This window comes from Rutidosis leptorrhynchoides, chromosome 6 (assembly GCF_046630445.1).
Source record: "Rutidosis leptorrhynchoides isolate AG116_Rl617_1_P2 chromosome 6, CSIRO_AGI_Rlap_v1, whole genome shotgun sequence".
Classification (NCBI taxonomy): domain Eukaryota; kingdom Viridiplantae; phylum Streptophyta; class Magnoliopsida; order Asterales; family Asteraceae; genus Rutidosis; species Rutidosis leptorrhynchoides.
In genome coordinates this window covers 62,528,405-62,600,493 of record NC_092338.1, presented here as the reverse complement: position 1 = coordinate 62,600,493, position 72,089 = coordinate 62,528,405, and the positions used below count along the sequence as shown (strand labels likewise).

Here is a 72,089-nt window from a genome sequence, read left to right as displayed (position 1 = left end):
TTACCTTGTATTAGAATGATAACCTACTGTAAGAAACAAAGATTTCTTGAGGTTGGATGATCACCTTACAAGATTGGAACTGAGCTAGCAAACTTGAAAGTATTCTTGATTTTATGTAACTAGAACTTGTAGAATATATGAAGAACACTTAGAACTTGAAGATAGAACTTGAGAGAGATTAATTAGATGAAGAAAATTGAAGAATGAAAGTGTTTGTAGGTGTTTTTGGTCGTTGGTGTATGGATTAGATATAAAGGATATGTAATTTTGTTTTCATGTAAATAAGTCATGAATGATTACTCATATTTTTGTAATTTTATGAGATATTTCATGCTAGTTGCCAAATGATGGTTCCCACATGTGTTAGGTGACTCACATGGGCTGCTAAGAGCTGATCATTGGAGTGTATATACCAATAGTACATACATCTAAAAGCTGTGTATTGTACGAGTACGAATACGGGTGCATACGAGTAGAATTGTTGATGAAACTAAACGAGGATGTAATTGTAAGCATTTTTGTTAAGTAGAAGTATTTTGATAAGTGTATTGAAGTCTTTCAAAAATGTATAAATACATATTAAAACACTACATGTATATACATTTTAACTGAGTCGTTAAGTCATCGTTAGTCGTTACATGTAAGTGTTGTTTTGAAACCTTTAGGTTAACGATCTTGTTAAATGTTGTTAACCCAATGTTTATAATATCAAATGAGATTTTAAATTATTATATTATCATGATATTATGATATATTAATATATCTTAATATGATATATATTCATTTAAATGTCGTTACAACGATAATCGTTACATATATGTCTCGTTTCGAAATCCTTAAGTTAGTAGTCTTGTTTATATGTATGTAACTCATTGTTAATATACTTATGGAGATACTTACTTATCATAATCTCATGTTAACCATATGTATATCCATATATATATCGTCATGTCGTTTTTACAAGTTTTAACGTTCGTGAATCGCCGGTCAACTTGGGTGGTCAATTGTCTATATGAAACATATTTCAATTAATCAAGTCTTAACAAGTTTGATTGCTTAACATGTTGGAAACATTTAATCATGTAAATATCAATCTCAATTAATATATATAAACATGGAAAAGTTTGGGTCACTACAGTACCTACCCGTTAAATAAATTTCGTCCCGAAATTTTAAGCTGTTGAAGGTGTTGACGAATCTTCTGGAAATAGATGCGGGTATTTCTTCTTCATCTGATCTTCACGCTCCCAAGTGAACTCAGGTCCTCTACGAGCATTCCATCGAACCTTAACAATTGGTATTTTGTTTTGCTTAAGTCTTTTAACCTCACGATCCATTATTTCGACGGGTTCTTCGATGAATTGAAGTTTTTCGTTGATTTGGATTTCATCTAACAGAATAGTGAGATCTTCTTTAGCAAAACATTTCTTCAAATTCGAGATGTGGAAAGTGTTATGTACAGCCGCGAGTTGTTGAGGTAACTCAAGTCGGTAAGCTACTGGTCCGACACGATCAATAATCTTCAATGGTCCAATATACCTTGGATTTAATTTCCCTCGTTTACCAAATCGAACAACGCCTTTCCAAGGTGCAACTTTAAGCATGACCATCTCTCCAATTTCAAATTCTATATCTTTTCTTTTAATGTCAGCGTAGCTCTTTTGTCGACTTTGGGCGGTTTTCAACCGTTGTTGAATTTGGATGATCTTCTCGGTAGTTTCTTGTATAATCTCCGGACCCGTAATATGTCTATCCCCCACTTCACTCCAACAAATCGGAGACCTGCACTTTCTACCATAAAGTGCTTCAAACGGCGCCATCTCAATGCTTGAATGGTAGCTGTTGTTGTAGGAAAATTCTGCTAACGGTAGATGTCGATCCCAACTGTTTCCGAAATCAATAACACATGCTCGTAGCATGTCTTCAAGCGTTTGTATCGTCCTTTCGCTCTGCCCATCAGTTTGTGGATGATAGGCAGTACTCATGTCTAGACGAGTTCCTAATGCTTGCTGTAATGTCTGCCAGAATCTTGAAATAAATCTGCCATCCCTATCAGAGATAATAGAGATTGGTATTCCATGTCTGGAGACGACTTCCCTCAAATACAGTCGTGCTAACTTCTCCATCTTGTCATCTTCTCTTATTGGCAGGAAGTGTGCTGACTTGGTGAGACGATCAACTATTACCCAAATAGTATCAAAACCACTTGCAGTCCTTGGCAATTTAGTGATGAAATCCATGGTAATGTTTTCCCATTTCCATTCCGGGATTTCGGGTTGTTGAAGTAGACCTGATGGTTTCTGATGCTCAGCTTTGACCTTAGAACACGTCAAACATTCTCCTACGTATTTAGCAACATCGGCTTTCATACCCGGCCACCAAAAATGTTTCTTGAGATCCTTGTACATCTTCCCCGTTCCAGGATGTATTGAGTATCTGGTTTTATGAGCTTCTCTAAGTACCATTTCTCTCATATCTCCAAATTTTGGTACCCAAATCCTTTCAGCCCTATACCGGGTTCCGTCTTCCCGAATATTAAGATGCTTCTCCGATCCTTTGGGTATTTCATCCTTTAAATTTCCCTCTTTTAAAACTCCTTGTTGCGCCTCCTTTATTTGAGTAGTAAGGTTATTATGAATCATTATATTCATAGATTTTACTCGAATGGGTTCTCTGTCCTTCCTGCTCAAGGCATCGGCTACCACATTTGCCTTTCCCAGGTGGTAACGAATCTCAAAGTCGTAATCATTCAATAATTCAATCCACCTACGCTGCCTCATATTCAGTTGTTTCTGATTAAATATGTGTTGAAGACTTTTGTGGTCGGTATATATAATACTTTTGACCCCATATAAGTAGTGCCTCCAAGTCTTTAATGCAAAAACAACCGCGCCTAATTCCAAATCATGCGTCGTATAATTTTGTTCGTGAATCTTCAATTGTCTAGACGCATAAGCAATCACCTTCGTTCGTTGCATTAATACACAACCGAGACCTTGCTTTGATGCGTCACAATAAATCACAAAATCATCATTCCCTTCAGGCAATGACAATATAGGTGCCGTAGTTAGCTTTTTCTTCAATAACTGAAACGCTTTATCTTGTTCATCATTCCATTCAAATTTCTTCCCTTTATGCGTTAATGCAGTCAAGGGTTTTGCTATTCTGGAAAAGTCTTGGATGAACCTTCTGTAGTAACCAGCTAGTCCTAAAAACTGGCGTATGTGTTTCGGAGTTTTCGGGGTTTCTCACTATTCAACAGTTTCCGTCTTTGCCGGATCCACCTTAATACCTTCTTTGTTCACTATGTGACCGAGGAATTGAACTTCTTCCAACCAAAATGCACACTTTGAAAACTTAGCGTACAATTCTTCCTTCCTCAATACTTCTAACACCTTTCTCAAATATTCACCGTGTTCTTGGTCATTCTTTGAGTAAATAAGTATGTCATCAATGAAAACAATGACAAACTTGTCAAGGTATGGTCCACACACTCGGTTCATAAGGTCCATGAACACAGCTGGTGAACTAGTTAAACCAAACGGCATGACCATAAACTCGTAATGACCGTAACGTGTTCTGAAAGCAGTCTTTGGAATATCATCTTCTTTCACCCGCATTTGATGATACCCGAAACGTAAGTCAATCTTTGAATAAACAGACGAGCCTTGTAGTTGATCAAATAAGTCGTCGATTCTCGGTAGTGGGTAGCAGTTCTTGATGGTAAGTTTGTTCAACTCTCGGTAGTCGATACACAACCTGAGTGTACCATCTTTCTTCTTGACAAACAAAACAGGAGCTCCCCACGGTGATGTGCTTGGTCGAATGAAACCACGCTCTAAAAGTTCTTGTAATTGGCTTTGCAGTTCTTTCATCTCGCTGGGTGCGAGTCTGTAAGGAGCACGAGCTATTGGTGCAGCTCCTGGTACAAAATCTATTTGAAATTCAACGGATCGATGTGGGGGTAATCCCGGTAATTCTTTCGGAAATACATCGGGAAATTCTTTTGCAATGGGAACATCATTGATGCTCTTTTCTTCAGTTTGTACTTTCTCGACGTATGCTAGAATAGCATAGCAACCTTTTCTTATTAGTTTTTGTGCCTTCAAATTACTAATAAGATGTAGCTTCGTGTTGCCCTTTTCTCCGTACACCATTAAGGGTTTTCCTTTTTCTCGTATAATGCGAATTACATTTTTGTAACAAATGATCTCTGCTTTCACTTCTTTCAACCAGTCCATACCAATTATCACATCAAAACTCCCTAACTCTACTGGTATCAAATCAATCTTAAATGTTTCGCTAACCAGTTTAATTTCTCGATTCCGACATATATTATCTGCTGAAATTAATTTACCATTTGCTAATTCGAGTAAAAATTTACTATCCAAAGGCGTCAATGGACAACTTAATTTAGCACAAAAATCTCTACTCATATAGCTTCTATCCGCACCCGAATCAAATAAAACGTAAGCAGATTTATTGTCAATAAGAAACATACCCGTAACAAGCTCCGGGTCTTCCTGTGCCTCTGCCGCATTAATATTGAAAACTCTTCCGCGGCCTTGTCCATTCGTGTTCTCCTGGTTCGGGCAATTTCTAATAATGTGGCCCGGTTTTCCACATTTATAACAAACTACATTGGCATAACTTGCTCCGACACTACTTGCTCCTCCATTACTCGTTCCGACACCATTTGTTCCTTTTGTTCTATTAACCCCTGGTCCGTAGACCTCACACTTCGCCGCGCTATGACCATTTCTTTTACACTTGTTGCAAAATTTGGTGCAGAACCCCGAGTGATACTTTTCACACCTTTGGCATAGCTGCTTCTGATTGTTGTTGTTGTTGCGGTTATTATTGTTGTTGGGATGATTGTTGTAGTTGCCGTTGTTGTTGTTGTTGTTGTTGTTATTGTTGTTGGGCCGTTTGTTGTAGTTGCGATTGATGTTGCAATTGTTGGGATAATTGTTGCGATTATTGTTGTAATTGCTGTTGTTGTTGTATTGGTGATTCTTATCACCGTTTTCCTCCTACTTTCTTTTGACTTGCTTCACATTGGCCTCTTCAGCAGTCTGTTCTTTAATTCTTTCTTCAATCTTGTTCACTAGTTTGTGAGCCATTCTACATGCCTGTTGTATGGAGGCGGGCTCGTGTGAACTTATATCTTCTTGGATTCTTTCCGGTAATCCTTTCACAAACGCGTCGATCTTCTCTTCCTCATCTTCGAATGCTCCCGGACACAATAGGCACAATTCTGTGAATCGTCTTTCGTACGTGGTAATATCAAATCCTTGGGTTCGTAACCCTCTAAGTTCTGTCTTGAGCTTATTGACCTCGGTTCTGGGACGGTACTTCTCGTTCATCAAGTGCTTGAATGCTGACCACGGTAGTGCGTACGCATCATCTTGTCCCACTTGCTCTAGATAGGTATTCCACCATGTTAACGCAGAACCTGTGAAGGTATGCGTAGCGTACTTCACTTTGTCCTCTTCAGTACACTTACTTATGGCAAACACCGATTCGACCTTCTCGGTCCACCGTTTCAATCCGATCGGTCCTTCGGTTCCATCAAATTCCAAAGGTTTGCAGGCAGTGAATTCTTTGTAGGTGCATCCTACACGATTTCCTATACTGCTAGATCCAAGGTTATTGTTGGTATGTAGTGCAGCCTATACTGCGGCTATGTTTGAAGCTAGAAAAGTACAGAATTCCTCTTCATTCATATTCACGGTGTGTCGAGTAGTCGGTGTCATTTCCTTCAAAATAGTCAAATGGAACAAGTTAATCATACAGAATATTAAGAGTAGTTAATAGTATTTCGTAGCATAATATGAACTCATTTATAAAAGCTTTTTCTTCATATTAGCGTTTTATAAGTTTAAATTCGGGTATTACCTACCCGTTAAGTTCATACTTAGTAGCTAATATACAATTCAACTACTACAATTCTATATGAAAAACTGATTATAATAATATTTCGCATTCAAACTTTTTCACAATATTTTACAAACTTACAATACCGCTTATTTTACATATAGCATGAAATATAGCACACAATAAATTTGATACAAGATGGTTGTGAAGATAATTCTAGCTAGTACACAAGTCGTTCAGCAAAGGCAATAAAGACACGTAATTCATACGTCCAGAAACAAGTCATGCATTCTGGTTTTACTAGGATTACTTCCCATCCTTGGTCTTGTGGAACATAACCGTTATGGCCGTTAATAAGACAGCGTGTTGTAACGTCGTCAAAGGGACGAGGGTTACGTAATGTCCAACAGTCCCGTAACAATCTAAAAACCTCATTTCTTACCCCAATTACCGACTCCGTCACTTGTGGGAACGTTTTGTTTAATAGTTGTAGCCCGATGTTCTTGTTCTCACTTTGGTGAGAAGCGAACATTACTAATCCGTAAGCATAACATGCTTCTTTATGTTGCATGTTAGCCGCTTTTTCTAAATCACGAAGTCCAATATTCGGATATATTGAGTCAAAATAATTTCTTAACCCATTGCGTAAAATAGCATTTGGGTTCCCCGCAATATATGCGTCAAAGTAAACACATCATAACTTATGGATTTCTCAATGTGATATCCCCCATCTTTCGAACGAAAGCCTTTTATAAACCAAGGCATTCTTGGAACGTTCTTCGAATGTCTTACAAACTGATCTCGCCTTAAATAGTTGTGCCGAAGAATTCTGACCGACTCTAGACAAGATTTCATCAATCATGTCTCCGGGTAGGTCTCTTAAAATATTGGGTTGTCTATCCATTTTGTGTTTTTATACTGTAAAATAGACAAGAGTTAGATTCATAAAAAAAATACTTATTAATACAAGCAATTTTTACACATCATAAAGCATAAGCATACTATATTACATATATTACACCACACGAATACAACTATCTTATTCCGACTCGCTTGTTTCTTATTCTTCGGTTTTGGTTCGTTTTGCTAAGTTTCTAGGGATATAAGATGTTCCCCTAATACGAGCCGTAATTTTCCACATTGGTTTAGAAAAACCTGGTGGTTTAGAGGTTCTCGGGTCATTGTTACAACTTAAGGACTTCGGGGGTTGACGATACATATAAAGTTCATCGGAGTTGGAATTAGATTTCTCTATTTTTATGCCCTTTCCCTTATTATTTTCTTTTGCCTTTTTAAATTCAGTTGGGGTAATTTCTATAACATCATCGGAATTCTCGTCGGAATCCGATTCATCGGAGAATTGGTAATCCTCCCAATATTTTGCTTCCTTGGCGGAAACACCATTGACCATAATTAACCTTGGTCGGTTGGTTGAGGATTTTCTTTTACTTAACCGTTTTATTATTTCCCCCACCGGTTCTATTTCTTCATCCGGTTCCGATTCTTTTTCCGGTTCCGATTCTTCTTCCGGTTCCGATTCTTCTTCCGGTTCCGACTCTTCTTCCGGTTCCTCTTCGGGAACTTGTGAATCAGTCCACGAATCATTCCAATTTACATTTGACTCTTCATTATTATTAGGTGAGTCAATGGGACTTGTTCTAGAGGTAGACATCTATCACATAATATCAAACGCGTTAAGAGATTAATATATCACATAATATTCACATGTTAAAAATATATAGTTTCCAACAAAATTTGTTAAGCAATCATTTTTCAACTAAACACGGTCGAAGTCCAGACTCACTAATGCATCCTAACAAACTCGATAAGATACACTAATGCAAAATTCTGGTTCTCTAAGACCAATGCTCTGATACCAACTGAAATGTCCCGTTCTTATTGATTAAAAACGTTCCATATTAATTGATTTCGTTGCGAGGTTTTGACCTCTATATGAGACGTTTTTCAAAGACTGCATTCATTTTTAAAACAAACCATAACCTTTATTTCATAAATAAAGGTTTAAAAAGCTTTACGTAGATTATCAAATAATGATAATCTAAAATATCCTGTTTACACACGACCATTACATAATGGTTTACAATACAAATATGTTACATCGAAATCAGTTTCTTGAATGCAGTTTTTACACAATATCATACAAACATGGACTCCAAATCTTGTCCTTATTTTAGTATGCAACAGCGGAAGCTCTTAATATTCACCTGAGAATAAACATGCTTTAAACGTCAACAAAAATGTTGGTGAGTTATAGGTTTAACCTATATATATCAAATCGTAACAATAGACCACAAGATTTCATATTTCAATACACATCCCATACATAGAGATAAAAATCATTCATATGGTGAACACCTGGTAACCGACATTAACAAGATGCATATATAAGAATATCCCCATCATTCCGGGACACCCTTCGGATATGATATAAATTTCGAAGTACTAAAGCATCCGGTACTTTGGATGGAGTTTGTTAGGCCCAATAGATCTATCTTTAGGATTCGCGTCAATTAGGGTGTCTGTTCCCTAATTCTTAGATTACCAGACTTAATAAAAAGGGGCATATTCGATTTCGATAATTCAACCATAGAATGTAGTTTCACATACTTGTGTCTATTTTGTAAATCATTTATAAAACCTGCATGTATTCTCATCCCAAAAATATTAGATTTTAAAAGTGGGACTATAACTCACTTTCACAGATTTTTACTTCGTCGGGAAGTAAGACTTGGCCACTGGTTGATTTACGAACCTATAACAATATATACATATATATATCAAAGTATATTCAAAATATATTTACAACACTTTTAATATATTTTGATGTTTTAAGTTTATTAAGTCAGCTGTCCTCGTTAGTAACCTACAACTAGTTGTCCACAGTTAGATGTACAGAAATAAATTGATAAATATTATCTTGAATCAATCCACGACCCAGTGTATATGTATCTCAGTATTGATCACAACTCAAACTATATATATTTTGGAATCAACCTCAACCCTGTATAGCTAACTCCAACATTCACATATAGAGTGTCTATGGTTGTTCCGAAATATATATAGATGTGTCGACATGATAGGTCGAAACATTGTATACGTGTCTATGGTATCTCAAGATTACATAATATACAATACAAATTGATTAAGTTATGGTTGGAATAGATTTGTTACCAATTATCACGTAGCTAAAATGAGAAAAATTATCCAATCTTGTTTTACCCATAACTTCTTCATTTTAAATCCGTTTTGAGTGAATCAAATTGCTATGGTTTCATATTGAACTCTATTTTATGAATATAAACATAAAAAGTATAGGTTTATAGTCGGAAAAATAAGTTACAAGTCGTTTTTGTAAAGGTAGTCATTTCAGTCGAAAGAACGACGTCTAGATGACCATTTTAGAAAACATACTTTCACTTTGAGTTTAACCATAATTTTTGGATATAGTTTCATGTTCATAATAAAAATCATTTTCTCAGAATAACAACTTTTAAATCAAATTTTATCATAGTTTTTAATTAACTAACCCAAAACAGCCCGCGGTGTTACTACGACGGCGTAAATCCGATTTTACGGTGTTTTTCGTGTTTCCAGGTTTTAAATCATTAAGTTAGCATATAATATAGATATAGAACATGTGTTTAGTTAATTTTAAAAGTCAAGTTAGAAGGATTAACTTTTGTTTGCGAACAAGTTTAGAATTAACTAAACTATGTTCTAGTGATTACAAGTTTAAACCTTCGAATAAGATAGCTTTATATGTATGAATCGAATGATGTTATGAAAATCATTACTACCTTAAGTTCCTTGGATAAACCTACTGGAAAATAGAAAAATGGATCTAGCTTCAACGGATCCTTGGATGGCTCGAAGTTCTTGAAGCAGAATCATGACACGAAAACAAGTTCAAGTAAGATCATCACTTGAAATAAGATTGTTATAGTTATAGAAATTGAACCAAAGTTTGAATATGATTATTACCTTGTATTAGAATGATAACCTACTGTAAGAAACAAAGATTTCTTGAGGTTGGATGATCACCTTACAAGATTGGAACTGAGCTAGCAAACTTGAAAGTATTCTTGATTTTATGTAACTAGAACTTGTAGAATATATGAAGAACACTTAGAACTTGAAGATAGAACTTGAGAGAGATTAATTAGATGAAGAAAATTAAAGAATGAAAGTGTTTGTAGGTGTTTTTGGTCGTTGGTGTATGGATTAGATATAAAGGATATGTAATTTTGTTTTCATGTAAATAAGTCATGAATGATTACTCATATTTTTGTAATTTTATGAGATATTTCATGCTAGTTGCCAAATGATGGTTCCCACATGTGTTAGGTGACTCACATGGGCTGCTAAGAGCTGATCATTGGAGTGTATATAACAATAGTACATACATCTAAAAGCTGTGTATTGTACGAGTACGAATACGGGTGCATACGAGTAGAATTGTTGATGAAACTGAACGAGGATGTAATTGTAAGTAGAAGTATTTTGATAAGTGTATTGAAGTCTTTCAAAAGTATATAAATACATATTAAAACACTACATGTATATACATTTTAACTGAGTCGTTAAGTCATCGTTAGTCGTTACATGTAAGTGTTGTTTTGAAACCTTTAGGTTAACGATCTTGTTAAATGTTGTTAACCCAATGTTTATAATATCAAATGAGATTTTAAATTATTATATTATCATGATATTATGATATATTAATATATCTTAATATGATATATATTCATTTAAATGTCGTTACAACGATAATCGTTACATATATGTCTCGTTTCGAAATCCTTAAGTTAGTAGTCTTGTTTATATGTATGTAACTCATTGTTAATATACTTATGGAGATACTTACTTATCATAATCTCATGTTAACCATATGTATATCCATATATATATCGTCATGTCGTTTTTACAAGTTTTAACGTTCGTGAATCGCCGGTCAACTTGGGTGGTCAATTGTCTATATGAAACATATTTTAATTAATCAAGTCTGAACAAGTTTGATTGCTTAACATGTTGGAAACATTTAATCATGTAAATATTAATCTCAATTAATATATATAAACATGGAAAAGTTTGGGTCACTACATAGTACTTGTCGCAAGTAAACATAGAACAACACTCAGTATGCATCGGTTTGACCGGAACAGCGTACAGACACACACTTTCTATTTTTAGAAAGTTTCTATTTTTAGCAGGTTTCCATTTTAGAAAATTTTCTATTTTAGGAAAGTTTCTATTTTAGGAAAGTTTCTATTTTAGGAAAGTTTCTATTTTAAGAAAGTTTCTATTTTTGGAAAGTTTCCAAATTTAGAAAGTTTCCATATTTAGAAAGTTTCTATTTTTAGAAAGTTTTTAAGTTAGGAAAGTTTCCTTAATTAGAAAGTCAACAAAAGTCAACTGAAAGTCAAAGTCAACCGAAAGTCAACTCAAAAGTCAACCTTGGTCAAACATAGTCAACATTAATTTTAAAAGTGTAAGTTGTAATAATAATATAAGTTATAATGTTAATTAAAGTTAAATATGTATAATTATGTCATAACATAAGTTTAATTAAAACAAAATGAATTATTAAGTTAACATAAGTTTAAATGATATAATTAATATAACATAAGTAATTAATTAGTTAATTAAATATTAGTCATAATATAAGTATTATTAATTAATAATAAATTTCTATCATATCATTAGTATTATTAATTAATAATGAATTATTAATCATATCATAAGTTTCTAATTATAATTATTAAACCATAAGTATTTAATAATTAAATTATAATTAAATAATAACTAAGCCTTATAATAATTAAATAATTAATTAATCCTTATTATAAGTCTTATAATAATAATCTCATAATATAAGTTTAATACTTATCATAACTATTTTCCATTAATAATAAAAGTATTATTAATCATAAGTTTAATTAAATGTTTAATTAAATCATAAGTAATTATTAAATGATATAATAAATATATATCATAAGTCTTAAATTATAATAATTACTTTTTATATCATAAGTAATTTAATAATAATGAAAATCATTATTTATATCCTAAGTTTTAATAATTAACCATAAGTTTTAATTATAAGTTCATCGGGTCATATCTTGAGCCCCGGGTGTCGGTTTTCGGCGAGCCTTATATATATATCTCTCCGCCTAATCAAACCACCCAACACATTAGTGCACTCAAGAGCACCCCAAGAACAGCAACCAAGTCATGATGATCAGCCATTAAACAACTTGGAGCTTTAATCCGTTCAAAAACACGTTTTAGTCATAACGGGTGATCCGTGGCTCGGATTTAGATGACCCGAACATGAAAGTTCATCCCATCATCAATCCTAACACACTAGTACACCCTAAAGACTCTAAAAGTGGTCACAAAGTCGGACCATACCTGATTCAATTCGTTTTCATAATTTAATTCCAACAAAACACCATTTGAATCATAACTAGAGCTCCGGGAATCGAAATGACATGAATCCGGAGTCTAAAATTAATGTATTGATGAGAGGAACTCATCTAAATACTTTAATTTCACTTTTATATCAGTTACATAATTAGAAATGAACGAATATGCTGCTGTCCCAATTCAATCAAACCGAAAACATGAATTAACGAGTGATTCTACGCATACAATCAATAATCCAACAACATACAAGCACTATACTATCATATTAAACATCAAAAACAGAAAAATTATGTAAAAATCAAAAAAGCTAGGGTTAGGGTTTATACCCTACTCGAGAATCAAATGGTATGAACGCGTATAGGAGAACGAGAGGAATCCGTTGATGTGAAAAGCCCTAAATTCCAAGCTTGATTTTAATGGAAGATGATGATGATGTTTATGGTGGTGGTGGCGTCAACTAAAAAGAGAGAAAGAGGAGGATGAGAGGAAATTTAGGTTAAGAAAATATGAAGTAGTAAATAAATTGGGAAATAAAAATAAGGCTTAAATGAGAAGCAAAATAAAAATAAAAAAAAAAATTCAAACTCCCCCCCCCCCCCCCCCCCCCCAAGGGGAGTCCGGCCAAAATCAGCAAGGGGGTGGGCCCCACTATTCCAAAACGCGAAAACGCTACTACGCGATTGATTTTTCGGAGAGATAACAAATACGCGACGAATAAAATATATAAACACTAAATAAAAACATATGACATTAAAATATCATATTTAAAATAATTAGGACTTAAAAATTCCAAAAGCTTGACCGTTGGTTTGAAAACCGAAAAGATTCGCCGGATAGAAATCCGCGACACGTAGAAATGTATAACTTAAAATATGAATACAAATAATCACATAGCACATAATAATTAATATATTAATACAAAAATAATAATATAGGTCATAGAAATGACGTGGCACGAATAACAGTTAACGGTCGTTAAATAATTAACGGCAAAAGTTAACGGAAAAAGTAGGGTCGTTACACATTGGAGCAGGAAAGACTGGCGAGAATGAGGTATCTGCCTCGCAGACCTCGGCCAATAAACGCAAGGCAGCCACAACCCTACAAACAAACCAATCCAAGAAGAAGAAGCTCGCCTCGACACAAAAAGAGGATATGCGGAATGACAACTTCATTCCCATTGAGCAGCCATCCGCAAACCTGCCTCCTCCAGTTACTGGTAAGCAAGTCATTATTCATTCAACAGGATCATTATGTGTTCTAACTTTATGCGTCCTTGCAAAGCATATTGATGATACGCATCAAACACCACCGCTGGTGAATCCTGACCTTGAAGCGACCACCACCTCCAAAGACCGAGCCATAGACCTGGATTCAGACAGTACTCCAACACCACCATGCGGTAGCTTCCGCCTAGTCAATCTTTCCTAGCTCACCCAGTCCTCTGCAGAGAATGTCGCTGAGCAGTCCACCTTCTTGTAACAAATCTTTCTGGCAGAATTCCGTGAGCAATTATCCGTGCTTCCCTTCCGCCAAGCACACGACGCCTTCATTCAAAATGGCCTTGTGTTCTTTGGTATTTTTGCGAATTATGCACGCCGTGCCACCAACTTGCACCAAGTGGCACTGCGGAAAGAAACCGAGCTAGGTTTGCTACAAGCGGGTGTTGATCAATTGAGAAGTGATAGGAGGGACGCGGACAAGGCACGCAAGGCTGCTAAAAACGCTGCGGTGGAAACGAAAACCGCCTTGATCGCCGAGAGGAAAAAGAATCAAGAGCTGGTAGGGGCGGTTGATTAGGCAAAGGGTGAAGCAGAACGCCTGCGGGCTGACCTTGATAGGGTCAGTAGGGAAAAATACGACGCGGTGACAGGCCGCGAGCTAGCAGAGGCGGATTTGTTGAAACTACGCACCTCTCTTCCGGCCCTTGCGCAAAAGGTCTTGGACTCGGAGCCCGTAACCGAAAAATTCAACGCTTATGTTGACGCGGTGAAAGACCATGACCGCAACAAGGTTATGCTTGAAGTGATCAAAGGCTGCGAACTCGTGCCACCATACCCTGACATTGTGCAGAAATACTTGAAGGAGGGTACTGCCACGTCACTTCTAGAAGCAGAACATGACATCCAATCCATCCCAATCCCCAAGCTGAATGTCTTCTTTGCGGACCCGAATGCATCCCTTGATAACTTTCTCAAGGAAGATTTGTGATTGAACAATTATCTCCCCGCTTGCACCGTAAATCCTATGCTTAGGCGGGTTTGGAAACAATTTCATTATATTTGGGCTGTAAGTCCCGTGTCGGAAAGGCGAAAACAAATTGTGTTTGTAATAATTTATTTTGTTATGTATATTTATACTATACATGCATGGTTGTATATTTCATTGTTTATATATCGCGAGTCAAAACAATCGGAGAATTCCGCATGCTCATGCGCGGTAGTTAGCCAAAACCATTCGCGCGTTTGCGGGTTCTGCGTAAAATAAACCAATATTTAAACAACACCCATAAGATTTATACTTTAAAGCTACTGTGTCTTGAGCCCTGTCACATACTGGAGGTGCACTATAGTTGTGTGGTTAGGAAACGCAACTAAAAACAACCCAATATTTTTATACTTAAGAGTTTCCCTCCGCAAACCAATGCGAAGGATATTACATGTCACAAGCAAACCAATGCTCGTATGTTTTAAGTCGACTTGGCAGCCATCTAGTCTGCGTGGCGCTTGGTTAGGGAAAAACCAATTTCCTTCACCTGCCGTTTATGTCTAGCCTTGTAACCAAACAGGCTTCTGCCGCGCGGGGGCTAGAGGACACCCCTTAAGTAGGCACGAACCGCATACAAAAAGAAACATATATATAGAAAAAGTATGCGCGAGTAAATATTTTAATTGGCATTAATTATGATTACAACCGTGACACATCCAAACGGACGGAAATTACATAGAGAAAAAAATAATGCGCTAAAATATATTGGAGTGATCAGGTCCAACCAGCTACATGTAACATTTTTTCAATAACGTCGCGTGCCAAGTGCGCTTCACAGGTTTTCCGTCTAATGTCGCAAGATGGTATGCCCCGGTGTTGCTTGTTCCCACTACCTTGTATGGGCCTTCCCAGCGGGGGCCCAATTTCCCAGTATCTTCCGCATGACTTGCGTCATTCGGATGCCAAACTAGATCCCCACACTGATAAGAGCGTGAACGCACACGCTGATTATAGTACTTTGCGATTTTCTGCTTAATGTTAGCTTCGTTAACCGCCGCAGAGAGTCTGCGCTCTTCTAGCAAATTAAGGTTTTCTCGCAAAGCCTCCGAATTGATTTGCTCATCATAATTCTCTACGCGGAACGTTGGTACCCCAATCTCTGCAGGTACAACGGCCTCTGACCCATATATCAAACTGAACGGAGTCTCACCAGTGCCCGCTTTAGGTGTTGTTCGATGTGCCCACATGTGATGATCGCTCCAAATCCATATGGACAATACGTCATTCATTGATTTCATTGCGAGATATTTGACCTCTATATGATACGTTTTGTAAACATTGCATTCTTTTGAAAAGGTACACCATAAATGAATATTTAAATCAAAGATTTTCGACATCTAGTGATTTTTACATATAGACAATCACCGTAAATAATAGTTTACAATAGTACATCCGTTGACAATGCAGTCAAAATAAGATACATGGTGATGATTTGGTGAATGCAACGTTTCCTTAAAAAATATGCCATGTATGACTCCATGCACATAGCTTATCAAACATATAAGCAAACAGCAGAAGACTTCTAGAAAACCTGAGAATAAACATTCTAACAAGTGTCAACACAAAGGTTGGTGAGTTCATAGTTTTAGTGTTTCACATAATCTGTATATAAAGGTGGATCACAAGATTTCAGTTGTTTCATCCAGAAACGTTTATCAAAATATTCTACGAAATTGAGCACCCTGGTAACTAAACTTAACGTATATATAATTTATACCCTTTGTATAATCATCTTAATAATACACGCAAACCAACGTGTACGCATCTCAAATAGCATACGTCCGTTAAAAGGCTAGCGCTCTAGCTCGGACGGGGATATCAAGCCCTATGGATCCATATACAACTACTCGCGCCCACCAGTTCTTATAACCGGCAGTTACTAGTTACCAAAGCTAAGGGATTTTCGGTTCAAACTCGTTGTAGAATTTAGTATATACTTGTATCCATTGCGTTTAAAATAAAGTGCATGTATTCTCAGCCCAAAAATATAGATTGCAAAAGCAATTAAAAAGGGAGCAAATGAAACTCACCTTAGCAGCATATAAAGTCGTTCACCAAAATGTGACTGAAACTCGGATTACCAAATAACCGTAGATCTCAACCTAAAGAACATATGTTGGTCAATAAATGTCTATCAAGCTAGGTCTGGTCATAGTGTATCACAATCCTAATGCTCGAGATCGACATACAAAAGTTATCCACAGTCGTTTCAAAAATTCATTTTATCAATCTTGTAAACAAGTTGTTTAAATCTTAATTGCAGATTCAAAAGCAATTTCAATTAACGTCAATCATAATTCAAATGATCATATCTTTTGATTCGTTCATCGAAATTATGTGATTTCTAAATGAAAAGTTATTGATTTTTCGCCAGCTTTCCAAAAACATGCATATCATATACCTTTTACCAGCAATATATGTATTTAATTCGCGATTCATCATAAACTGTTTAACGACGAAATTTAGCATACAAGCATGCCTAAACATATATACTCGAGCACTTGACATGGATACACAATTAATATATAAAAGATAAGATATAAATGCTCACGTATCAATATTGTGATTCAATATTGTAGGAAAGTACGTAGACACAACAGAGATGATAAACACTAGGTTTGACTTGCGAAAAATACCCATGAATATTACCCATAACCTCCATAGTTATAACCCATAATTTCCTTAGCTTTATCCCGCTCAAAAACCCATTTTGAAGGTGACACGTTTATAACCTCGTCGTAGTATTTTATGTATAATAATAATAATAATAATAATAATAATAATAATAATAATAATAATAATAATAATAATAATATTAATAATAATATTAATCTTAATAATAATAATAATAATAATAATAATAATAATAATAATAATAATAATAATAATAATAATAATAATAATAATAATAATAATAATAATAATATTAATAATAATAATAATAATAATAATAAGAGTAATAATAATATTAATCTTAATAATAATAATAATAATAATAATAATATATAAATATAATACGAGTAATATAGATGATGGATATGTGTGTGTGAAATATGCCAGAACTCGATCGAATTTATACACTTGGCCTGAAATCCACTGCCATGCGATCGCATGGCTTGGTAGAAGGATTCCCATCTGATCGCATGGGGTCCTTTTCCAGCTCACAATGTTTTAACATTTTGCTTGTCGACATATTATTATAATATATATATATATATATATATATATATATATATATATATATATATATATATATATATATATATATATAATATATTTAATTTATATAATTAATTATATATTATATTAAATTCACGTGCATAGTTGATTTGTAATTTTCGTTCCGATAAGTCGTACGTTGTCACTCGACTTATGTCCCGGTTCTGGTTTTTGAGTGTCCCTTCGTACGCTGAGAAAACTCGCTCTTTACGTTTCGTGACTCGTACCTTTGTCAAATTATAGACTTAAATTATCCCTAGTTTATATCACTCGAAATATAACTTATACATTTGAATGTTTTGGTCATTTACTTCTATAAATCATCGTCTCGCTATTTGTTAAAATACATTTTAAAATAGTGTTTTACTGTAGCAAAGTTTTTTTACTGTAGCAAATAGTGATTTTCGAAAACACTGTAGCTTTTCGGGTACTGTAGCTTTTCGGGTACTGTAGCAATTCGAAAATACTGTAGCAAATTAGTGTTTTACTGGTTCATCTTAAACGTTTTAGTTAACTTATCTAAATATCAAACAGATAATCAAACCAATAAGGTTAATGCACAGTATCATTTTCATAACACTTTGTTACGTTTTCAAGTTATAGCATATGTATCTATCTACATATAATTGTTCGCGAATCATTGAGAACAATCGAAGAGTAATTGAATAGTTCAAAATTTTTAGATTCAACTTCATAGACTTTGCTTATCGTGTCGGAAACATTAAATCATTTAAAGATAAAGTTTAAATTTGGTCAGAAATTTTCGGGTCATCACAGTACCTACCCGTTAAAGAAATTTCGTCCCGAAATTTGAGTGAGGTCGTCATGGCTAACAATAAAAATGTTTTCATGACAAATATGAGTTGATAAATAGAATTTTTATCACCGTTGAATAATATGGATAAAACAATCCAATTACTCGAAGCGTATGAGGGAAGTTATCGTGATAGAGTGAAATGGAGAATAGAGATTCGTTTTTAACTCTTGACGTAGTAACGATTGATTTCCGGAATTTAAGGAATAGAAAATCTTCTTTATCTAAATAAGATTTGATTTTTTGGAATTTGCGGAAATTAGGATTTTCTTTGATTAAATGCGTAATCTGCCTCGATTGCTATGTCTGATATTTCGCTATAAATTGACCTCTTCCGTTTCATTATTTTCACCACTCCTACATCTTCTTTCTTATTTCATACTTCCAAAAGATTATGAACTGCTTAATCCAGTTCTGATTCTTGATATTTTCTTGGCTATCGTATCCTTCATTCTTCTTTTTCATCTGCCACCAGAGGAAGTTATTTTCTTCTACTATTACCTTGGGGTTATAGTATTTTTCATTCTCCCGTGTCTTTATATTGCTATACGCATTGATATACACGGTTTGTAATATATGTGTTGTTGTCAGGCTTTATATTTTCCCTTATATTTAGGAGCTCCATGCTTTCGTTTTTCCTTCCCGACTTCAAGTCAAGCGAATAATGGTCCAGAATTCGTAGCTATATATTTCAAAATGAACATAGTTAATGTTTTAAGAAAGAAATTGTAATGGCACGATCTTAATTTGTCAAATTACCAGAATATTTGGAAAAGACCGAATCATCAAGAAAAGTATTTTCTTGATATATTTAGAGATTAAATAGAATGAAAGAGTTATGTAACATGGTTCATGATGAGGGTGTGATCTGTGAACCTTTATCACGTTCCATTAGAAACTCAGTATGACTTACTGTAATATAATCACGTTGATCAAGTGTCATTATATTATACTAATTTATGCTTCAGTTCCCAACACTATATATCAAAACATTCATATTTTAAACTTAAAGGTTTCAGAATTTAGAAACTAAAATAGTTTCTTTTATGATGTAATACAGATAGCGTGAAAAGATGAATGGTTTCAGATAAGAATAATTATGAAAATATCTTCAGAAATATGGAGGATATTTATAATGGAAGATACGATGATATTTTAGAATTTCTTATATTAGAGGATGATGAAGAATATTGTCCGTAAGGGTTTAGATTTGGAAGCAAGGTATTTGCTAAGGATTTTAGCAGACACTGAATCATTTGTATTCTTTGAATGTAGATTTCGTTTTTGTGATTTGTCCACAGCCTCCTTCATGGTCTGCTCAATCCGTTTTCCAGTTCCAAACCTTCTCTTTTTCTCAGCTTTACCACCATACTATTCTTTATTATTAAACTTTTGACTGTCAAGGTCGTTTACAGTTTTTGCTGCTTCATCAGCATTTTTCCAAAATTCAGAGAACTAGTTTCGTAGTTTGGGGTGTTTTTCAGATACTTCACATTCGAAGTATGTAAGTCTAGAAGATAGATGTTATATATATATAACTGTTGTCGTAGAAAATGCTGCGAGATTCAAAATACTGATTGCTAATTCTCGGTGGTTGGTATGGCAATTATTGTTACAAGATGTGGATGAGTACATGATAGGGTTTCAATGAACAATTATAATGGTTTTTCAGAGAGACTTAAACCAATGAGTAATGAAGTTGCTAGTAAGTTTACTGCTAATGTGGTGGAACATGAAAGGTTCCCCGGTAACAAGAACGTATATGTCAAAGTTTCAATAAGGCTAATCTGAAAAGTCGAAGTTGACTGGTTGAAAGTGTGATAAAACTGGATACTTTGAAAAGGATTACAAGATTAGTTTCGGTAATAACAATGCTAAAGGATCTTGCACAGATTTAAAGTCAAAGTATAGCTTTGAAAGATATAGAGATCTAAGAATGATGTTACCGGTTCAGAGTTATGACTTGGATTCTGATCCGTCAATATCAGAATATGTAATTGAATTTGTATGAAAATGATTTTATATCGTTGTGAGCATTGTTAATAATTTTTGAATCAAAGTTGAAGAATGTACAGTGTAATATATTAATTGCGAACTTATATATTTACCGAGTATTACCTACCCGTTAAAGATTTCACAATTAATACTTTGTACAAAAGAAGTTTTATTACCGTCTTTATGAAAATATATGTATGTATATTTTCTTCAGATGTAACTCAGATTTAATGAGTTAATATCATATTAAGCTCATTTGATTTTCAGCTGGACTTAGAAATGATTAATCTCTAAAACATTAAAGATTACATAATCTTTGAGGAGTTTTTCACTAATGAAATCAACACTTCATTATTTATTCTTATTGCTATTCCTCGGTGAAGGATGTTGGTGCTCGTGGAATTTTTGTGAACCTTACAAGGCACAGATGATGTTTTCTGGAAAGTTTCGAGTATATCGAAATTGAAAATGTAAAATCAATTATGTAATTGATTAATACACTTGGTTTATTATGAAATGGAATTCATTGGGTTGAAACAGAGATTGTAGTTAACAATGGTTAAGTTGTTAAGGAAGGATGTACATCATCGCATATTAGTAATATGAACTAACCGAGTAGTACCTACCAGTTAAGATTCACATGTAATAGCTTAGTACGAAAAGATTTATTTTTATTTCAAAATTCATATATATTAAATATACATAAAATTTCTTCAGGAGAAATGAGTTAATACTTCATCGGTTATTGTTGCTGGTATTTCTTGGTAACTACGGTGCGTATGACGTTGATGCTCGTGGAACAGATTGTGAAGTTGAGGTTTGCGATGCGGATGTTGTTGGTGGTGGTAATGGTACTGTTGGTGTTGTTGTCGGTGGTACTGTTGATGTCGGTGATGCTGCTGGTGCTTGTAACCTTTGCACCATATTCTCCAAAGCCACTACCCGAGCGCGAAGCTCGTTGACTTCTTCTATTACACTGGGATGATTGGCAGTTTGGACGAGCGGATGAATAAGATCCAGAATTTGAGAGAGTATATAATCATGACGAGATATTCTGAAGATGAGAGATAAAATGGTATTACGAACAGGTTTGCCGGTAAGTGCTTCAGGTTCTTCGCCAAGAGGGCAATGTGGTGGTTGGAAAGGATCGCCTTCTTCTTGTCTCCAATAATTAAGTAGGCTACGAACCCATCCCCAATTCATCCAAAATAGATGATGGCTAATTGGTTGATCCATTCCGGTTACACTGTCTTCGAAATTCAGTTGAATATCCATATCGAAATAGCTGTCAGAGTTTAAGGAATTTGAACTAGATACGGGATCCATCTTGTATAATTAGGGAGATGATTTTTGATATGAATTAGATTATAGAATTTAGTTTGGTATTCTTCAATACATAATTTACATATGTATATATAATACCAAATTCCATAAATCACGGAGAAATTTTCGGAAGATGTAAGGAAAAGTTTACTGTAATAGATATGCCAAGATATGAATTTTGTCTATAATATCTATGCAATCAATGCAATAAGACTCATTTAGACTTAAGATGATAGACAGGTAATTTCCGACAAGAAATGATAAGCAAAACTTTTGACATGCAGACACAGTCGAAGTCCAGACTTACTAATGCATCCTAACAACTATCAGTTAGACACACTAATGCAAGACCTGGTTCGCTAGGACCAACACTCTGATACCAACTGTGACGATCGCTCCAAATCCATATGGACAATACGTCATTCATTGATTTCATTGCGAGGTATTTGACCTCTATATGATACGTTTTGTAAACATTGCATTCTTTTGAAAAGGTACACCATAAATGAATATTTAAATCAAAGATTTTCGACATCTGATGATTTCTACATATAGACAATCACCGTAAATAATAGTTTACAATAGTACATCCGTTGACAATGCAGTCAAAATAAGATACATGGTGATGATTTGGTGAATGCAACGTTTCCTTAAAAAATATGCCATGTACGACTCCATGCACATAGCTTGTCTAACATATAAGCAAAAAGCGAAAGACTTCTAGAAAACCTGAGAATAAACATGCTAACAAGTGTCAACACAAAGGTTGGTGAGTTCATAGTTTTAGTGTTTTGCATAATCTGTATATAGAGGTGGATCACAAGATTTCAGTTGTTTCATCCAGAAACGTTTATCAAAATATTCTACGAAATTGAGCACCCTGGTAACTAAACTTAACGTATATATAATTTAAACCCTTTGTATAATCATCTTAATAATACACGCAAACCAATGTGTACGCGTCTCAAATAGCATACGTCCGTTAAAAGGCTAGCGCTCTAGCTCGGACGGGGATATCAAGCCCTATGGATCCATATACAACTACTCGCGCCCACCAGTTCTTATAATCGGCAGTTACTAGTTACCAAAGCTAAGGGATTTTCGGTTCAAACTTGTTGTAGAATTTAGTATATACTTGTATCCATTGCGTTTAAAATAAAGTGCATGTATTCTCAGTCCAAAAATATAAATTGCAAAAGCAATTAAAAAGGGAGCAAATGAAACTCACCTTAGCAGCATATAAAGTCGTTCACCAAAATGTGACTGAAACTCGGATTAACAAATAACCGTAGATCTCAAACTAAAGAACATATGTTGGTCAATAAATGTCTATCAAGCTAGGTCTGGTCAATGTGTATCACAATCCTAATGCTCGAGATCGACATACAAAAGTTATCCAAAGTCGTTTCAAAAATTCATTTTATCAATCTCGTAAACAAGTTGTTTAAATCTTAATTGCAGATTCAAAAGCAATTTCAATTAACGTCAATCATAATTCAATTGACCATATCTTTTGATTCGTTCATCGAAATTACGTGATTTCTAAATGAAAAGTTATTGATTTTTCGCCAGCTTTCCAAAAACATGCATATCATATACCGTTTACCAGTAATATATGTATTAATTCGTGATTCATCATAAACTGTTTAACGACGAAATTTAGCATACAAGCATGCCTAAACATATATACTCGAGCACTTGACATGGATACACAATTAATATATAAAAGATAAGATATAAATGCTCACGTATCAATATTGTGATTCACTATTGTAGGAAAGTACGTAGACACAACAGAGATGATAAACACTAGGTTTGACTTGCAAAAAATACCCATGAATATTACCCATAACCTCCATAGTTATAACCCATAATTTCCTTAGCTCTATCCCGCTCAAAAACCCATTTTGAAGGTGACACGTTTATAACCTCGTCGTAGTATTTTATGTATAATACTAATTAATTAATTAATAATAATAATAATAATAATAATAATAATAATAATAATAATAATAATAATAATAATAAGATTAATAATAATATTAATCTTAATAATAATAATAATAATAATAATATTAATAATAATATTAATCTTAATAATAATAATAATGATAATAATAATAATAATAATATATAAATATAATACGAGTAATATAGATGATGGATATGTGTGTGTGAAATATGCCAGAACTCGATCGAATTTATACACTTGGCCGGAAATCCACTGCCATGCGATCGCATGGCTTGGTAGAAGGATTCTCATGCGATCGCATGGGGTCCTTTTCCAGCTCACAATGTTTTAACATTTTGCTTGTCGACATATTATTATCATATATATATATATATATATATATATATATATATATATATATATATATATATATATATATATAATATATTTAATTTATATAATTAATTATATATTATATTAAATTCACGTGCATAGTTGATTTGTAATTTTTGTTCCGATAAGTCGTACGTTGTCACTCGACTTATGTCTCGATTCCGGTTTTTTGAGTGTCCCTTCGTACGCTGAGAAAACTCGCTCTTTATGTTTCGTGACTCGTACCTTTGTCAAATTATAGACTTAAATTATCCCTAGTTTATATCACTTGAAATATAACTTATACATTTGAATGTTTTGGTCATTTACTTCTATAAATCATCGTCTCGCTATTTGTTAAAATACATTTTAAAATAGTGTTTTACTGTAGCAAATAGTGATTTTCGAAAACACTGTAGCTTTTCGGGTACTGTAGCAATTCGAAAATACTGTAGCAAATTAGTGTTTTACTGGTTCATCTTAAACGTTTTAGTTAACTTATCTAAATATCAAACAGATAATCAAACCAATAAGGTTAATACACAGTATCATTTTCATAACACTTTGTTACGTTTTTAAGTTATAGCATATGTATCTATCTACATATAATTGTTCGCGAATCGTTGAGAACAATCGAAGAGTAATTGAATAGTTCAAAATTTTAAGATTCAACTTCATAGACTTTTAAATGACCAACCGATGCGATCATGGCCCAAGCTCTGCGCACCAACTGCGAAAAGGATCTCCCGCAAACTGCGTGCCATTATCACTAACGATTTCGTTTGGTATACCGGATCGACAGACAATGTCTTCCCATACAAAATTCCGCACTCTTTTTCCTGAAATTGTTGCCAGCGGTCTTGCTTCCACCCACTTTGTGAAATAGTCAATTGCAACAATCAAGAATTTGATGTTTCCTGCGTATGCAGAGTATGCGTAAGATATTGATGTATGTAGCGTATGATATGAAATAAATGGTTATATTACTTCGACCTTTTGGAAATGGTCCGACTATGTCAATTGCCCATTTGCAGAATGGCCATGGTGAGGAGACTGGAATCATTGGATGCGCAGGTGCTCTGCTGATTGGTGCATGTATTTGCAGGATTCGCATCGCTTAACTATGCTTGCAGTATCTGCGTACATGGTAGGCCAATAATAACCTAGCCGCATAATCTTTGACACAATAGACCTGTTCCCCGAATGAAGAGCGCATGCACCCTCATGCACCTCGCGTATAACCTCCTCTGCTTCGCTTGGGCCAATGCACCTTAAATGCGGTCCTGAATAATTTCTTCGATAGGACGTCACCCTCAAGGGCATACATTGGTGCCTTGGTACGAACTTTCTTTGCATCAACGGAGTCCACGGGAAATGTGCCATCCCGCAGAAAAGCAATGATGGGTGTTATCCACGTTGACCTGGATTCCTCAACAGGTGCCACTAAAGGCATTATAACAATGGATTTCGCATGCAGTTCTTCTATGAGAACTCTTTTTCCCAGATGATCAAAGGCCAATGCAACCAATTTTCTAAGCACATCCGCCTTCTTATTTTTCCCTCGCAATACATGGGAAATTTGAAAAGCCTCAAACTGGTCAGCGAGGTTATGAACAAGCGATAGATATTACTGCATGGCTATGTTATGCGCTTCAAAGTCTCCACTAACTTGGCTGCATACTAGCTTTGAATCCACATAAGCGTGCAGAACTTTAACATTTAATTTATGCGCAATCCGCATACCTGCTAACAAAGCCTCGTATTCTGCTTCGTTATTTGTAACAGCAAAATTAAACCGCAGTGCATATGTATGCTCTTCGCCATCCGGGCTAGTTAAAATTACCCCTGCACTCGCGCATCTGCACTACAGGCACCATCGGTGTATAACTCCCATGGTGCCAAAATTAGTGCAGGCGTATCCTGACGTTCAGCCGATGCTTCAACATCTGCGGGTAATTCTGCTAGGTAATCCGCAAGTATCTGACCCTTAACCGCGCTTCGCGAAGAAAAATTTATTTCGTGTTCCCCTAATTCAACTGCCCATTTAGCCATTCGGCCAGAAATCTCGGACTTGTATAGCACCTGAAAGAAAGATGATTGCGTTACTCAATGCGGTATTCCCGGACATTGCCGCAAATTAGGTAGTTACCAACCTGTTTGGTCGGCTGATCAGTTAGAACCACAACTGGGTGTGCTTGAAAGTACCGACGCAAACGTCGCGCTGTGTGAACTAGCGCATATGCTAGCTTCTCAATTGGTGTATAGTTTACTTCGTTTGCCGTCAGCGTCTTACTTACGAAGTAGACCGGCATTTGCGTCTGAGAAAACCACAGCGTTATTTGTCCACGAAATAAATAATTCATATATAAAAATAAAAGGGAATGGATTACCTTTACGCGATCCGCGATAAGAACTGAGCTGACAGCTTCTTTTGATGCCGCAAGGTACAGCGTAAGTGTTTCTCCTGATACTGGTGCGGTGAGTGTTGGTAATTCAGCTAGCACCTTCTTCATCTCTTGAAAAGCTGATTCTGCTTCCTGAGTCCATACGAAGTCTTTTTTCTTTAAACAATTCTTCAAAGTATTGAAGAATGGTAACTTCCGTTCCGCAGCTTTTGAAAAGAATCGCGTGATTGCCGCGAGCTTCCTGGTTAGACTCTGCACATCTTTCTTTGTCTTTGGAGATGTTAAACTATCAATGGCTTCGATCTTTTTGGGATTCGCCTTGATTACCCGCGCCGTCACCACATGACCTAGAAACTTGCCTTCCTTTTCCCTGAAACTACACTTGAGCGGGTTAAGCTTCATGTTAATCTTGTGTAAAGACGAAAACGTTTCTAGGATGTCTACGAGCATTTCTTCTTCGGTGTTACTTTTAATTACCAAGTCATCTACATATGCTTCAAGATTTCTGCCAATTTGGTGCTTGAAAGCCGCGTCAATTACTCGCTGATAGGTAGCGCCTGCGTTTTTTAATCCGAAGGGTATCTTCGTATAATAGTAAATACCTTGCAGCGTATGAAAAGAAGGTTTGTCCTCATCTTCCGCGGCCATGAGGATTTGGTGATAACCCTTGTACGCATCCAGAAAACATTTGTACCGAAAACCCGATAAGGATTCTACCTTCCAGTCAATCTCCGGGAGAGGGTAGTTATCTTTAGGACACACTTTATTAACATCCTTAAAATTGACACACATCCACCAGTTACCATCAGCCTTCTTTACCAACACAGGATTAGCAACCCATGTCTGGTACCGTACTTCCCGCAGGATATTCGCTCTAACCAGGTTATCAACTTCTGCGCATAACCAATCACTGCGCTCAAGGGCCATGTGCCGCTTCTTTTGTCTAACAGGTGTGAGTGATGGATTAACATTTGAAATGTCCCGTTCATATCGATTATAAACGTTTCATATTAATTGATTTTGTTGCGAGATTTTGACCTCTATATGAGACGTTTTTCAACGACTGCATTCGATTTTTAAAACAAACCATAACCCTTATTTTATCGATAAAGGTTTAAAATATAACGTAGATTATCAAGTAATGATAATCTTAAATATAACGTTTACACCCGATCATTACATAATGGTTTACAATAATATTATACAACAACTTGAGTTCCCGAATGCAGTTTTTAAACAATATATTACAAGCATGTTGACTCCAAATCCTGTCCTTAAATTAGCATGCAACAGCGGAAGCTTTTAGTAATCACCTAAGAATAAACATGCTTTAAACGTCAACAAAAATGTTGGTGAGTTATAGGTTTAACCTGTATATATATCAAATTGTAATAATAGACCACAAGATTTCATTTTTCAATAACATGCAATCTGCATAAAAATCATTCGTATGGCGAACACCTGGTAACCAACATTAATAAGATGCATATAGAATATCCCCAAAATAGAATCCTCTCGTCTGTAAAATAATAAATCGAAGTACTAAAGCATTCCAAATTCCAGAATGGGGGGTGTTAGTTCCCGTAGATCTACCTTTAGGATTCACGTCAATTAGGGGTACTGTTCCCTAATTCTTAGATTACCAAGCTAAAAGGGCGATATTCGGTATAGTAATCCAACCATAGAATGTAGTTTCAAGTACTTGTGTCTATTTTGTAAAACATTTATAAAACTGCATGTATTCTCTTCCCAAAAATATTAGATAGTAAAAATGGGACTATAACTCACTTTCACATATTTTTAATCCTCGAGAATTAGACTTGGCCACGGGTCGATTCACGAACCTATAACAAATATATACATACATATCAAAGTATGATCGAAATATATTCACAACATATTTTATTACGTGTTGACGATTTAAATTGTTAAGTTAGCAGTTCAACGTTAGTAGTCCACAATTAGTAGTCCACAGTTAGTAATACATAAATAAATCAATATATGCATATTATCTCGAATCAATCCATGACCCAGTGTATACATGTCTCAGACTCGATCACAACTCAAGGTATATATATTATTTTAGAATCAGCCTCGACCCATTATATGCTAACTCGAGCATTACCGCATATAGTGTCTTACGGTTATTCCAAAAATATATATATAGATGATGTCAATATGATATGTCATAACATTGTATACGTGTCTATGGTCTATCAAGGTATATTATATATGTAGAATATAGAATAAGTTAGTTAGGATATGGTTAGTATTGATTTGTTATAAAATTTTCGTAGCTAAACTAGTAATTCTATCCAATTTTGTTTTACCCATAATTTCTTCATTTCAAATCCGTTTTGAGTGATTCAAAAGGTTATGGTTTCGTATCGAACCATAATTTATTAATCTAAACAGAAAAATTATAGGTTTATAGTCGAAAATATAGGTTACAAGTCATTTTTGAAAGAGATAGTCGTTTTCGTCAAAAGAACGACATCTTGATGACCATTTTGAAAAACATACTTCCACTTTGAGTTTAACCATGATTTTTGGATATAGTTTCATGTTCATAAGAAATATCATTTTTCCAGAAGAAAAACTTTTAAATCAAAGGTTATCATTATTTTTAATTTTCCAACCCAAAACAGCCCCCGGTTTAACTACGACGGCGTATGTCCAATTTTACGGTGTTCTTCGTGTTTCCAAGTTTTAATCATTAAGTTAGCATATCATATAGATATAGAACATGTGTTTAGTTGATTTTAAAAGTTAAGTTAGAAGGATTAGCTTTGTTTGCGAACAAGTTTAGAATTACTAAACTATGTTCTAGTGATTACAAGTTATAATCTTCGAATAAGATAGTTATATATATATGAATCGAATGATGTTATGAACATCATTAATACCTTAAGTATAGTAGGTAAACCTACTGGAAATGATGAGAAAATAACTTGAGCTTCAAAGGATCTTTGATGGCTTGGAAGTTCTTGAAATAGAATCATGGCACGAAAACAAGTTCAAGTAAGATTACTACTTGAATTAAGATATTTATAGTTATAGAAATCGAATCAAAGTTTGAATATGGATATTACCTTGAATTAGAAAGATAACCTACTATAAATAACAAAGGTTTCTTGATCTTAGATGATTGCTTGAAATGGATTAGAAAGCTTGGAAGTATACTTGCAAACTTGAAAGTGTTCTTGAAGTTTTCTTGAGTAGTTGTTTTGTAAGTTGATTTATGTTGAGATTTTTGAGCTAGATTGATGTAGAACTTGATGAAGATGATGAAGAACACTTAGAACATGAATAGAGAACTTAGAGAGAGATGTGTTTGATGCATAAAAATTGAAAAATGAAAGTGTTATGGTTGGTGAAGGTGGACGTGATTTTGGAGTCAAGATATAGGCTCCATAAGTTTGTATTTTTGTTAGATATTTCATGCTAGTTGCCAAATTATGGTTCTCACATGTCTAGGTGACTCATTAAGGCTGCTAATAGCTAATCATTGAAGTGTATATACTAATAGTATGTACATCTAAAAGCTGGGTATAATACGAGTACGAATACTGAATGTGTACGAGTAGAATTGTTGATGAAAATGAATGAGAATGCAATTGTAACCAACTTTGATAAGTATGAGTGTTTTGATATGTGTCTTTAAGTCTTCCAAAAGTACATCTTAATACACTGCATGTATATACATTTTAACTGAGTCGTTAAGTCATCATTAGTCGTTACATGTAAGTGTTGTTTCGAAACCTTTAAGTTAACGATCTTGTTAAATGTAATTAGTCCATTATTATTATACTTAATGAGATGTTAAATTGTTATGTTAACATGATAACATGGTGTATTAATATATCTTAATATCATATATATATATATATATATATATATATATATATATATATATATATATATATATATATATATATATATTAAAATCTATTACAACGATAATCGTTACATATATATATATATTATTTCAAAACCCTTAAGTTAGTAGTCTCATCTTACTCGTGTAGTTCATTGTTAATACACTTAATGATATACTTAATTATCATTTTATCATGTTAAACATAGTGTGTTAATATCTTAATACAATACATATGTATTTATTTTAATTAAAACGTTGTTATAATGATAACCGTTATATATATCGTTTCGAGTTTCTTTAATTCAGTGGTTTTATTTTATGCATATAACTCTTTGTTAATATACTTTGTGAGATACTTACTTATCATAATATCATGTTATATATATATATATATATATATATATATATATATATATATATATATATATATATATATATATATATATATATATATATATATCATCATGTCGTTTTTACAAGTTTTAACGTTCGTAAATAGCCGGTCAATTTGGGTGGTCAATTGTCAACATAACTTATTTCAATTAATCAAGTTTTAATTGGAAACATTTAATCATGTAAATATGAATCTCATATAATATATAATCATGGAAAAGTTCGAGTCACTACAACATTCAACTTATGTTCCGCAATATCCCGCTGAACCCCAGTCATATCTAACTCTTGCCATGCGAAAACATCTGCGTTAGCTAACAAGATACCATGCAACTTAGCTTTAGTTTCGGTTGTCAAGCCTGCGCCAATTTTGATTCGCTTTTCCGGATGCAAACGATTAGCTATGACCGCACTGCTTTTAAGTTGCTCTCCCACGCTGGGAATGTCTACGGGCACAACTGAACCACATAACTCGGTTGTTTTTTTCGACGCAATTGTGGATATTCCGCACATGGTAGGAAACTTAATCAAGCCATGGACCACCGAGGGTATAATGTTAAAATGCCATATGAAATTTCTCCCTAGAAGCGCATTGTAGCGTGAAGTCGAACGAACCACATAGAAGTCGATTAACTCGCTTCTAGCCAACTGCGGATTCTTGTCATCCACAAGTTCTACTACAAGTTCTATCCAGCCTAGCGGCCATGAGCTTTCCCCAAAGAATCCTGATAGCGTAATATCGGGTTAGTGCAACTGCGCCTTGACTTCTGCGGGAAGAAAACGATAGCAGTACTCATACATAATGTTGACACCGCTTCTGGTATCAACATGCATGCGTTTAATCTGTGTGCATTAAGTGCTTCAGCATAAGTTGTTGGCACCGTATGGCGCAGACGCTTGACCAGCGTTGGATGATGTTTTGAACTTATACCATGTATGAGCTCAGAAATCTGTTGCTCTGGTTTAAGGTCTGGTATGCGCAAACACTCATTAGTATATCTCGTAAGAAATTCAACCAAAGATTCCTTGGATTTCTGTACGATATCATGGCATTCAATATGAGTGCGCTTGCGCGGCCTCTGATTTTGATACTGCAGCAAAAACTTTGTTCGCAAATCCATGAACCCGGATATGCTGCCGGCTGGGAGCTTATTGTACCATTCGCGTGCAATACCCTGCAGTGTCATGGGAAATATCTGACATGCAATTGGATCCACCCATCCTTGGGTGCGCATTGTGCCTTCAAACCGCTGCAGGAAATCATCTGGATTGGTCAAGCCATTATAGGTACCCAACATGTGAGGTATCTTTGGTGCTGATGGAAATGGATATGGAGTTATGTGCGGAGGAAACTTATCAAAAGTAGTTGGTAGCTCAAAAGGTGGTTTAACAGGGTCACCTTTTGAAATGTCCCATTCATATTGATTATAAACGTTCCATATTAATTGATTTCGTTGCGAGGTTTTGACCTCTATATGAGATGTTTTTCAAAGACTGCATTCGATTTTTAAAACAACCATAATCTTTATTTTATCGATAAAGGTTTAAAATATTACGACGATTATCAAATAATGATAATCAAAATATAGCGTTCACACACGACCATTACATAATGATTTACAATAATATTACACAACAATATATGTCTTCGAATGCAGTTTTTAAACAATATTATACAAGCATGGACTCCAAATCTTGTCCTTAATTTAGTATGCAACAGCGGAAGCTCTTAACAATTACATGAGAATAAAATGCTTAAAACGTCAACAAAAATGTTGGTGAGTTATATGTTTAACCTATATATTTATCAATCGTAATAATAGACCACAAGATTTCATATTTCCATTTTTCGTAAACATCATCCCATACATAGAGATAAAAATCATTCATATGATGAACACCTGGTAACCGACATTAACAAGATGCATATAAGAATATTCCCATCATTCCAGGACATCCATCAGACATGATATAAAAACTCGAAGTACTAAAGCATCCGCTACAACGGATGGGGTTTGTTGGGCCCAATAGATCTATCTTTAGGATTCGTGTCAATTAGTAGACTGGTTTACTAATTCTTAGGTTACCAAGCAAAAAGGGCATATTCGGCTTCGATCATTCAACCATAGAAAGTAGTTTCATGTACTTGTGTCTATTTTGTAAAACATTTATAAAGCTGCATGTATTCTCATCCCAAAAATATTATATTTTAAAAGTGGGACTATAACTCACTTTCACAGATCTTTACTTCGTCGGGAAGTAAGACTTGGCCACGGGTTAATTCAAGAACCTATAACAAATATGTACATATATATCAAAGTATGATCAAAATATATTTACAACATTTTTATTGCGTTTTAATGATTTGAGTTTGTTAAGTCAGCAGTCCTCGTTAGTAACCTACAACTAGTTGTCCACAGTTAGATGTACAGAAATAAAGCAATATATATTATCTCGAATCAATCCACGACCCAGTGTCTACAAGTCTCAGACTCGATCACAACTCAAAGTATATATATTAATTTGGAATCAACCTCAACCCTGTATAGCTAACTCCAGCATTACTGCATATATAGTGTCCATGGTTGTTCCAAATAATATATATAGATGGGTCGATATGATATGTCAAAACATTGTATTCGTATATATGGCATCCCAAGATTACATAATATATGTTAGAATACATGTATAATACAATATAAGTTAGCTAAGTTATGATTTGTATAGATTTGTTACAATTTTCACGTCGCTACAACAAGCAAAATTATCCAATCTTGTTTTACCCATAACTTCTTCGTTTTAAATCCGTTTTGAGTGATTCAAGTTGCTATGGTTTCATATTGAACTTAATTTTATGAATCTAAATAGAAAAAGTATAAGTTTATAGTCAGAAATATAGGTTACAAGTCGTTTTTGTAAAGGTAGTCATTTCAGTCGAAAGAACGACGTCTAGATGACCATTTTGGAAAACATACTTCCACTTTGAGTTTAACCATGACTTTTGGATATAGTTTCATGTTCATAAGAAAAATAATTTTTCCAGAATAATAGCTTTTAAATCAAAGTTTATCATAGTTTTTAATTATACAAACCAAAACAGCCCCCGGTTTTACTACGACGGCGTATATCCGGATTTACGGTGTTCTTCGTGTTTCCAGGTTTTAAATCATTAAGTTAGCATATCATATAGATATAGAACATGTGTTTAGTTGATTTTAAAAGTTAAGTTAGAAGGATTAACTTTGTTTGCGAACAAGTTTAGAATATACTAAACTATGTTCTAGTGATTACAAGTTTAAATCTTCGAATAAGATAGTTATATATATATATATATATATATATATATATATATATATATATATATATATATATATATATATATATATATATATATATATATATGAATCGAATGATGTTATGAACATCATTACTACCTCAAGTTTAGTAGGTAAACCTACTGGAAGTGACAAGAAATGATCTAGCTTCAAAGGATCTTGGATGGCTTGAAAGTTCTTGAAGTAGGATCATGACACAAAAACAAGTTCAAGTAAGATTTTTACTTGAATTAAGATAGTTTATAGTTATAGAAATCGAATCAAAGTTTGAATATGAATATTACCTTGAATAATAAAGATAACCTACTGTAAATAACAAAGGTTTCTTGATCTTAGATGATTACTTGGAATGGATTAGAAAGCTTGGAAGTAAACTAGTAAACTTGAAAGAATTTTTGAAGTGTTCTTGAAGTGTTCTTCCTATGATGATTATAGCTTGATTCTTGAAGTAATGTTTGATGAAGATGATGATTAGTTATTAGAAAAATTCGTTCATAAGTGTGTGTAGGTGTTGAGAGAGAATTAAAAAGAGAATTGGAAGTGAAATGGAGTGGGTGGTGAATGGTGAAGGGTGAGTGGGGTTAAAAGGAGTTCTTGATTTGTTTCCTTGCTCATAAGTCATGCTAGTTGCCAAATGATGGTTCCCACATGTGTTGGTGACTCACAAGGGCTGCTAAGAGCTGATCATTGGAATGTATATACTAATAGTAAATACATTTAGAAGCTGTGTATTATACGAGTACGAATACGGGTGCATACGAGTAGAATTGTTGATGAAAACGAATGAGAGTGTAAATGTGACCAACTTTGATAAGTATGAGTGTTTTGATACGTGTCTTAAAGTCTTCCAAAAGTGTATTAATACATCTTAATACACTACATGTATATACATTTTAACTGAGTCGTTAAGTCATCGTTAGTCGTTACATGTAAGTGTTGTTTTTGAAACCTTTAAGATAACGATCTTATTTAATGTAGTTAACCCATTGTTTATTATATTTAGTGAGATGTTAAATTATCATATTATCATGATAACATGGTGTATGAATATATCTTAATACGATATATATATTAAAATGTCGTTACAACGATAATCGTTATATATATAACTCGTTTTGAAATCCTTAAGTTAGTAGTCTTGTTTTACATATGTAGTTCATTGTTAACATACTTAATGATATAAATAATTATCATTTTATCATGTTAAATATAGTGTAACAATATCTTAATATGATACATATGTACTTGGTAAGACGTTGTCATAACGATAATCGTTATATATATCGTTTCGAGTTTCTTAATTCAATAGTCTTATTTTATGTATATAACTCAATGTTAATATACCTAGTGAGATACTTACCTATCATAAAATCATGTTAACTATATATATATATATATATATATACATATATATACATATATACATATATATATATATATATACATATATATGTTAATATATATATATATATATATATATATATATATATATATATATATATATATATATATCAACATATAGTTTTTACAAGTTTTAACGTTCGTGAATCGCCGGTCAACTTGGGTGGTCAATTGTCTACATGAAACTCATTTCAAATAATCAAATATATATATATATATATATATATATATATATATATATATATATATATATATATATATATATATATATAACATGGAAAAGTTCGGGTCACTACACCTTTGAACCTTGCGAAGAAACGCTTCATCATATCCTGAACAAAGTCAGGTTGTGAAAATAAGTGAATTATGTCAGGAGGCGCAGCCTGCATAAATTGCCCCGCAAGATTCGTCTGCCCCTGAATATTTTGCCAAGACTGCCCTGGCGTCTGCGCATATGGCCAAGGCTGTTGTATTGGGAAATATGGCAGCCCTGACGGTGCTAAGTACACATGTTGATGAAAAGGAATCGACACCTGCGGAGCAGATGTCTGTGGGACATGCGGGTATCCTGCTAAAAGTCCGACTGTATGCACAGTGCTTTGTTGTTCTGCAGTTAGTGGTGTCCAATGCGAGTTTGCGTCTGGAATGACACCGAATCCCCAACTATTAAGTAATGCCTGCGCATCCGCAGGGGTTAGAAACTGTGAAACTGGACGCGACGGCTGTCAAGGCTGCAAAGGTGTAAATGACGAATTTTGCTGACCACTCTGCGTCTGCAAAGGGATTGAAACCGTAGTGCTGTAGATGGGCATCTGGCCACAATATACTACATGCGGCCCCACAGTTTCTCCGCCAGTGCCAACAGAGTTAACCCTTGGATCCACTGCGGAAAAATCTAGCCGTGTAGTTGTAACCGGCGAGTTTGCCCTTGGTGGTGTTATTCCATCCGGGTATATCGGCTTATACCTATGAAAAGGTTCGCCAGACATAGGTGGAGGGTAAGGCATGATTCCCGCCCCCGTAGTCATAGCTTGCGTTTGCTGATTACCAGACGGCATGTTATGATTCAGTTTGAGTACGTTCCGATGATTCCCCGAAAGTCAAGATTCTGTTAAAGAAACAAAAAATTCGAAAATTTTGTGAGTAACGAGCCTTATAATTCAGAACTTTAACAGAAAAAATCATTAAACACGTCTTGAATTAATTCGACTCTCAATGAAAGCACCACTTGATCATGCGTCTATTTCCCAAAGGTCAATACACACGTTCAATACATTTAAAGAGGTTTAAGGATCTTAGAACTTAGCTCTCCGGTCCGGCTACCGTGAATAACCCTGGCCGACATGATGATGTCGGCGGGGTGGCTAAGTGATTAAGTCCACCTTCGATGACGGCCGTCGATCGAAAGGCCCTAAATAAAGTTGTAGGCAACAGTCGTGAAAGAACTAACCTGTTAACCTTAGAAGATGAGAGAGATGATGATAGTTGTTACGTAAGATGTGCTACGTGAGATGATCCCTTAGAATGACGATTAGGATTAGTATATATAGGCAAACCCTAATTCTAGAACCATCCTAGATTGTGATAATCCTTTCCATAACAAAATCCCCCGAATATCGGATGTAATTATGGAAAAGATATTCAGACTTGGTCACCAAGTAACCGCCATACCGAGAACAAAGTATTCGATGCGCTACCGCATACCGCAAATATAGCATGCGCATACGCATACCCATGTTTGCCCGCGTGCGTACATCGTGCGCTTGCGGGTCGCGGTATCATTATCGGGCAACCTTTTTAAAGTTACCATTGACCGTCTCTCTTCCAATTTTCTTGCTCGCACGGTTCTCGCATATAAAAGCAAGGATGTTGGGGGATTCGTCGTCAATAAAAGTAGCCGAAGAAGAAGCTCCCACACCACGAACTTCACCTTCATACCCACGAGATTCTTCGAACACTTTATGGATCGCAATTCCAACATCCAAATCAACAACGTTGTCGTGAAGAGACAACGAACCCGACATGCCCTTCTTAGAAGCCTTAAAGCTCGAGCTCGGTTTCAAATTACAAACTTCATTTGCTTTACCTTTATTTAATCGGTATGAAGCGTCACAAAAAACCATCACAAATGCCAAAACATGCGCAATAATTCCCTCCACTATTAGGATTAAAACCCGGGTCGCTGTTTTTATCGACCCCAACGGCATGACCTTGACATCGACCATCTTCTTTTTATGATGGTTCCATTTAGAACCGTCAATGCACTCGAAGGAAACATTGTAATCACGAGCAAATTTCCATGCCTTAAGACATTTTTTCTCGCAAATCTTACCATAACACAAGCACGCAAAAGGACGGATACATAGGAATGATTACCTATGAACCAATTTAATTTAATAGTCCATTAATAAAGGGTATACAATTTAAAATGCCATTATCACAAAATACTTTTTGTTTCAGTTTTACTTAGGCCACTTGTTATGATTAGCCACCACCACCGCCACAGGACCGCCACTGTGTGGCCACCATCGTTAGCAAATTGTTAAAGGGTCCGTTAGTGAAGGTAGTAACATATTGTGAAAGGAGGTGTGTGGGTCCCAATTTAAATCATGTGTGTATTTGTTTAATAAATTTAAATGGGTTAAAGTTTGAAATAGAGTGTATGATAGTGAGTATTTAGTGAAATGAATGTGAAAAGGTTTGTGCTGATGTGACAGGAAAAATGTTAGTGAAAGAGCTGAATGATAGCAAGTGGCCTTATAACTTTTTACAAACATTTTTGTAAAGTAAAAGTTTAAAAGAATTCCAACATAAATTCTAATTTATTTACTGGAGTGAACTTGAAAATTGAACTTTTAAATCTTGACGAATAGAATATTAGATTTTATTAGTTGTCAGAAAATACAAAATATTAGTGGTTGACAGAAAGGAAATTATTTGATGATCGCTATGCTAAAATAAGTTGTGAAAATATAAAAGATTAAACATAAGCTTGTTAGCATATTTTATCTTTTCATGTCCTCCATAATTCCAGCATAATTGTTGATTTAAATTTCAAATTATCCATCACTAAAATTACTGAGGATAAGAAAGCTTTAAATGCTTATCATTAGATTAGATCAACATTTTAAGAACATTTTAATTTTAAATTTAAAATCATCAACATTAAAAACCCCATTAAAAACCATTATTACATGATTCATGATTCTGTTTAAATTATTCGACACCTGTAAAATCACCCCATTACCCCAAACATGTTTCTTTTATATTGCCTTTTTCAATCAATTGTAGAGGCATATCGTGCCAATCCCATAAGAAAGAAGACATAATAGTTATCACTAACCTTAAAATACTTTCCAAACAATGTTGTCATTACCATTATTTACACTTCCATATATCATCATCACCATTAATCATTAATTATCATTATCATTAAACCCAAATAATGGGACCACAAAAATCTTGTTTGAAGGCCTAAATTGACTAATTGAATAAGTCTATTTTTTCATGAATACAGCTCTATCTTTCACATGGTAGCAAGAAAGTACAACATTATGTGGGGTAAAACGTAAAAGGTAAATTATGAATCTTTTTGTGTTCTCTAACCGTTTTTTTTTTTTTTTTCCAAATGTTATACGAGAAAAAGCTATGTAATTTGTTAAACTTACATCTAAATTTCTAAAAGTTTAATTAATTGTAAAATTTAATTGAATGTAACATTACTATATGTACATCCAATAATGAAGTACAAGAGGTGCAAAACTACAAACTAAAATTAGCAATAACATAATGGTTTCGTCTAGTATGGTAGTACTATAAATAATTAAATACAGAGTTGGATAAATATGGTAATGTGTAATTGACAAAAATAAAATTGTTAGTACATTTTAAATTATAAGAAATGAAATAAAATCAGAAGACAAAAACCCTTGATAGAAAAAGGGTGGGTTTATGATGAGTGAAATAGTAAAGTAGATTGATTCCTTGTAATAATTTTTTAATTGAAAGCCATTCTATGTGTTCTGGCAAAGCTCCCATGATTGTCCATTTGTGTTTCAGAGCTCTATTCCATTTCCAAGTCACCATCTTTCTTTCTTTCTCTTTCTAAGATCCACTTCCTCTCTCTCTAAATTCTTTCATTTCTTTCTGCTTCTGGGTTTGTTTTTGTTTGTCTTCAAAACAGTTAAAAATCCAAACTTTTTCGAATCTTTTCTGTCTTTCTTGATTCTTGTTTCTTGTTTGCTCTGTTTTATCATCTGGGGTCCTATTGAAATAACTGGTTGCAGTAAAGAAAATAACAAATAAAGATGACAGTTGAAGAAATTAGAGGGAGTGTGGTTAGTAATATTGAAATTGACAAGTTTCCAATTGGGATGAGGGTGCTTGCTGTTGATGATGATCCAACTTGTTTGAAGGTATTAGAAGGCCTTCTGAAAAAGTGTCAATATCAAGGTTAGTTTCTGTTTTATTTTTCTTGATATCCATTGTGTGTGTGTTTTGTATATTGCTTCACGTAAAGTAGTTACCTTTTTATATCAACAATTGATCTTGGTTAATTCTATTTTAGCACAATTAAGATTAGCTTATCAATTATAAGCAATTCTGTGAAGATTTTGTTTTTTGGTCAACAAATTTCAAGACTGGATTTTGACTCAATTATGAGCTTCATTTTGTTGTCTTTGTAATTTAGCCGATTATGTTTTGACTTTTTTGTTCTCTAGCGTTTCAATTATTTGACTTTAGGATGATGAAGGTGAAAAATGGTGTTTCATCATGCTTAAGTTTTGATGATGAATGTTTTTTGTTACAGTTACAACCACAAATCAGGCAATAACAGCACTGAAGATGTTAAGGGAAAACAGAAACAGATTTGATTTGATCATCAGTGATGTTTATATGCCAGACATGGATGGTTTCAAGCTACTTGAACTCATTGGGCTTGAAATGGACTTACCAGTCATCAGTAAGCCAGAATGCACTCTTTGTACTTTTGACTTTTTAGGTCAACTAAATATAGTTTCCAAAAAATTGATAAATGTATTTCAAATTGTTGCAGTGTTATCAGGAAACAGTGACCCAAAGCTTGTAATGAAGGGGATAACTCATGGAGCTTGTGATTATCTTGTGAAGCCAGTTCGTCTTGAGGAGCTACGTAACGTTTGGCAACATGTTATTCGGCGAAAAGTTGAGACAAAGCCACAGTCACAGTCAAAGTCAAACAATAATGAGATATCAGATCAGGGAAATGAAGGTGAAGGTCAGAATGTGAAGATGAATAGAAAAAGAAAAGATGAAGATGATGATGATGAGGATGAAGATAGTGATGATCCATCTTCAACACAGAAGAAGCCACGTGTTGTTTGGTCGATTGATCTACATAGGAAATTTGTTGCTGCTGTTAATCAACTAGGCATTGAGAGTGAGTCTTTTTTCAGTAATTTGACTTTATGTGCATGTGTTTAACTCACTAACTATTGTTTACATTTGAATAAATGCAGAAGCTGTGCCTAAAAGGATTCTTGATTTGATGAATGTGGATGGACTTACTAGGGAAAATGTAGCAAGCCATCTCCAGGTATGCATAAATATTTTGTTGAAAGAATGTACCTTTTTGGGGATTCAATGTAGCAAAAACATGCTTTTCTACAGTTAAATAACAGTTAAACAAGGAAAATTTTGTTTCTTTGGTCTTCAAGATTCATCCCAATTGCTGAAAAGTTTGTTTTTTTTGGTTCTCAAGATTCATCCGAGGTAGTAGATGGAAAGGTCCGATTTTAGCAATCAGATGGAGAAAAGTCTTGTTTTTTGATGGTTGAATAGAGAATTATATGATTCTTGTTAGTTGTAGGGAGAAATTATTTTTTTTTTAATGGTTTATAGTTGCTTTCCAATAACTAACAGGGTCCTGAATTTTGGAATAATTTCATTGATGCTAATTTAAAATCTTTTTACAGAAATATAGGCTTTACCTGAAGAGGATCAGTCATCAAGCTAACATGGTGGTTGCATTTGGGGGCAGTAAAGATGCATCTGCATATATGCGAATGAGCCCTCTTGATGGACTTGGAGATTTTCGAACGTTGTCATCTTCAGCTCGCTATCCAAGTGGTCCCTACAATCCGCCAGCTGGCATGCTCGGTAGGCTCAACAGTGCAAGCGGTGTGACACTTCACAGCCTAACAGCTCCACCGTTGGTCCAAGCAAACCACACACAAAACAAGCTACTGCCTGTTGTTTCTTCAGTGTCACAAAATCATCAAAACGGGAATCTTTTTCAGGGGATTCAACCGTCTTTTGGTATTGATCATCAACAATTTGGTAATAAACCGAATACCCAACTCACCGATTATGGTCTCGTTGATGAATCTCAAACCTTTACAGGTACCCAACTGTTTATTGCTATTCCATTGATAAAAAAGATTAAATCTTTGGATTTTGTATTATTGATTCTTGAATCTTTATTTATAGGTACCAAGTTGGCTAATTTCAGCTCCATTGATGAATCTCTAACCTTAACAGGTAACCAACTATTTATTTCGATTCCATTGATAAAAAGATTAAATATTTGAATGTTTGCATTAATGATTCTTGAATCTTGAATCTTTATAGGTACCAAGTTGGCTAATTTCAGCTCCATTGATGAATCTCGAGCCTTTACAGGTACCCAACTATTTTCTTTCGATTCCAATGATAAAAAGATTAAATCTTTGAATATTTGCATTAATGATTCTTGAATCTTTGTAGGTACCAAGTTGCCTACTTTCAACTCCGTTGATGAACCTCGAATGTTCACAGGTACTCATTTGACAAGGTCTCAATATCATGATGCATGTTGAGTAACAATATATCATAAATTGTTAATCTTTTACAGGTTCAAGTACATTCACTGATCCTATTGCAGTTCTTGGTACTCAATCTGCTTTAAAGCTGTCTTCTACAGGCCCTGAACCTTTTAATATCGTTTCGAGTAATTCTAGCTTTCTTGGCCCGAATGCTAATCAATCGAGTTTTTCAAGTCAACTACCAATTAATGAAAGTTACACCTTTTCTACTTCAGTTACTGGCGGTTTTGGTTCTAACATAACCACTACAGCCGCTGTACCTCTTGAAACTCATAGTAACCGTGGTTTGGTTGGTGACATTGTTAGTAATGTTAACCAACCCTTATCGAACCATAATTCAGTGGGTCACATTCACAGTAAACAAGATTATAGCCAATTCTTACATAATGCTTTTAGCACACTACCTTTTGCAACTCTTGCAAATGGCGGTAGCGGTTTGAGTGGTTCCAATAAACGGTCAAGTGAAAATTATCTAGAGGACCACATGAAACTACAAGGTGGTTTTGCTTCAAGCAAAGGTTATGGTTCTTTGGATGATCTTATTATGATGAAAAAGGTATGATTTTTTCTTCTTCATATTAAAATATTTTAATTCAACTTGTTCTTAATTTTGACGACTGAATATAAGTCAATCTCGGTCGTAGTTAAACTTGAGTCGATCATGTTGTTTATTGGATTCATTTTTCAATGCAGGAGCAGGAACCTCCAACTGTTATGGCTGGAGAATTTGGATATGACCCTTATGGGTTTGGGTCATGTATATGATGATGAGACTGGGCATCAGGGACTGGTTTGCAAGTGGTGCAATAGTATAAGGGCTTCAAATATTTAGTTCCTTCAAGTTTATTTTTTAGTACTAGTGTGTCCATGAGGAATTATATATTTAGTGTAATTTATTGTTTGGCAAAACTATGAGTTGTAACCGGTTGGCGGTTGATAACATTTTTTAATATCATATTACATTTTAATATGGCATATATATATTTATATTATCATTGACAATATCTTTGCAATTCGTTTCATTGGATTTCTTGTAGATATACGAAATCTAGGATTAGTTGGACGATGTGGCTTCAAAGCCCCATGCTTTCTTTCTATTTTTTTTTTTTTTTTTTTTGAAAGGCTACATGAAATATATTAAAATAACAAACACGAAAGTACAGAGAGCATGAAAAATACAAGCATGACTCGACTAAATACAAGAGCAACTAATACTATGGACATCAAAATGAATACAAGGTAAATTACACTAAATGAAACCATAAAAACGCATAGATGCAGAGGGTGCATCCATATTGAGAACAGCTCGATATCACGCAACAAAAACCCATAACAAGTCAATTGAACTAATCGATCCACATATGCTTAATCCTTCTCGAAATCCACTCATAACTCAAAAATTGAATCTCATTTAGAGCAACCTGGGAGTTCCACTTTTTGTTTTTAAAAATCTTCGCGTTCCGGTTCTTTCAAATTAAATACCCACAAGTCCACTCCACGGCTTTGCCAAATTAACTCTCCCACTTTTGATTTTTGATGACTCGAATTACCACAAAAAGCTTCCGCAATTGATAAATTGTCAGACACTCCCCAAGCCCCACCAAGAATACACTCTAGTCCATATATCATGAGATTCAATTATGCCGTTTTTGCTAGCTCCCTTTACTATGCCGTTTTAAATAAAAATAATAAAATAATAATAATTGACGAATGTAGGAGATAAGGAAGATATCACATGTAACAGGGAATGAAATTGCAGCCTCACACATGTTATATTATTTAGTTGAAGAGAGTTGGCAACAAAGAACAAAATCAAGAGATAATTGTTGAAATTCTAAAGTCATTTTCAATTTTTTCAAACGGCGATATCAGCATCACCAAAACGCACTTAACCACATTTGCAAGATTGAAAAACTAAACATTTTCTAAATTCTTGACACTACCATCAAATTTTCAGTTTCTTACCTTTACTTACAAATATGAGTAACTTACAAAATCTTAAGATAATGTGTACATTGATTGATTTTGATTATTGACATGAAATTGCAGTCAAATGTCTAATAAATTTAAGCTGCAAGGGCAATTATAGGTGTAGTTTGATAAATGGGTGTGATATATAGCAGTTGATGCGAAGGGTCTACATCATTGTTTTGTTACTAGCTGCATCATCTTGTTCATAGTGTGCCATAACTTATAATGTTTAAGAGCAACTTGATCATCTTTTATATTCTGTCATCTTTCTAAATTTATTAAAATCTAAGTTGGCTCAATTATTTTTCTGATGTTACGTGCAATTCAATGCAACCAGAAAAATGAACTGATCAGGGTCAGCCAGAAGATAACGAAGTCTTATAAAATGCCGTAATTGATAAAGTAATCCCTATATTTTACAAAAGTTCTAACAATTTCACTCCTAACATAAAAAAAAATAACATAAAAAGGCTTATAAATTTAACCAAAAGCACCCATAGCAAACTAACATATATATCAACATAGGGAGCAAGCAAACTTCATAAACTATAAGTAAACAAATATCCATTACAAATAAACACCAAAATTAAAGGTTCAAAAACATATACCGAAAATTATCTCTTATTTTTCTAACATCTATTTACCAAAAATAGATTTCAACCACCAAACCCCTTTGGTATCCGCCGGCGCATCTTCAACCTCCGGCGGTGGATTTGTATGTGCAGTCTTTTTCAGCTTGCTGACGTCATACCCTTCTTCCTTAGCCTTCTCAACCAGCTTATTATAAATCTCATCATCAAGCTCATTCTTCCTGCTCAAAATCTACACAAAAACAAACAAATCCCCAAAAATTAACACTTGAACTAAAAATATTAAAATTAAAAAACAATACAGTAATAAATAACATAACATAACATGTAAAATAAAAACATACCCATAAATAGGATCTAGAAGGCTGACCAATTAGTGCATACTGATAATCATCATCTAAATACAGAACCCAGTAATCACCAGTAACAGGAATGATTGGCAAAAAGGGTGGCACATAGAATTTAACCTTCAATTTAGCTTCATCACTTTTAGGATCAGCTTTATAAGCAGTTCCTTCAATGTAACCTCTCTTACCATCACTCCAAGTTTCATTCAAAACATTAACAGTACCATCTTCTTTCAATGTGTAAGTAGCCCTTGTGTTCATACCATTTTTGGGTTGAAATCTCGATGGGAATGAAGCAATTTCATACCATCTCCCCATGTATCTTGCTAGATCTATGCCTTTAACAACATCCATTGATTTCTTTGCCATACTGTTCTTTAGGGTTTCGTTGTTTTTGTGTGTTTTTTTTGGGTGAGAATGAGAAACGGTTTTAAGGGGGATTAAATAAATAAAAATTAAGGGTTTATGATAAGGTGAGGTGGAGAAATAATGGCCTTACACGTGTTAAAGTGAGTTGTAGATGGTTCTAGAATGACGTGTTATCGGTTAGATATTTCTAGCGTTTCTTGAAGAGTAATAAATCAAAAAATCAATAATCAATAAAATGAATAATAATGTGATCACTTTCTCTCCAAGTTTTAGTTTTGGAATTTTTCACCTCTTCGATTATGAATTGGCCTTGCAATAATGTATTTTGATTTCGAATTCCATTTTTGAGTGACATGTGAATGTGTTGATGTGTATATAGAGCTTTAATAACCAAAGACGTGAAATGATTCTAACATTAAACATTAAACTAATGATTCAACATTAAACATTAAACTATGTCATTAATTTTTTTTTTTAACAGCAAGTTTTGCATCAGTGTATCATTTATTTGAAGGACACTCATCATTTGTACACACGCGTTCGGAAGAAAACCCGAATCGCATTACAGCAACCCGATTCTTTAACCATCCCGAGGAGTAGACGGATTGAGTTTAAATCTTGAATGGATCCGAGAGAAAACCCTCTGGGGTCAATCTGGATATCCATATTTCAGGCAGATTAATTTTTACGTTTTTTTATTGTTTTGTTTGTCTCGCACTTTTTATACAAATAAAATCCGGTTCGGCCCGCGCGATGCGACTAGATATTTTGAGTTTGCACATTTTAACGTAGCTTCATATTCATATACAAAAACAAAATAACTACGATCTGTTTATTTAGATACATTATATACATGAGCAGAATATGTATACCCTTTTTTTTACTGCGTTATTCCAATTCTCTTTTCTATTTTATTTCTTTGTCTTCATTTTCGGGGAATAGTACTTGTTTTTACAAGTGTTGCTCGTTTGTGCTTCTTCCTTGTTTGGTGTGGGTCGTATTAGTGTTGCTTGTTGTTCGCCTGCTAAATGTATCGGATTCTTTTAGTTTTTCAGTGTCTTATGTATTGTTAGTTGGATATGTTTTATAGTATTTGTGATTTTATTTTTTACATGTAGGTGGTGCTTGTGGTGGTTCAAAGCTTGTCGCGGCCTCTGTCATTGGTGGGGAGTATTTCAGGAAGATGAATTCTGGGGATTCCGTGTTGTTTTGGTTGAACACGAAATCAAGTGTGTGTTTGGTGCCTTTGAGTTGTTTGATTGTAGGTGGTATTTCCTTTTTGTTTTCGAATCCCATTAATGTTACCATCGTTTTGCAGTCGACTACAACCAATGAATATGCCCTGTGGGAGAAGAATGTCATAGACGTTGTTGCTGTTTTGTTTTGAATGTTACTCTGAATTTGTAGTTGTGATTTAAGAGTTGTTTAGATGAGCGTATTTCTCTATATTACTACATTATTTAACAGACAAAAATCGTGAATAGTAACTAGGGGCATTTTCGTCATTTTATGTTTTTTTAAATCCTAATTAAATTTCACTACACCAACAAAGACCCCCACACTTTTTTCAAATATTCAATTCGACCCACTAAACAGAGGGTAAAGTGTCAATTAACCATTTTCATAAAAAATCTTAAATAAACTTCACCCAAATATTCAACGGGTTATATATCTTCTCGCTCGCAACGAGTTAAATTTTTTCGACACCATCGTTAAACTCGAAATAATTTTAGGAACACAATGTCAATAACTATACGCAAAACGGACGCTTTTTAAAAAACGCTAAATATTTAAGGTACTTTTCATACACGTTGATTTTGCGTTAAATATTTAAAAGTCGATAATTACATAGCTAAACGCGGAGATGGACATATATTGTTAATTTAAAATAACACTAACTTAAGACCCGCAATATTTGCGGGTTTCGGCAATAAAAATTACAGATATGATGTATTATTTATGAGCACATTAATGAAATTGACAAAAATTGTGTATGAAAAACAAATCAAGGCAAGACCTGAAGTTGAACAAAATTTTAGATATAAATTAAGTTTTATAAAAAGGCTGAATATCATCAAAGTTCAAACTATTAAAAAAAGATAATAGATACCTCCACGTTAGATATATAATTGTATGATTTTTTGATAATAGACCATTATCATGTAGCTAAATATTTCTCTGCTAAAGTTCTAAGAGATTACTCAATGCAACGAATCGTTTGATGTAGTCATTAGTGTTGATGTTGAAGCAACATATTATTTTTTATGTAATAGAATACTACGCATCTTCTTTATAAACTCTTTTTATGGAGTTTATAGCCCTACATAAAAAAGACATAACAAAATATTGTAATTGACTTTTTAAATGTAACCAATAATTTTATAGACATAAAATGTATTTTTTGGTTTACCTGTTCCATAATTTATCACAATAGTAAATTTTTCTGTTAAACTTGACATACGGCTTGCAAAGTTTGTCATAACACAATCATCAAATTTATTGACAAAATCTTATTCGGATAAAGAAGCTGCTATAGTGTCTTGCAAATTGTCTAAAATTTGACGAGTTTTTTTCCCTTCATGAATATAGATAATAATTAGGAGTAGTAAAAATCTCAGTTATCATAATAACAGTTAGTTACACGAGATGAGTTTAATGAATCTCCAATGGAAACACGTGGTTTAGGTACTGTCAATCTACTATCTTTTGCCAAGAATGATAAGAGAAAGAGTAATTATAATAGGCAACTTATATGTGAATCACATCATTATAATAGGCAACTTATATGTGAATCACATCTCACATATGATAAGGGGAAGAAAAAAAAAAGACTGTATTTTGTACTGTTGTTGAACCTCATTGAGAAAACGATACATGAATAATGTTCAAAATGGTAAACTAATGTATGGAATCTATGAAATCATCGTACCCAATGAAGTGTTGTAACTTTGATCTTAAAACTGTGAAGGCAAAGTACATGAGGCAGTCAACTCATATTGATCTATACTTGTTTTGATCAATTACTCAACCCCATAAGACCATAAGACTGATCCATTTTAACACGTTTGCCTAGTAATTAATGCGACCGTGGTGTAACTCGATAAATACCATTCACAATGTCCATTTTGTATCCTCAATTTTCGGTATTGACATATTTTATAATTGATTTCGCAAACGTTGTGAAACGAAACAGCCAATTTCTACTTTGAATTATACCCAATAAAATAAAATAAAATCATATATTTAAACAATCACCTTATAGATGAAACCAAATAATAATTACGAAAATAATAACAATTCAAGCGGTGAAACGTTCAAACGGAAAAATTGAAGCACGTTTTCATGAGGGCCTTGATATATGATCTTACCATCAGTCAAGAGTATAATGTCATCAAACAAGTCATACATTTCTGGCGCAGGCTGAAGAAGTGAAATGACAGCCGTACCCTCGAGAATGTGAAGAAACTGTTTAAGTGAATTAACAATATCATAAGTTGTGGAACTATCCAAACCCATTGATATCTCGTCTAGAAGAAAAGAAAAACTTTCTATGGTCCCACTATCATTTCACCGGTTGTCACATGCTTCTTTTGTCCATAGGAGATACCTCTTATCATTTGATCCCCGACCATCGTATCTGCACAAATGTTCAACCCTAATAAGCACAACAAACCAATTACATTACATCTCGATTGGTATATATCAGTGGGCTAATGGGCGCGTTTCAAAACGGGTCAGCTTTCCTATTTCATGTCATATATTGTAAATTGGAGACATTGGGGGCCTTTTAACCCGTTTAATGCATTGATCCTCTTCACCTTTATAATTTACATTTATATGACCCGTTTAAGAGATTCAAACCCATTTTAACCCATTCATAAGTGAAGGCGTAACATTTACGTCATCGTACCTTGAGAGTATAATATGTGACCACAGTAGCTTCTTGACCTCTGATTGCAGTAGCGTGGAAAAGTAAATAACAACAAAAACGATAAAAGTTTTAAAATATTAGACACTAAGGATTAAAATCTAGTGTTTATTTATTAGACAAAATGACGATTTGTTACCTTCATGAAGACATCAATATCAGGATCAGGTTTAATGTTTGTATCTCTTTCTCTTCTTGACAACTCTGCTAACATATGTGTAATTTTTTGGAAATGAATTTTGTTGAACAAAATTCTTCTTGACATTAAAACGAACGTAGAACCCGAACTGATGACAAACTAACCGTAACGCGATACAACGCCTTGACGTCTTGCAGAGAAAGCCAATGTTTCTCTAACATGAACATCATTTTGACTTATATAAGAACTTCTCTCAGGGTCAAACTCATGTAGTTCATGCTCTTTATATGTTACCTTACCCGAACACTACAACAAAACAATAAATATATAACGTATAGTTTTAAAGTGGGAGACAAATATCATACATGTGATAACGATATGAAATTAAGTAATCTCATTGTATAAAGTAAGATTGAGTGTCAGTTAGTACAAATATCTGTAAATATGCTAATTTATGATTTGTGTGTCAAACACATTTTCTAAAATTGCATTACTTTGTATTTCAATAGCAATCCAATTTTCGAATAAAATGGTTAAAGAAGTCTTGTGCACTAAAAATCAATGCTAGCATACCTGTAAACCCGTTTGCCACTTTTATCTACCTGTTAGAGATGAAACACAACCTGAAAAGACTAATTAATAAGTAGACAGTCGAATTGTCGCTCATAAGAAGAGAGTGATGATACCGCTAACTCATCAAGGATAGTTATATGACTATTGTATTCGGAAGTAGATGAAATAAACTCAATAGCACCTAATAAAAGACATAAACATGAGCAAAGATTAAGAGACTTTATTAAAACAAATGATTAAGAACAAAAAAACACTTCTGATAATTTTGGTCTCTCATGCTTACCTCGAAAAGATCAATGTGAAAGTTTATAAAACTGGGTAAAGCTCTGCTTCCTCTATTTACATCAGCCTCCACATTTAGATGCTCAAATTGGACCTCAATTGTTGGCAATTTAATCCCAACCCTATAAACATTACACAAATCATAATATTTACTATAAATGGGATGGAGTATTCTATGGAGTTATGCACAACAAACACAAATACCATGTATGCAGTCAAAAAATGCAGAAAGAAAATAGACGTAAGACAATTCCATTTTTCTGCAAAGATTGTTTCCAGCAAGATCTTGATATATATTTGCCTGTTTGTCATTATTGATGGTACTATATACAGATCTTTTACACCTTATTAATCTTTATATCCTATGACTATTATTGCTCATATCTGCATTTAACAACGCAAGAGATATTGAAATAGGATTGAAGTATCCAAAGACACGTTTAATTTAGATTATTTAAATAACACTATTTCACTAAATTTTGCCACATATAAGTTAACCTCCTCACATGCACATGAAACATATATACATACTGACATACTCCGTATTGCAAAATTTTAATGTGACCACTATTTAACACCTTTGTGCATACTGTGGATATGTATTATTAAACTTAAATGACTTGGTTCACCATGAAAAAGAAAGAAACTTCTAAATATAAAAAAAGTTTTGTTTTTGAAAGGCATATGCAGGGATCTTGGCTACATACTTTTGTGGCTAAGATTTTCATGTTTTATAACAATTTACCTTATTTGTTTCATTTTTCAATTACTTAAACAAAATCGTAGAATGATAGAGATTCGACTAACCCTAATTGCATCTGGTTGAATGCTTGGACAAAAACTAAGTAGACAATGAATGCTACAACAAAGACTAAGTAGACATTTATTTGTTACAACAAAAACTAAGTAGACATTAATTTGCTACAACAAAAACTAAGTTAAAAAAACTCACCAGTCAATCCCATTTCGTCTCTTAAATTGCTCATTGACAACCTGCACATCCCAATCGAAATCAATGAAATTAGATGCTATATGCTTCCACTCCAAAGTACCTGCATCATCACATAAATACGTCGCAAAGTGAAATAGATTATATGCATATAGATGCCCATGAAAAAAGACTTAACACACATCATTCACCAAATCACATACCTCCACTCCAAAGACCACCATTACTTTAATCTATTACAGTAACCACAAACCTAAAGCCAAATTTTGAATTACTTAATGAAAATCGTTCATAGTATTCAGATGCTAATGAAAATCGTTAATAGTATTCGATTTGCCTTTGATTTGGCGAACCCTAATTCTGATTTAGCGAACCCACATTCGATTCTTGTTTACTCTGCTCAAATAAAAGAAAACTTCTTCAAGCTCAAGAACAGTTTGAGTTAGGGTTCGCCAATCAGATTTGTAACAACTGAAAATCGAAACACAAATGAACAAATACTAACCTGCTAAATTCAACTGACAATACTTGGATATCAAATTCTGATTAACAGATACACCGGCACAATGATAGCAGATTCTGATTTTATAGATTGAATTATGAAACTTTGGACCGGCTAGAGACGGCGTTTGCGGGGACGCGATTGTCGATGGTGCTCTTGTTAATCGATTGGTGGAAGGAAAAATCAGATCAATAGAATATATCGTGATCTAATTTATGAACAACAATAGGAGAAGTAGATACATATCTGAGTGTCGACGAATTTGGAGTGTAGATTTAGGGTTAGAAGGTTCTAATGAATGTAGTAATTGATGAATAGGGATCAGGTGGTAACCCCTAATCTGCGTTATTTCTCCCGTATCAAGGGTAATTAGGGTAGTTTAATGGATAACCATGACTTATTGCTCAATAATTGAAATGGATGGTGAGATGATGAGGGTAGTGGATGTCTTTTTAGTGATCCAATGGTTATCATTTAAAGAAATTTTTTTTAATATCTCAATTAAACTTTTTTATTATAATGTATAGTGTAAGTGAGGGTTCAACAACTAGTTGTTGCTAAAAATGTATAGTAGATGTGTGTGTTTTACCAAGGGAGGTATTCGCCTATGATGTCGTGTTCGGACATTCGAGATCCGGTAGGCTTCCGATTAGTTGTTTTCTGGATGAAGGGCATCCGTGGTAGTAGCAATCTGAAGTCGTGATGTTTTTTCCCGATAGTAGCCAACAATATCATACAATAATACACATTGTAATAGTTATTTACTAATTCAGTAAAAGCCAATAGATATCTACATCATTATATAAACTCACAGTGTAGTAGATAACAAAGTTATACCCAAACTATAACATCAAAAACGAAAGCTACATAATGCTAAGCAACCTTCAATTAGAATAGTTAAAGAACTAACTGAATGCATAGTTACACCAATTATGCTTGGTTATAACTTTGCGATATGCTTATATCTACATAAGTGTGAATTATCGTTCATCAAATAGTACCAAACAAATTTTAGTGACAATCTTTTAACAAACTAAATCTTAAATCTAAAAAACAGACGGCATTCGGACTAAAAAAGTATGCAAGACATCCAAGACTGTTTGGAATTTATATATGATGTATGTTATCTGCAACGCAACGTCAATGAAACTTTGGACATTTTTTCTTATTTTTACTAAATAGAAGGGCTGTTTATGTAACTATATTATACAAACGGATTTTAACCTTAGAGCTACTTCTGGAACTTCATTTCCATCTATGTGTTTCCAGAAATTTCACTCCTAAATTGTGAGAAATTAACCCTAGCGTGAAACAAAATCTCAATTGGAAGGAAGAAGGTGATAATCCCAACCCATTTTGGTGTTCTTGTTCTTGTTCAGCTGTTTGAATCAATTTTGTTCCTTAAGGTAAACCCTAATTCGAATTTCATATGTTGATTCTTGAAATATTGTTTGGGTTTGAGGTGGTTAGTTTCATTAAACCCTTTTCTTTGAATTTGGGGTTATTAAACCTAGTAATTTGGGTGTGAAACTCTTGAAGGTGGGTTTTGGGTTGGATGATGTATTTTAGTTATGTAGTAATCAAATTATTGTCAATTTCTTATGTACTTGTATGCTTGGTGTTTAAAGTGTTCATAAAATTTGAGTTTTGATCTTGTAAGTGTCAAATTAGGGTTTTGGTCAAATTGGTGAGTTAGTACACAAATAATATGTACTGATGGTGTTAAGTATTGTTCTTGAACATAGTCACATTCTAAAATGTGATTATGAGTCAAACCTAAATTGGTCATGTTGGTGCCAAGTGCAATTGAATTAAATTGCACTTGTAGTAGACTTGTAAAAGTGATTGTATAGGAGTAAGTATCTTGTTATGTGTATTAGCTTATTGGAAGTCATTTCCTATAGGTTAATCGTTTGGGTGCTCGGAACTTGCGATAAAGTTTTTGGCGATTGCTTGTTCAAGATAAAGGTGAGTTTAGTATTATTACATATGAATATGTATGTGATATATATGTGTGCAAAAGCCTTAAGATCAAGTTCGGAGGTGGTTCTTGATCTTAAGGTGATTGTGTGGCCTTAAGTCAAGTTCGGAGGTGGTTCTTGACTTAAAGGTGAGGTGATAGTCAAATCCGGAGGTGGGGGTTTGATTGTGAGATTTGGACAAGTTTCAAAATGAAATTTGTTCAAATGGTGTTGTGGTCAATTCCGGAGGTGGGAAATTGACCACGAGGCGATGATAAGCATGCTTAATTGTGTAGGTGTTTGTATGTTTAATTGTATGCATTCACTTGTTGTTGTGCACTTGGTTAGTGTGGGTACGCGTTTATGTATATACTACTTATGTATGCATATGTATTATTACTAATCTCACTAAGCATAAGCTTATCCGTTTGTTGTTTACATTTTATAGATACCGGTGTTAGTAAAGGAAAGGGTAAGTTCGGTGACTAGCTTGTGTGTTGCGCTTATGAGATGTAGAAGACGTTGCTTTTGGGAAGGTAATCTTTTAGGTAGTTATCCCGTTGTCAAGCTCGTACCATAATACTCTTTTGTTATTGTATTAACAGGTTAAAATTGTAAGGTGTTAAACGGGTCGTTAACACTCAAGAAATTGTTGTCACTTGTGGAAGTCTTGTAAATGTATGTATATATGTTGAATTATGTTAAAACAGGTTTGGTGTGGAAAACAAGTCTTAAATCATGAAATTGGTATAAAAAAATGTTTTTTTTCCGAGTAATTAGTCAAGGTTCGTTTCAAGTGGTATCAGAGCTTGGTCTAAAGGATTTAGGTGACCGTGAGATAGGTGCCTAGACTTAGACGATTGTGTGCTACGTGTTATGTTAGGACTCGTAGGAAAGGCGGGCTGGACCGAGATTGGGTTAGTGCCTCGATTGTAGGTAGACTAGCTAGGTTGTTATGTATTAAGTTATTGTGTGTTGCTTGGGGTGTCAACGACTATAATGAGGTATACGGGAATAATAGTGCTTGGCCACCACTATTATTGTTATGTACCAAGTTATAAAAGTGAAGCACCCTAGGAATTATGTGGGGTGAGTTGTATGTGTTTAAAGCGTTAAATTATAATGTATCATATATGTTGTGAGTATCTAATAGATTGTAAACTTTCGGTATGTCGATTGAAGAAAATCAAGATGACACCTCACAGAGGCGTCAAGTTGATGGTGGTGATGATTTAGCCACCAAGATTGGAATTGCATTGGAGAATTTTTCTCCTTACTTTTCTCGCAAGGTGAAGGAAGGCTTCCAAGAGGCGATTAACAATGAGGTCATGGAGATAATAAAAGAACAAGTTTCTATTGCCGTGCAAGAGGAATTTGAAAAGCGATTTCCGAGGCCTCAAAATCGCGAAGTAGGTGAAGAGGAAGCCATTGTAGGAGATAATAATCGTGGACTTGTTGAGAGGGAAATTGTTCCAAGATAAGAATATGGATTGAAAAACTTTCAAATTACTAGGCCACCAGCCTTTGATGGAAAGTTAGATCCAATAGTGAGCGCACGGTGGATATCCGATATAGAAGGGTGTTTCTGAGCGAGTGAGTGCCCACCCGAAAGAAAACACGATACGGTACTACTATGTTGAAGGGTGATGCTAAAATGTGGTGGGATGAGAAAATAATGTTACTTGGGGAAGATCGCATGATGAACTTGTCATGGGAAGATTTTAAGAAGGAGTTCTTCAAAGAATTTCGTACGGAGGCAGATGTTACGAGATTGAGAAATGAATTGCAAAACACAGAGCAAGGCTCCATGGATCTAAATACTTTTAAATCTTCATTTATGGCGAAAGTGCAATTCTGTCCCGAATAAGCGGGAAATGATCGACTGTTGATGGAGACTTTCCATCGATCGATGAATAAGAATCTACGGGAGCGAATAAGTTTGGGTCATGTGGATACTTTTTCTAGGTTGTTTGAAGTTGAGGAACATCTGCCAAAAGGTACAGATCAAACTCCTCAGAAACGCAAATTTGAGGCTATAAGTTCACCTAGTAAGAAAACAAAAACCATGGCGGAAAATGTCGGGAGTGTTAGAAAAGGAGGTTTAGGTTTGTCTCTTCAACGATGTTATAATTGTGGGAAGATGGGTCATATTTCCCGAAATTGTCCAAATCCGACTCCTAAGGCGATTGTGTGCTATAAGTGTCATGATGAGGGTCATGTTAGGGCGGATTGCCCTAAGTTAACGGACGAAGAAAGAAAGAGAGAAATGAAGAGAAAGTTAGAAAAGGTGGCGGGGCCCGCAAAAAGTCGTAATTATCATATTACAACGGAGGAAGCTAAAAATTCCCCAGAAGTCGTTTCAGGTACTTTTCTGGTTAACTCGCAACCTGCGAAAGTACTTTTTAATTCTGGTGTTGATAAATCGGTTGTTGCTGTTTCAGGTACTTTTCTAGTTAATTCTCAACCTGCGAAAGTGCTTTTTGATTCCGGTGCTGATAAATCGTTTGTTGCCTTAAGTTATGCTAATATTTTGAATAAGACTTTGAAAAATTTAGAATTCCCGTTAAAGGTAGAAATAGCGGATGGTAAGGTTGTGATCGCGGCTGGAGTCTATAAAGATTGTGAAATAGAATTCGGGTCGGAAAGTTTTAAAATTGATTTGGTACCCATTACCTTGGGTGAATTTGATATTGTCATTGGCATGGATTGGCTTGATCGAAACGAAGCCGATATTTCGTGTCATGAGAAATATGTGAAGGTTAAGACTCCTAGTGGGGGAGTTATGGTTATACATGGTGAAAAACAAAGACGCTTAGTACCCATTTGTACGTATGCTCGGGCGTGTCGTCTTGTTACTAGTGGGTGTGTTGCCTTATAGCACATGTGGTCGATACTCGAAAAGAGGCACCATCTATTAGTGATATTCCGATAGTAAACGAGTTTGAAGATGTATTTCCGGACGAACTACCAGGTGTTCCGCCGGAAAGACAAGTAGAATTCCGTATAGAGTTAGTTCTGGGAGCTACCCCTATTGCTAAAACACCCTATCATCTAGCACCAACTGAGATGCGGGAAATGATGAACCAAATTCAAGAGTTATTAGAGAAAGGTTTTATTCGATCGAGCAGCTCGCCTTGGGGTGCTCCGGTTTTATTCGTGAAAAAGAAAGACGGTAGTATGTGAATGTATATTGACTACCGTGAATTGAATAAGGTGACAATTAAAAATCGTTATCCATTACCTCGGATTGACGATTTGTTCGATAAACTTGAGGGAGCAAGTTATTTTTCAAAAATAGATTTGCGGTCCGGATATCATTAAATGAAGATTCGAGAAGAAGATGTTGAGAAAACCGCGTTTCGAACTCGTTACGGGCACTATGAATTTGTGGTGATGCCCTTCGGTCTTACGAATGCACCGGCGGCATTTATGGACCTTATGAATCGGGTGTGCTGACCCATGTTAGACCGGTCGGTAATTGTGTTCATCGATGACATACTTATTTACTCTCGTAGTGAAGAAGAACATGATAAGCATTTACGCGAAGATTTAGAGACTTTGCGATCAGAAAGGTTGTATGCAAAATTTTCTAAGTGCGAATTCTGGCTTCGACGGGTTCAATTCCTCGGTCATATCGTATCGGCCGCAGGTATTCAGGTGGATCCCGAAAAGATTTCTGCTATTGAACGGTGGGATCGTCTGACTACACCAACGGAAATTCGTAGTTTCCTAGGTTTAGCCGGATATTACCGAAGATTTATACAAGACTTTTCTAAAATCGCTTCCCCATTAACCAAATTAACTCGTAAAAATGTGAAATTTAATTGGGATAGTGAACCAGAGTTAGCGTTTCAAACACTTAGAGAAAAGTTGAGTAGTGCTCGGGTGTTGGCGTTTCTGGAAGGAGTCAATGATTTGTCAGTTTATTGTGATGCGTCTTTAAATGGTCTCGGGTGTGTCTTAATGCAACGTGGGCGAGTTATAGCCTATGCGTCAAGACTACTTAAAGATCATGAAAAATCGTACCCTACTCACGATTTAGAATTAGCTGCTGTGGTCCATGCGCTAAAAATTTAGCGCCACTACTTATATGGTGTTAAATGCCAAATCTATACCGAACACAAAAACTTAAAATACCTTTTTGATCAAAGAGACTTAAACAATCGTCAGCGAAGATGGCTGGATCTGTTAAAAGATTATGACTGTGAGATACTGTACCACCCGGGTAAAGTGAATGTAGTAGCGGATGCACTAAGTCGGAAAAGTAGACATCCGGGTATTCGAGTTGAATCCTTGCGGGTTATTATTACAAACGACTTGCTTTAAAGGATTCGGGAGGCTCAATTTCATGCTTTAAAGCCCGAAAATTTGGTAACGGAAAATATGAAAGGTCAGTGTGAATTACTTGTGAAAAATGACCGTGAATTATTAACGATGTACGGAAGAATTTGGATACCGCGTTGTGGTGAAATCAAGAAACTTTTACTAGATAAATCTCACAAATCTAGATATTTGATCCATCCTGGTGTCACTAAAATGTACCGTGATCTTAAAGAAGAATATTGGTGGCCTGGTATGAAACGTGATATTGTTAAGTATGTGGAAGAATGTATTACTTGTCTACAGGTAAAAGTAGAACATCAAAATCCGTATGGTATGTTGCAACCACTCGAAATTCCTAAATGGAAATGGGAGCACATTACCATGGATTTTATAACCAAGTTGCCAAAAACGGCGAGAACTCAATTTGACACTATTTGGGTGATCGTTGATCAGTTAACAAAAAATGCATTGTTTCTTCCTATTCGGGAAACATTTACATCGGAATCTTTGGCGAAATTGTTTATTAAAGAAGTGATTGCGAGACATGGAGTTCCAGTGTCAATTGTTTCGGATAGGGATACTCATTTCACATCCCGATTCTGGAACAAGTTTCACGAGGATATGGGAACTCAATTAAAATTCAGTACCGCCTTTCATCCTCAAACAGACGGTCAAAGTGAGAGAACTATACAGACTCTGGAAGATATGTTACGTGCGTGTGTAATTGATTTTGGCGGTAGTTGGGACGAACGTTTACCGTTGGTGGAATTCTCGTACAATAACAGTTATCACACTAGTATTGGAATGACACCTTACGGAATACTTTATGGAAGGAAGTGTCGAACCCCGATATGTTGGGGTGAAATTGGTCAAAAGGTGCTCGGAAATACCGAAGTGGTGATAGAAACTAATCAAAAGATTGAAACAATCCGGGCACGACTAAAAGCGGCTCAAGATCTACAAAAGTCGTACGCAGATAAACGTCGGAGGCCGATAGAATTTCACGAGGGTGACATGGTAATGCTTAAAGTGTCGCCTTGGAAGAGAATAATTCGGTTTCAAAAAAGAGGAAAACTTGGCCCTCGTTATATTGGGCCTTTTAAAATATTAGAACGGGTTGGAGAAGTTGCATATCGGTTAGAATTGCCCGAGAAACTTTCTGGAATTCACAATACTTTTCATGTGTCTTATCTACGGAAATGCTTAACCGCATGATCCACCATCGTTCCGTTAGATGAGATTGAGGTAAATGATAAGTTGGGATATGTAGAAGAGTCAGTAGAAATAGTTGACGAGCAAGTAAGAAGAATTCGGAATAGACCGGTTAAATCTTTTAAGGTTAGATGGAAATATGGTAAAGAGATGGAGTACACTTGGGAAACAGAAGAGTTTATGTTAAAACACTTCCCATCCGTTCACCTAGCCTGGATCACGAGGACGTGATCTAGTCCAAGTGGGGGAGACTTGTAACGTCAATGAAACTTTGAGCAATTTTTCTAATTTTTACTAAATAGAAGGGCTGTTTATGTAACTATATTATACAATCGGATTTTAACCTTGGAGCTACTTCTGGAACTTCATTTCTGTGACGACCTGGAAATTTTCGACCAAATTTAAACTTGATCTTTATATGATTTCGACATGATAAGCAAAGTCTGTAATGTTGAGTCTCAAAATTTTTGAACTATTTTCTTATATTCAATTGACCTTCGACCAATTTCGACGATTCACGAACAGATAATTGTAAATAGATTTGTGTGTATTTAAATATATATGTATATATATATAATAATTTGAAAATTAACTTTAAATATTATATGATGTAATAAAATTAATTATGTAAAATAAAATAAAAATATATATGATATTATGATAATTATTATTTACAGCATATCTATATATATAAATAATGTATATTAAAATTAAATATTAAATGATTGTAATACTCATTTGATGTCCCGATTGATATTAAGCAAGATAAAATTCAAACTTATATGATTTTAAAATAAACGGTGATTCAAAAATGAGTTCTATAAACTTTAGGCTTACTAAAAATGTATTTAGGATCTAGTTATTAAATTTTAAAACCTTTTATATTTTACTTGGGGGTTGGGAGTGAATAATTAATGTACTTTTTATTTAATAAATTAATGATCGAATTTTATACCATAATGACCAAAATAATTAAAGATATTTAATTTAATAAATATGGAATTTTTCTGAAAACTTTTATCCGCTATCGATCAACAGCGGAGCACGAATTTTTGTCCGTGAAAGGAATAGTAAATGGCGGCTAACAGATTTCACGTTTTAAATATTAATTATATTATAATTATTATTATAATAATATTATTAATTATTGAGATTTTCTTGTTTGCAGTGATATATATGTGTAATATGCCAACCAATCAAATCCATCTACCTATTCTGTTTCAACTGCTCCAATCAATGATCTAAATTACTGCTGTTGATTTTGTTTCTTTCACATCCACTTACGTTACCTTCTGTTTTCTTTCATTATCATACACCATCCCCCACCTTAGATATTTATATGTACAAAACGCGTTTCCTAATTTCAATATATTATAATTATAAATCTTATTATATTATGACTAACTACTAGATTATCTATGCATACATATGCATACCATATCAATTCTACTTCTATCCTTGTTAGACATCTTCACGACACTTTCAACCTCTGTACACTACCATCACAACCACTTTCTTCATCTACATCTTTCACCACCATTATCAACCATCAAACGTTTGGTTATTTACTACGAATCTTTCGTTTCTGTTTTCAATTACCGACACCTAACACACACCATATCAATCATCTTCTTCTCTATCCTATATGTATATACATGCATAAAAATTAAACTCACCACCCAACTCAACACATTCATAAAACTACAGTTGCTTCCCGTTTCATTTTTTTTTTTAACTCTTTCCTTCCTCTTCTTTTGTTTCGGCAACCGAAGCATGAACAACCACCATCGAACACCCTTAAAACCACCACTTCCACCAATTCTTTTCGCTGCTACAACTATACTTTATCCTATTTTGGGTCGAGCAATACACCAACCAAGAACCACACTATGACTCGCCACCATATTTTTTTTTTCTCTTCCATTCGTTTATGTTCCAACTACAATGATCACCTCCATCAACGCAACACCACAATGAAACCATTTAACCACCTTCTTCAAATATAACCAATATCACCACCCTTCACTCCATCGTGAGTCACCTGCGTTATATTTTTTTTCCTTTCTTCGAACACAGTCTAAGCATGTACCATCATTTCTGCTACTACAGTCCATTGTTTCTGTTCGTACAGCACTCTAATTGCTGTTATATGTCTTTTGTTCACTTCACAAACATGAATCCACCACTAACTATCGCGAATAATCATCACCATTTACTGTTACTACTGCAGCTATTCTTTTCTCTCCTTTCTTTTTCCTACTGCAGCTACAATCTTATTCTTTTATTATGTACAGCGAACAAATAACAATGATGATGTTGGAATGATCATGATTGATAAATAATAGAGTTTAGGGAAAAGAATCTGACAAGGATGGGTTACCAAACCCCACTTGAATGTGTTTGTTCCTTTTGGATACCGAATTTATAATTTTTTTTCTTAAACGTACCAATTAAATGACAAGCTGGTGGACTTCAAGTAGTTAGACTATTGGTTGTTTGGCTTATGGATTCATTGAACTTTTTAATCCATTAAATCCAAGTAAGAAACTTGGGCCGTAGTATGTTTTATATTGGATTTTTTCTGATTGGGCCGAATATCACAAACATTATATTGGGCCAGTTCTTACCAATCTATTTCAGCAGCAAATCTGTTTCGTTCATTTTTTTTTTACCATGGACGAAGGAAGTAGATGGTAGATAATCATGATACAGGGAAGATATGCTAGTAACTAAGGTAATGATACGTTCTTAATGGGAAAGATGTCAGATGATAATGATATGAATAAGATGATGATAATCATGCGAGATAATCTAGATGATGATGATGCGGGTGTGATGATGAAGATGAGATGATTATGATCGATGATGATGTTTAGGATGATGATGATGGCGATCATTGATAATGCTAAAAACGAACATATATTTCATAGCATTATCCCTCAAGAAAGACAAGCTTTTAGTTGCAATTGTTCTATTTACAAGTGATATTCGTTTAAATAATAAAAGGTGAAGACAAAAGACAGATTCGACGAATTGAAGACGCAAACGACCAAAAAGCTCAAAAGTACAAAATACAATCAAAGAGGTTCCAATTATTGATAAGAAACGTCTCAAAATTACAAGAGTACAAGATTCAAAACGCAAAGTACAAGATATTAAATTGTACGCAAGGACGTTCAAAAATCCGGAACCGGGACCAGAGTCAACTCTCAACGCTCGACGCAACGGACTAAAAATTACAAGTCAACTATGCACATAAATATAATATAATATTTAAATAATTACTAAAATTATTTATATATTATATTTATTTATATAATCCGTCGGCAAGCTAGGAGCCAAGGCTTGGTGAGCTGTAAAAACAAACTCCGCGACTCGCGGAGTTTGAAGAGGAAAAGTGCCGCGAGTCGCGGAGATTCCCTGGACTCAAATCCCTATAAAAGGCAACGCAGTTTGATTGTTTTTAATATCCATATATCCATCCTCTCTATATCTATACGTAATATTTATATTTATATTTTAATTTTAATTTTAATTTTAATTCTAATAATAAGGGTATGTTAGCAAATGTTGTAAGGGTGTAAGTCGAAATTCTGTTCGTGTAACGCTACGCTATTTTTAATCATTGTAAGTTATGTTCAACCTTTTTAATTTAATGTCTCGTAGTTAAGTTATTATTATGCTTATTTAAAACGAAGTAATCATGATGTTGGGCTAATTACTAAAATTGGGTAATTGGGCTTTGTACCATAATTGGGGTTTGGACAAAAGAATGACACTTGTGGAAATTAGACTATGGACTATTAATGGGCTTTATATTTGTTTAACTAAATGATAGTTTGTTAATTTTAATATAAAGATTTACAATTGGACGTCCCTATAAATAACCATATACACTCAATCGGACACGATGGGCGGGATATTTATATGTACGAATAATCGTTCATTTAACCGGACACGGGAATGGATTAATAGCCACTAGAATTATTAAAACAGGGGTGAAATTATGTACAAGGACACTTGGCATAATTGTTAACAAAGTATTAAAACCTTGGGTTACACGCAGTCGATAACCCGGTGTAATTATTAAACAAAGTATTAAAATCTTGTTACAGTTTAAGTCCCCAATTAGTTGGAATATTTAAATTCGGGTATAAGGATAATTTGACGAGGACACTCGCACTTTATATTTATGACTGATGGACTGTTATGGACAAAAACCAGACGGACATATTAAATAATCCAGGACAAAGGACAATTAACCCATGGGCATAAAACTAAAATCAACACGTCAAACATCATGATTACGGAAGTTTAAATAAGCATAATTCTTTTATTTCATATTTAATTTCCTTTATTTTATATTTAATTGCACTTCTAATTATCGCGCTTTATTTTATTGTTATTGTATTTAATTGCACTTTTAATTATCGTACTTTTTAATTATCGCACTTTTATTTATCGAAATTTCATTATCGTTATTTATTTTACGCTTTAAATTAAGTCTTTTATTTATTTAATATTTTACATTTTGTTTTAACTGCGACTAAAGTTTTAAAAATCAACAAACCGGTCATTAAACGGTAAAAACCCCCATTTATAATAATAATATTACTTATATATATATATATATATATATATATATATATATATATATATATATATATATATATATTTGTATTTTTATAAATTAAACTAATATAGCGTTAAGTTTTGTTTAAAGATTTTTTTTCCCTGTGGAATGAACCGGACTTACTAAAAACTACACTACTGTACGATTAGGTACACTGCCTATAAGTGTTGTAGCAAGGTTTAAATATATCCATTCTAAAAATAAATAAATATCTTGTGTAAAATTGTATCGCATTTAATAGTATTTCCTTGTAAAATTTAATAGTATTTTATGCCCCTTAGCTTTAACTATCAAGTATTTTTGGCACCGCTGTCGGTGAACTTAAAATCTAGCTTAAAAGCCGGAAGCGCAACGCTAAATATATAAAAAAAAATTATTTTTAGTTTACTTTTATAAAAATACGCTTTTTGTAAAAATACGTTTAAAATATTCGAAAACATAAAAAGGAAACAAAAATATAAATATTTTTAAGAGTTTGTTAAATATTTAAGTTTTATAAAGTTTTTTTTATTTTTATTTTATAAAAATATAAATTTTATTTAAATATTTTGTTTTTATTTAAAACATAAAAAAACTGAAAAAAATAAAAAAATAAATATATATAAATCTATTTTTTTAGATTGTTATTTATAAAATTATAAAGTATTCTATTTTTATTTTAGTTTTTAAATATAAGTTTTTATTTAAATTATATAAATATTTTATATAAATATTAAAACAGAAAAATAAAAAAAAATATATATATATAAATAAATAAATAACCGAAACTTGTCGAAACCAGCTGTCATCTGAATTTTCATTTCACGCGACTCGAGGGGTTTGCTAGTACGTGGCACCGCAAGTCGCGGAGACACTCTGACACGGGTACACAGAACCCTAATATCGCATTAATTACGGGTTTTTATTTCTATTATTTAAATTTAACCCTAATTAGGTTTAATTATTTTAATTAATTTAGTTTATTTATTATTTTGTATTTTTAATTTTAATTAGTTTAATTAGTTTATAAAATTAATAGTTTTATAAAATAAATAATATAAAAATAATATTTTTATAAAAATTGTAATTTTTGCAACTTTTAGTATATTTTTATAATTTGTTCCTTTTTATTCATTTTAGCGTAACTTTTGTATTTTTCGCTCGTATTTAGTTTTAAGCTTAGTTTTTGCCATAGTTATTTTTACTTCTAGATTTTTAGGCTTTGCCATAAAATCCCTTAAGTGCTTTTTCTTTAGACTAAGATTAAGGTGCTTTAGAATTTTGCGACGCCTTTTTAAGTTTTAGTACCTTTTTAAGTTATTACCATTTGGGATATAGTTTTTTTTTTAAGCTTTAATATTTTTAGACGCAACCTTTAATTTTTAGTTTTTAGTTCTTTTTTAAGTTTCAACGCGCTACTTTCTTATTTTTATTTTTCGACGCCTTTTACCTATGTATCAATTATCACTCCAATTAGTAATCTCAATTTGCGATTATAATTTTAAGTTAGTGATAGTAATAAGGTTGGGTTAGTCGAGTGTTTTTAAGTTTTATAAGTCTCTTTTTTTATTTCTTATTTTTCGACGCCTTTTATTTTTCAACCCTTTTCTTTTTCGACGCGCTCTTTTTCTTTCTTATTTCTCGCTATTCTAGTTTTTAGGACATAGATTTTTATTCTACTTCTTATCTAAATTTCTTAAAATTACGAAAATTTATTTTAAGTGGTTAAATTGATAGACATCAAAATTTTCTGGTTCGTAGTAATAGTTGGATTTGTACGTGGACCGGGTTATTGGAGCCAAACAGTCCTCAATTATATTGAGACCAAACGAATCCTGCCCCTCTGCTGCATCTTTTGGCTATTCGAAACGTGAGCAAAATCAGAAAAGTCTATTAATTGGATAACTTATATAATTTTTCTTTCCTTTTAAAAACTAATAGGATATTCAGTGAATGCACCGAGCAAGACGTTCACCACCTTTTGTACGTTCACCACCTGTAACTAGATCAAGACATTTAGCAAATATTACCGCCGTTGATTTTTCTTTAGAATCGCCATCCAGTCGACCAAGTACTCCAATTCAAATTTCCGATAATCCATTTTTTGAACCCGACCTCACAATTGAGAATCCGGAGAATATTCAGGGACGATTCATAGATCCTGAACCATTAATTTTTTCTCCGGAACCACCAATTATTCAAACAGAGATTGTTGAGGAACGAACCATTAAATCAGAATCCTCCAGTGATTCAGATTCAACAAATTCAATTATGGAGAATCTGAAACCTTTAAGTATGGAAGACCGAATGAGAGCTAAACGCACTGGCCAAGGTCACGCAATTACTCATTCAGACATTAATGCGCCAGATTATGAAATCAAAGGACAAATTCTACACATGGTGACTAATCAATGCCAATTTAGTGGTGCGCCGAAGGAAGATCCAAATGAACATCATCGTACCTTTAATAGGATCTGCACACTATTTAAAATCCGAGAAGTGGAGGATGAACAGATATATCTCATGTTATTTCCCTGGACTTTAAAGGGAGAAGCCAAAGATTGGTTGGAATTATTACCTGAAGGGGCGATTGATACATGGGACGTTTTAGTTGAAAAATTTCTTAAACAATTCTTTCCGGCATCTAAAGCCGTAAGACTTCAAGGAGAAATTGTTACGTTCACACAGAAACCAAACGAAACTCTATATGAGGCGTGGACAAGATTTGGAAAGTTATTAAGAGGATGTCTGCAACATGGTTTAGACACCTGTCAAATAGTACAAATATTCTACCAAGGATGCGACATCACTACAAGAAAAGACATAGACATAGCAGCTGGTGGTTCTATTATGAAGAAAATCGAAACTGATGCTTACAAAATTATTGATAACACTGCTTCCCACTCACATGAGTGGCACCAAGAAAAAGATATCGTTAGATCATCTAAAGCAGCTAGAGCCGATTCTAGCCATGACTTAGATTCCATTTCCGCAAAGATAGATGTTGTCGAGAGACGAATGGAAAAGATGACTAAGGATATCCACTCAATACGAATTAGTTGTGAGCAGTGTGGAGGACCACATTTGACAAAAGATTGTCTCAGTATTGAACTAATAATGGAACAAAGAGAGAATATTTCATACATAAACCAAAGGCCTGGAATTAATTATCAGAATAATTATCAACCGCCAAGACCGATTTACAATCAAAACCAGAATTATAACCGAAATGTTCCATACAACAACCAACAAGGTCCTAGCAATTAACAAGTATCCAATAATACTTACAATCAGCAAAGACCTAATTTTTAAAACAAACCACCACAAACCGATGATAAAAATTCGAATTTAGAAGATATGATGACAAAGCTAGTTGAAACTCAAACGCAGTTTTTCACATCTCAAAAACAAACCAATGAACAAAATGCTCAAGCATTTAGAAATCAACAAGCTTCTATTCAAAATCTGGAACAAGAAGTAAGTAACCTAGCAAGGTTAATAGGTGAAAGAAAACCGGGAAGTTTACCTAGTGATACAAATGCTAACCCCCGGAATGAAACAGCTAAAGCCATTACCACAAGAAGTGGTACAACACTTAAACCACCTGAAATACCTGTAACTTCTGATGAAGCTATTCCTACTCCACAAGAACCACAACCTGATCAAGATAAGAAAAAAGAACCGGTAGTTGAAAAGGTTAATGAAGATAACACAGTTAAGGCTAAACCTTATGTTAAACCATACCAACCACCACTTCCTTACCCAAGTAAAATGAAGAAAGAGAAACTTGAAGCCGAGCAATCCAAATTCTTGGATATGTTTAAACAGATAAATGTAAATCTTCCTTTCATTGATGTGATTTCAGGAATGCCTAGATATGCTAAATTTTTGAAAGATCTGATCACGAATAGAAAGAAAATGGAAGAACTCTCGGCTGTTACTATGAATGCTAATTGTTCTGCAGTGCTGTTGAATAAGATACTAGAAAAATTATCTGATCCAGGAAGTTTCACAATTCCATGTTTTCTGGGAAGTCTTAGTTCAATAGAAGCATTGGCAGACATAGGTGCTAGTATAAATTTAATGCCGTATTCACTATACGCTAAACTAGACCTTGGAGAATTGAAACCAACAAGAATAAGTATACAACTAGCCGATAGATCAATAAAATATCCTAGAGGGATAATGGAGAACATGCTAGTTAAAGTTGGTACTTTAGTATTTCCAGTAGATTTTGTTGTTCTGGACATGGAAGAAGATTCTCAAGTTCCTCTCATATTAGGAAGACCATTCTTAAACACGGCTAAAGCAATGATAGACGTGTTTGGTAAAAAATTGACCCTAAGTATAGAGGACGAGAGTGTTACCTTTTCAGTTGATAGAGCGATGCAACAACCGCAATCTGCAGATGATACATGCTATTATATTCAAACTATAGACTCACATGCAGAATTGTTAGAAGAATTTTCAGAATTACAAGGAACATGAGAATGTTCTTTAGGAGAAAGTACTGAACCAATTGATGAAGCTGAAATGTTAGCTACACTAATAGCAAATGGATATGAACCAACAACAGAAGAAATTCAAATGCTAAAAGAAGAAGACAGATATCGATATAAATCATCGATAGAAGAACCTCCGACATTAGAGTTAAAGCCACTTCCAAACCATTTGGAATACGCTTATTTACATGGTGAATCTGAATTACCTGTAATAATATCGTCTTCTCTTACTGAAAATGAGAAATCACAACTCATTTCTGTGTTGAAAGCTCATAAACCAGCCATTGCATGGAAGATTCATGATATTAAAGGAATAAGTCCTTCGTATTGCACACATAAAATCCTTATGGAAGAAGGTCATAAAACGTATGTGCAACGCCAACGAAGACTAAATCCTAATATGCAAGATGTTGTTAAAAAAGAAATAATTAAACTGCTAGATGCAAGTTTAATTTATCCGATCTCTGATAGTCCATGGGTAAGCCCAGTTCAATGCGTGCCTAAGAAAGGTGGCATGACTGTCATTACAAATGAGAAAAATGAGCTTATTCCTACTAGGACTGTAACAGGATGGCGTGTGTGTATTGATTATAGAAAATTAAATGACGCCACCAGAAAAGATCACTTTCCCTTACCTTTTATTGATCAAATGTTGGAAAAATTAGCTGGAAATAGTTACTATTGTTTTCTTGATGGTTTTTCCGGATATTTTCAAATCCCAATAGCACCCGAGGACCAAGAGAAAACCACATTCATGTGCCCTTATGGTACTTTTGCTTACAAACGTATGCCATTTGGACTTTGCAACGCCCCTGCAACCTTTCAAAGGTGCATGATGGCGATTTTTCACGACATGATAGAAGAATGCATGGAAGTTTTCATGGATGACTTTTCAGTCTTCGGTGATACATTTGAATCATGTTTAGTTAATCTTGAACGAATGCTTATTAGATGCGAACAATCAAATCTAGTACTTAATTGAGAGAAATGCCATTTCATGGTTAAAGAAGGCATCGTTCTTGGACATAAAATTTCAAAAGAAGGAATTGAAGTGGATAGAGCTAAAGTAGATGTAATTGCTAAACTTCCACATCCCACCAATGTTAGAGGAGTTAGGAGTTTTCTAGGGCATGCCGGTTTTTACCGACGTTTCATAAAAGATTTTTCTAAAATTGCCACTCCTATGAATAAACTCCTAGAAAAGGATGCTCCATTCATCTTTTCAGATGAATGTATCAAATATTTTAATATTCTTAAAGAGAAACTCACTAATGCGCCGATCATGATAACACCAAGTTGGAATCTACCGTTTGAACTTATGTGCGTTGCAAGTGATTTTGCAATGGGAGCCGTTTTAGGACAAAGGATTGAAAAACGATTTCAACCTATATATTATGCTAGTAAGATGTTACAAGGAGCACAAACGAATTACACAACTACGGAAAAAGAACTCCTTGCTATTGTCTTTGCTTTTGACAAATTACGATCATATCTCGTTATAGCAAAAACGGTGGTCTATACCGACCATTCTGCTCTTAGATACCTATTTTCGAAACAAGATGCTAAACCATGATTAATCTGTTGGATTTTACTCTTACAAGAGTTTGATATTGTAATCCGAGATAAAAGAGGAGCAGAAAATCTCGCCCCTGATCATCTTTCTCGTCTTGAAAATCCCGAATTAGAAGTTCTAAATGAATCGGCCATACAAGACAACTTTCCTGATGAATATCTATTGAAGATAGATTATAATGAAATACCATGGTTTGCAGACTATGCAAACTACTTAGTTTGTGGATTCCTTGAAAAAGGATTGTCGTACAAAAAACGAAAGAAATTCTTTAGTGATATAAAACACTATTTCTGGGAAGATCCACATTTGTTTAAAAGTTGTCCAGATGGAATAATACGCCGATGTGTATTCGGAGATGAAGCTAGTAAAATCTTAAACCATTGTCACACTGGACCAACAGGAGGGCATTATGGGCCTCAACTAACAGCAAGAAAAGTTTATGATGCTGGATTCTATTGGCCTACAATTTACAAAGACGCACACCTTCTTTGCAAATCCTGTGATGCTTGTCAAAGGGCCGGAAAAATAAGTCAACGTGATGAAATACCACAAAATGTCATTCAAGTATGTGAAGTATTTGACATTTGGGGTATTGACTTTATGGGTCCATTTCCAAAATCTCATAATAATCTCTATATTCTCGTAGCCATTGATTATGTATCTAAATGGGCGGAAGCACAAGCTCTCCCAACTAACGATGCACGAGTTGTAGTCAACTTTTTAAAACGTCTTTTTGCAAGGTTTGGAACACCGAAAGCTTTAATAAGTGATCGGGGAACTCATTTCTGTAATAATCAACTTGAGAAAGTTCTTAAAAGATATGGAGTAACTCATAAAATCTCCACCGCATATCATCCACAAACGAGTGGACAAGTTGAAAATACCAACCGAGCTTTAAAACGTATTCTAGAGAAAATCGTAGGATTAAATCCGAAGGAATGGTCCATTAAATTGGAGGATGCACTCTGGGCTTTTAGAACAGCCTACAAAACTCCAATTGGAACCACACCTTTTAGACTCGTTTATGAAAAAGCATGTCATCTTCCAGTAGAAATTGAACACAAAACATTTTGGGCTTTGAAGACATGTAATCTTGATTTACATGAAGCTGGACGTCTACGGTTAAGTCAACTAAACGAATTAGAAGAATTAAGACATGAAGCATACGAAAATTCATTAATCTATAAAGAAAGAACGAAGAAATGGCATGATAAAAGAATCAGAAGTTCAAAAGAATTTAAAGAAGGAGACAGAGTTCTTCTTTTTAATTCACGATTCAAGCTATTTCCTGGAAAATTGAAATCAAGATGGTCTGGACCATTCATAGTCAAAAGAGTTTTCCCATACGGAACAGTAGAATTAATAAATTCAAATGGGATTGAATTTAAGGTTAATGGTCACAGAGTTAAACACTACATAGATAGTCCAATGGAAGTTGACAATGAAGTTAATCACAATTTCGATACCACAGCTAACTAAGTGTGGGGAGAATCAAGTCTTTTAAGGATTTTATGTATTTTTGTTAGAGTTAGATTGTCTGTTTTCGTGTAGTTCTCGAAAATGGAACCCGAATGGTCTTTCCCTAGCAGACCCTAAAGAACTAGTCTTCTCCCCCCATTCTGAATTTTTATTTTTTTTTAGGTTTTTTTGAAATGAAGACTTCCTGTGAATTAAACCATGGTCTAATGCTACACGCTTTGATCACTAATCGTAATAATGACACACTTTCGAGTG

The 72,089-nt window shown here is 34.2% G+C and overlaps 3 protein-coding genes and 2 long non-coding RNA genes across 7 annotated transcripts; 3 read left to right on the top strand and 2 right to left on the bottom strand.

Moving 5' to 3' along the window:
- Positions 1-39,619: 39,619 nt before the first annotated feature.
- On the top strand, positions 39,620-43,492 carry LOC139852537 (two-component response regulator ARR12-like). Of its 2 annotated transcripts, XM_071841833.1 has the most exons (10): positions 39,620-40,132; positions 40,491-40,643; positions 40,737-41,099; positions 41,179-41,255; positions 41,635-42,061; positions 42,149-42,199; positions 42,290-42,340; positions 42,425-42,475; positions 42,552-43,078; positions 43,216-43,492. In XM_071841833.1, the coding sequence occupies exons 1-10, from the start codon at positions 39,988-39,990 to the stop codon at positions 43,285-43,287; spliced, it is 1,917 nt and encodes a 638-aa protein (XP_071697934.1). In that variant the 5' UTR covers positions 39,620-39,987; the 3' UTR covers positions 43,288-43,492. The 2 variants fall into 2 exon arrangements, with proteins under 2 accessions (XP_071697934.1, XP_071697935.1); XM_071841834.1 differs by lacking the exon at positions 42,149-42,199.
- A 1,377-nt stretch (positions 43,493-44,869) lies between these two features.
- Positions 44,870-45,846, bottom strand: LOC139851930 (temperature-induced lipocalin-1). The gene is made up of 2 exons (XM_071841129.1): positions 45,428-45,846; positions 44,870-45,315 (listed from the first exon to the last, which is right to left on the bottom strand). The coding sequence occupies exons 1-2, from the start codon at positions 45,797-45,799 to the stop codon at positions 45,130-45,132; spliced, it is 558 nt and encodes a 185-aa protein (XP_071697230.1). The 5' UTR covers positions 45,800-45,846; the 3' UTR covers positions 44,870-45,129.
- Positions 45,847-49,725: 3,879 nt separating this feature from the next.
- LOC139855799 (uncharacterized) lies at positions 49,726-52,491 on the bottom strand. Of its 2 annotated transcripts, XR_011761570.1 has the most exons (7): positions 52,176-52,491; positions 51,874-51,923; positions 51,674-51,773; positions 50,723-50,843; positions 50,440-50,620; positions 49,867-50,172; positions 49,726-49,749 (listed from the first exon to the last, which is right to left on the bottom strand). It is a non-coding gene; the product is annotated as an uncharacterized lncRNA (long non-coding RNA). The 2 variants fall into 2 exon arrangements; XR_011761569.1 differs by lacking the exon at positions 51,874-51,923.
- A 953-nt stretch (positions 52,492-53,444) lies between these two features.
- LOC139851311 (uncharacterized) lies at positions 53,445-54,889 on the top strand. The gene is made up of 3 exons (XR_011760592.1): positions 53,445-53,578; positions 54,077-54,140; positions 54,582-54,889. It is a non-coding gene; the product is annotated as an uncharacterized lncRNA (long non-coding RNA).
- A 1,132-nt stretch (positions 54,890-56,021) lies between these two features.
- LOC139853688 (uncharacterized) lies at positions 56,022-58,210 on the top strand. The gene is made up of 3 exons (XM_071843057.1): positions 56,022-56,958; positions 57,012-57,141; positions 57,649-58,210. Exons 1-3 carry the CDS (start codon positions 56,022-56,024, stop codon positions 58,208-58,210), a joined length of 1,629 nt encoding a protein of 542 aa, XP_071699158.1.
- The last annotated feature ends 13,879 nt before the right edge of the window (positions 58,211-72,089 follow it).

Coding starts and splice junctions, on each gene's coding strand:
- LOC139851930 (XM_071841129.1), bottom strand. CDS start 45,799: ATGGCAAAGAAATCAATGGATGTTGTTAAAGGCATAGATCTAGCAAGA. Junction 45,316..45,427: donor CTTCTAGATCCTATTTATGG/GTATGTTTTTAT, acceptor GTTTTTGTGTAG/ATTTTGAGCAGGAAGAATGA.
- LOC139852537 (XM_071841833.1), top strand. CDS start 39,988: ATGACAGTTGAAGAAATTAGAGGGAGTGTGGTTAGTAATATTGAAATT. Junction 40,644..40,736: donor AATGGACTTACCAGTCATCA/GTAAGCCAGAAT, acceptor AAATTGTTGCAG/TGTTATCAGGAAACAGTGAC. Junction 42,062..42,148: donor TGAATCTCAAACCTTTACAG/GTACCCAACTGT, acceptor CTTTATTTATAG/GTACCAAGTTGGCTAATTTC.
- LOC139853688 (XM_071843057.1), top strand. CDS start 56,022: ATGGAGACTTTCCATCGATCGATGAATAAGAATCTACGGGAGCGAATA. Junction 56,959..57,011: donor AAGACGCTTAGTACCCATTT/GTACGTATGCTC, acceptor GTTGCCTTATAG/CACATGTGGTCGATACTCGA. Junction 57,142..57,648: donor CAAGTAGAATTCCGTATAGA/GTTAGTTCTGGG, acceptor TTACTCTCGTAG/TGAAGAAGAACATGATAAGC.